Raw genomic sequence first — 72,089 nt, 5'->3', positions numbered from 1 at the left:
CGCTGAAATGATCGTGGTGGAATACTTTTTTGTTCTCATCAGTGAAACTTTGATCACATACCGGACACACCTCAGTGGAATTGTAATTTTGAAGTTCATTTTCAGTTAAAGGTGCCATCGGTTTTGATGTAAGCAGTACGCTACCAATTACCTCAACCTCCTCCACCATTTTTTCCAGGAAGTGTTCGATTACATTTGGCCCGCGGTATATATATGCCTCATTTATTTTATCACGTCGCACAACAACATAGCCGAAACTGTTTGGTTGATGAAGCTGGTACGGCGTTGTGGAGGAAATTTCAGGATCCGGTTCGCAGTAGGAGAGTGGTTTCAGGAACGCCTCGAAATCAGCAACGATGATGGCCGGATGTTCCAACAATGCCTTGTGCATTTTGAATTCTTCGACTTCGTTCGTTTCGGGCATCAACATTCTAGCCGGTCTGTTGTCGCCGCAATAAATTTTATGTTCTGCAAGTTTCTCGATAGCAATTTGACGTCCGGTGTAATTTCGATAATTGAGTTGTTTTCGATCGTCGAACGTGGTTAGGCATCTCGGGCAAACTTCGATGTTGTTTGCATACTTGGTAGTTTGACTTCTGACCAAACGTGATAGAGAACGAATTAGCGTGTAATGATGAACATCCTCGTTTGAAATAAGAAGAAGATTAATCACACGAGCATCGTCATCGTCGATATCGCTTATCCTGACGGGATGCACGAGATATTTATCTGACGTGAAGGAATATACATTAATAGCGATGCGTTTTCCCGCACGATTTTCGAACTTTGTTATATCCGACAATGTCACCGGGTATTCGATGCCAGACATTACACTTTCAAACTCGGACTCGTATTGCTTGTAATGAGAAACCTGTTCTGGATGATTTAACCAATGAACAGGATGCAGTGCAGCCAATATACACCAGAGAAAACACTTGTTATCGCTGTTCTGTATATTTAACACAGCCCTCTTGTGTTGAATGTTCGGTGGAAGAGGAACGTAGCTGGAAGCGCGAAGAGGCGAGAATCGGTTCACGTAAACGGTTAACGTGTGAGGACTTCCACACAGAGACCATCCCGACCCTTTAGCCTCGAAATCGTCATGTTTCTTAACCAGCTCATTGGTAACTTTATAATAGAAGTTGTCCAAATTTTCGACGTCCGCCAAATGAAGAGTCTGGTTTTTTGTACAATGATAAAAAATACTCGTTGTGCCATCAACTTTCTCGTATTCAGAAAACAGAACAACATATACTTTTATAGAGTTGTTTTCAAGTTTATTTTTTAGAATATTTAGTACAGATGTTTTCGTTTCGTCCAAGAAACTAAGGATGTCACGGCCTGGTTCTGACCTAATTGAAAAATCCTGGAGTTGGTCGTTGAATGCAGATCTAATTGGTTTGCGTTCATTAGATAATTTAATTTGCTTGGAAGTGGAAGCTTCCGTATCTGCATTATCGATTTTCCTTTTCAATGTTCCTCGTTCGATCGATAGTTTGCAAATTTTGAGGTGTTTACTTAAATTTGCAATGCTGATCATCTTTCCACATCGAGCACAAGACTTAGAAGGTAACAAACGATTAATTCTCGAATCTGTTTCGCTACATCTTGCCCTGTGCTTGCTAATATTAGTTTTAGATATTAATTTTTCGCAAGTAACACATTCAGTTTTATCATTTTTTCGATTGAAACTGGTGGTGGATGCCATTATGCTTTCTCCAAAAAATCACAGAAATCAAAAAAGGTCTAGCGATACAATTTTCAGGTATGTTATTTTATATAGAATTTCTTAGAGTGATTACAAAACTCAAAAATTCAATCTACTGTAAATAGAATTTCGGGTATGTTATTTATATATAATTTCTTGTGTGCGAATACAAAAAACTCAAGAATTCAATCTACTGTGAATACAATTTTCAGGTATGTTATTTTATATAGAATTTCTTGAGGTGATTACAAAACTCAAAAAAAAATCAATCTACTGCAAATATAATTTTCAGGTATGTTATTTTATATAGAATTTTCTCAGGGGGAATACAAAACTCAAAAATCCAAGACAGTTCAGTTTTAACGTGTTCATATTTGAAAAAAATGCAAAAATACGCCTTGGAGATTTCAACCAATCCACTTTACTAGATTGGCGAAACTCTTAACTATTGTTATTTGGAACCTTTAACCTTTTTTTTGGTGACGTAGAATACGCGTAGAGAGGTTGGGTTTAGTGTGTCGGTCGAGTCTCGGTGTCCTCTGTCCTCCCATACCAAAATAAACACATCACAATACAGAAATAATGAGAGGCGTGTGTGTGTGTGGCAGAGAGATCACATCGTTCCGAGAGGTTTACAAAGGTCACGATATACAAACATTTGACCGGGACTTGGAAAATTACGATAAGGTGCATTCATCCTTCAAGGATGTGAGACTGCATTATTTACTCATCACGCTGTGTCAGCGCAATAAATAAAAGCGCTGAACGTGGAGAAAAAGTGGGAGTTTTTGAGGTTTTGGTGAACCTCAATTAATAAAAAATGAGTTTTTGAGGTTTTGGTGAGCTCCAAATAATCAAAATAAGTTTTTGATGTTTTGGTGCTGTTTTCTACGCTGTGCAACATCGTCGGCACAATAAATAAGGCGCAGAACATGGAGAGAAAATGAGTGTGTGTGTGCGTGGCACATCGTTCCCGAGAGGTAGGTTTACAAAGGTCATGATCTACAAACATTTGACCGGGACTTGGAAAATTACAATAAGGTGCATTCAACCTTCAAGGATGAGAAACTGCATTATTTACTCATCACGTTGTGTCAGCGCAATAAATAAAAACGCTGAACATGGAGAGAAAATAGAAGTTTTTGAGGTTTTGGTGAACCTCAATTAATAAAAATAAGTTTTTTGAGGTTTTGGCAAGTTCCAAATAATCAAAATGAGTTTTTGATGTTTTGGTATTGTTTTCTACGCTGTGAAACATCGTCAGCACAATAAATAAGGCACGGAACGTGGAGAGAAAATAAGTGTGTGTGTGTGGCGAGCTCCTGCGAGCCCCACCGAGCCCCACTTCCGGTTTTCTGAACTCTCAAGCAAAGTTGCCAACTCCTTGCTGTTTTAGGTTAGGTTAGACCAAAAACCTTGGTGATTTTTTCGAATAAGCGATTGGCAACACTGCGAGCTCCACCGAGCTCCACTTTCGGGCGTTGAATTCTCCATTTGGGTCTACTAGTTATCTTGGAAACGGTGAGACTTAGAAAAAATCTGTTTGCGGATTCGTCATGTACGCCTATATGTAAGTAAAATATGAATAGAACCTATTCTCGGAAATCCAAAATGGCGACCGGAAGTGGGGTTATCTTGGAAACCGTAAAACTTAGGAAAAATCTGTTTGCGGATTCGTCATGTGCGCCTATATGTAAGTAAAATATGAATAAAACCTATGCTCGGAAATCCAAAATGGCGACCGGAAGTGGGGTTATCTTGGAAACGGTAAGACTTAGAAAAAATCTGTTTGCGGATTCGTCATGTACGCCTATATGTAAGTAAAATATGAATAGAACCTATGCTCGGAAATCCAAAATGGCGACCGGAAGTGGGGTTATCTTGGAAACAGCAAGACTTAGAAAAAATCTGTTTGCAGATTCGTCACGTACGCCTATATGTAAGTAAAATATGAATAAAACCTATTCTCGGAAATCCAAAAATGGCAACCGGAAGTGGGATTATCTTGGAAACCGTAAAACTTAGGAAAAATCTGTTTGGGGATTCATCATGTACACCTATACGTAAAAAAAAATATAAATAGGTTAAGTTATATCACATAAAATCGTGGCGTTCGTACCAAGTATGAGTGCGAAAAAAAGAGAAAAATAGGAAATTTTGCTAAAACATCGCTAAGCGCTAAAACATCGACAAAACATGACAAAAAATTGTCATTATATGTCAAAAACTGATTTTCAATTGATAAAAAAAAGGCTACAAAAACACTCGTACCAAGTATTGCGTTGAAACAATCAATATGCACTACTTGTTTTGTTTTTTAATTTTACTTCGCGTTTTGTGCCTCTTGGCTAATTTACGAAGATGGGGATGAGGGATAAAATTATGAAATTGATGAATGGACATTTACAAACAACCATGCCCGAGCGGGATTCGGACGCGGGACCCTTGGCGTCGCAGCGCGATGTGCTATTCATTTTCTTTTTTTAAAAAAAAGGAATGCCCCTAATCGGCAGTATCCCCCGTCATTCACACATTTTTCACAATCTTTTACACATGTCAAGTTTCACTGTATTCACATTGGTTCTCATTATTCGGACAAACACAAACATCCAAACCTGAGCGGGATTCGAACTCGGGACCCCTAGCATTGCAGCGCGATGAGATAACCACTTTTTTTTTTGAAGGAATATCCCTAAGCGGTAGTTTTCGCTGTTTTTCACTTTTATTCACTGTGTTTCATTTCTCATTTTAGCTCAATTTTCATTTCTTATTATCTGGACGGACACAAATACCCATGCCTTACCCGGGGCTCGAACCCGGAACCCCTGGTGTTGCAGCGCGCTCTGCTAACCACTCGGCCACAGGGTCCGACAACCACTCGGCCACAGGGTCTGGCAACCACTCGGCCACTGGGTCCGGCACTTGAAACCATGGGGTTTAGTGTTAGCGATATGGTCGAAGTCTTACTTTAAATTAATTGATTGATTTGGTGTTTTAAGTCCATTTTATGCACTGTAAGGCTAAGCGGGACAGGACCTACAGTTTAAAGTGGGACCCGAACCACTATGTGCCTCCACCGGGTATCGAACCCCGAACACCTTGATTACAAGGCGACGTTACCACTGCGCCATCGGGGAGGCCTCTTTCAAGTAAATCTGAAGAATTTATTGGTATGGTTGTTATTCTCATTTAATGATACACGATATACAAAAAAACACACACTGTACTCGTTATTTCAACAAGCGAAAATGATATATTTTTTGAGAACTGAATTTGAAAATTCAGGCGCCAGTTGAAAATGTCTACATTTTACATTCCCAATTTCGCCTTCAAATAAACACTCAAAGAATCTGTTAATTGCATAGGAAAGGCAACCTTACTTTCGAGTAAAAGATTCCGAAGAACTTTGCGGTGGCGGAAACGCAGGCATCACCCATCCCATCTCTTCACCCCACCCCTAACAGCGGTGCTTGGAAGGGAACCAGCGAAAAAGCCCTTGCCATTGGTAACAGCCTTGCTGGGATACAAGAGATCTGACCAATAAGGACGTTTGAAACCCACGTGACTGTCACCGAAAGAGCTCTCCCCCCAATTTGTGCTGGAAACAGCAAAAGAAGACGGCCGCGCCATCTACTGGACACCGATGGAAATGCAATTTCAAAGCGCAGCGAGGTTTAAATGTGGGGTAATCCTCTACTCCTTAACTCCTCTATGATACTACTACAAGATATTACAGCTGCGGGTTAAAAATGGTTGACAGTATGGCAGCACTGGAAGGTCGTTTCCTCGCGACCACCGACGGCAGCACCATCGGGGGAAAACAGATGACGAACGCTATGCGCAAGCACGCGCAGATTGCTCCAAACGACAAAACATTATCGTGTGCCGTACCATTCGCTATCCGAATGGTTTCTAACTGCGTTCAGGCGATTTGCGTGTATAATAAATTATACGTGCAAATTGACTGAACGTAGTTAGAAAGGGGCGGAAATTAATTATATGCAATGCTTTCGTTTCATTGCAAACTTTTCGCATTAAAATTGATTTCTATCACAAAAATAAAAGTATATGAAGATTATATGGAAAACGTTCTATTACCAAAACTTCCTGAAATTGCACTATTACTTTGAGCGGAAATATATAATTTCCTCTAAAGGAATTTTTAAAAACATTCTTCATCATACGAAAATGACCGTCTTAAAATAGGTGACTTTTTTTCTTGGTGGAGAAATGGAATGAAATAAGTATACAAGAATTCAGAACGATTTATGTCATGCTAATCCATATTTGCAAAAAAAAAAAAAAAAATCCTGGTTGATCTTTCGGCTATACAATATTGTATTGCAAGATTTTACACCAATCAATGAAAAATATTTTGTTTGCCACATATTAAAACGGAAACGGCTGTATGACTGCATACAGCAACTATGCTCCATTCGATAATAAAAATTTCAATACTGTCAGGGATCAGTTCACATACCTTATGGCCATGGACGTTCGGAAGGGGGGGCCTAGCCCCCCCCCCCCCGGGAAAATGAATGTCCGACAAAAGGTATATATATGTCGCACATAAATTCATTTCAGTCAGTAATTTATGTTAATTATTATAAGGGCGTTGAAGGAACATAATAATATCAGACTGAAGCAGTGTTTTTTGAAGGGACATCACTATTATGGGGGAAAATATGCCTCCTTTGCCCCCTGGAAAAAAATTGCCTTACTTGCCCCTCCCTGGAAAAAATCCTGCGGACGCCCATGCTTATGGCACTGATTAGAAATAGGTTAGTCTGCACAGAAAAAAATATAATAATTACCAAGAGAATGCTAGGAAGTTTTCTCAAAAATCAAATAAATAAAAAGTACTAGGTTGAATGCTATGAAAAGGTTCAGCCTTTAACACAAATTTACTGTCATGACACTGACCATTAAGTTGAAGTGAAATTTCATACCTTATTGTAGCAAGTGCAGCAGCACCTACTATACTATTTAAAAAAAACAAACAGAAAATATTAACAAAAATAATATCTACAATATCTCTTACATAAAACAGCTTATTTAAAAACCAAATACTCATCATTTACTAAATAGCTGAACATGAATGAAGAAATAAATGGTGATTTATTTCCCTCCACGATGAACTTTGTGCCAGCTGATACGAGACTTAAACAGAGAAGTGCTATTTTTATTACACTTCCCACGTCCAAGTCCCATACCGGACTTTGCATCTGTATCTCTTCTATCTTGATGTGTGCATAAAACATGCACACAGGTGGATAATTCCTAGAAATTAAATAAATGCTCTACAGTGATGTACAGTGGGATTAATTTTCTTGCATTTTCATGTTCAAATACTATTAAAAAAATGTAGTGGGAACTGCCCAATGGGTAACATAGTTTCCCTGGTGACACTAACTATTCAGTAGGAAACATGCTAGAGTGATCACCACATACGTAAATGAGAGTACACTTTGAAAAAATAAAGTTGATCGAAGCTATGGCAAACAAAAATAATGTACTTAATGTACTCAGAAATGAGTGACTTCATTATCAACTTTGGCTGATTTATCCTAAGGACATACGAGCACCATTACAAAAATTAAAAATTCATATTGGACCTTGCTACTCCATGCCTCCTTTCTGTAGTTATTACGCATAGTTTTAAAAACATGAGCAACTAGTATTTAATGAAGTACAGCATAAACAGTGTGCAGCAGAGACTACTTACTTTCATACATTTCACTGGACTTGATTAATCTGTTATATCAGTAACTACTGTACTGTGTGTACCATGATACATGCATGTTACTGAACACAAACTAACTAACTAACTAACTCTCTAGCCTTCTTAAACCCGAAGGTTCATGGCTGCAGCAACACAGGCCTTCCATGTTTCCCTATTTTGAGCAAGTTCTATATACTCTTTCCCATCCCTACCGATTTCCCTTAGGTCCATCTCAACGTTGTCCCTCCATCTTCGTCTTGGCCTTCCTACAGGTCTCTTACCATCAGGTTTCCCAACAAGAATCCTGTAAATTCCTCGTTCCTCTCCCATTCGTGCCACATGGCCTGCCCACCTAAGTCTTCTTGATTTAATTATTCTAATAATATCTGGACATGAATACAAATTATGTAGTTCTAAATTATGTAACCTTCTCCACTCACCTGTCTCCTCATCCCTTTTAGGTCCAAATATTTTCCTAAGGATCTTATTTTCAAATACTCTCAATTTATGTTCCTCTTTCAATGTAAGGGACCAAGTTTCACATCCATATAATACTACAGGCAAAATTACTGTTTTGTATATTTTAACTTTCAGTTTCTTTGATATTAAACGAGAAGACAAAAGTTTATGAAGAGAGAAGTAACATGCATTTCCTGAATTAAGCCTACTTTTTATTTCCTCTTTAATATAATTTTCATTTGTTAATATTACTCCTAAGTATTTGAATTTGGAAACTGGTTCAAACGAGTTGTTATCAATAATTAGATTTTGATTATTACCTAACACTTGGTTTCGGCCTGTAAGCATATATTTAGTTTTCTCTTTGTTAACTTCCAAACCTATCTCTTTAGCAGTTTTGAAAAATATTTTAGCATTATTCTTAATTGTATTCACATCATCCCCCAGTAAGTCTACATCATCTGCATATGCTAACAACTGAGTCACACCATTTAATTTCAGTCCTCCTTTAGTTTCTTTTACCTTCCTAACAGCATATTCTAAGGCAAAATTAAAGAGCAATGGAGATAATGCATCTCCTTGTTTTAACCCATCATGAATTGTAAATTTGTCAGACATATTAATACCCACACGAATTTTACTTTCTGTTTCACTGGTGCATACTTTTATCATACTAACAAGCTTCTTAGGTATTCCAAACTCAACTAATATATTATATAGTTTATCTCTTTTGACTGAATCATATGCTTTTTTGAAATCAATGAATAGCTGATGGACATTTTGATTATATTCCCACTTTTTTTCAAGTGTCTGTCTGATGTGAAAAATTTGATCTGTAGTTGATCTGTTACGTTTAAATCCACATTGATAATCACCTATAATTTCATTAGCATATGGGGTTAGTCTTGTTAAAAGAATGTTAGATAATATTTTATATGTTGTTGAGAGTAGAGAAATTCCACGGTAATTATTGCAGTTCATTTTATCACCTTTTTTAAACACAGGAACAATTATGGATTCTTTCCACTGTTGAGGGATTTCTTCTTTATTCCATATTAAACAGATTAATTTATGAATTTGATACATTAATGAATTTCCACCATATTTAATTAACTCAGCTGGTATTAAATCAATGCCAGGTGCTTTGTTATTCTTTAGCCTTTTAATAGCATCTTTAACTTCAGTCAAGTTGGGTTCTGGAACTAAAGGTTCTGCTGTGTGTACTTCATTCACTTCTGATTTATCTCCTACATGGACATTTAAAAGGTCATTAAAGTAGTTCTTCCATCTATTTAGAATATCACTTGGGTCAGCTAGAAAATCACCGTCTTTATCTTTTATCAAGTTTACTTTAGGTTGCCACCCCTTTCTAAATTCATTTACACCTTTATATAAATCTCTGATATTTTTATTTTTGCTGTTTGTTTCAATTTCGTTAATTTTGGTTTTCAAGTAATCTCTTTTTTTACTTCTAAACGTGTGGTTAACTTCTCGCTTTATTCTATTATAATTGTTTAGATTTGTATCATCAGAGTTATTTAACCACCTAAGTCTAGCCTGATTTCTTATTTCTATTAGATTATGACATTCTTTATCAAACCATGGCTTACTTTTTCTCGGTTTATGGTATCCTATACTTTCTTCAGCTGCTGATTCTATTGCATTACGTATGTGCTCCCAATTCTTATTTACGTCTGTTTCATTTATATTTTCATCATCATTTAAATCCTGCAAAACATCAAATCTATTTGACAGTTTAATTTGGTAATCTTTCTTAATTCTTTCATCAGTAAACTTTCCTGTATCAAATTTTAGAACTTTTAGATTTTGTTGCTTATGATTTATCACTGAGAGTCTTTCTCTTAATTTAGCAATTACTAAATAATGGTCACTAGCACAGTCAGCACTTCTATGTGTACGAACGTCAATTATACTAGTATGCCTTCTCTTATCAATGAGAATATGATCTATCTGATTGTGAGTTTTACCATCTGGAGAAGACCAGGTATATTTATGGATATCTTTATGTTTAAAAGTGGTACTTTTCACAATTAAATTCTTTGAGGTTGCAAAAGTAATCAATCTTATACCATTATCATTACTTAATTCATGAAGACTTTCTTTACCAATCGTGGGTTTAAATGTCTCTTCTTTGCCAATTTGTGCATTACAGTCACCTAACAGAATTTTCATATCATACTGAGAAAATTTATCAAAGACCTGTTCTAACTCTGCATAAAAATCATCTTTAGTATTATCATCTTTATCTTCCGTTGGTGCATGTATGTTTATTAAAATAATTTTACACCACCTACCCTGTAAAACTGCATATGATATCCTATCATTAATAAATTCTACTGTTTTAAGAGCCGATATAATTCTATTATTTATGAAAAAGCCTGTTCCAAAATTATGATTTTCAGTACCACCATAGAAAAAAGTATAATTTTTAGTTTTACAATTCCCTTCTCCTGGCCACCTAACTTCCTGGACAGCTACTACATCTAATTTATACTTAACTATCTCATTAACTGTACACTGAAATGCCCCAGGTCGGTAAAGGCTCAGAACATTCCAGGTGCCTAATTTAATATCCTTCTTCCTAACGTAGATCTTATCCTTAGTCCAGAGACCTCCCAAAGTAGTCCCCACCCGGAGATCCGAACGGGGGACTATTTTACCTCCGGAATATTTTACCTTGGGAACATCCATGGCCTTATATTGTTGTTTCTTGACATGTGTTTTTACAGTGCAGAGTTGTCAGCTCTACGCCTAACCCCCAATATGAATGGAGGAACTACTACACAAGACGAACACAAACACATTAGACAGCACAACTACTACACAAGACACACACAAACACATCACAACTACAACAAAATATAAACACAAACACACCACAACTACTACACAAGACAAACACAAACAAATTAGACAGCACTGGTCATCCTGGTCCACAATATACCCTCCCTCCCCTTTCACAAATGCAAACACCCAAGGTGCAGAACCTGCCCCGTTATCATTCATTACCTACCCTAATCTGCAGATTCACACTGCCACAGGCAAATTTATCCTCTAGCCAAAGGAACTAGCCGAACGTCAAACACATCTATATCCTTACCTGCAACATCTGCGGTGGTTTTCACCTGGGAGAAACTTTCGCAACCTTAGGATAAACAACCACCACTCCTTTGCCCAAAACCTGGACTTCACTATCACCGACCATACCAACAGTCACAATACCCTAACTTGAAATATCAATTGGATGGTGTAGGTGCCACAAAAAGTGTACATGTTGAAGTAGATTGCACACACACACGTAAACATAATGTTTTGAGTAGGTGTACCATGTAAACCACAGTAGGTACAATTTTACATGCAGGAAAATGTAAAATCGAGAAAAAATTTATAGCATTTTACTGTGTTGGGACCATCAAGATTGAATGTACAAAGCAGGAAAGTGTAAAATCCAGGAACGTAAAATCAGGGTTCGACTGTATTTCCATGTACCTTGTATGTTTATATGTTGTAATATCTCTTATACTATAGCTTATTTATATTTACGTGTGTACATGTATATGACAACATCCATACCCATGGTAAAATGGGTCAATGGATAAATAAAGATTATGATTATTGTAATTGTCAATCAAAAGTCACCTTGTAGCAATTTTTATAGACACCCTACATTTTGTCAGCACATAGGTTTTGGCCACTGTACTAATTATTGAATTGGTGTTTTAAGTCCACTTTAGGCACAGTAAGGCTAATCAGGACTGGACCTACAGTTCAAAGTGGAATCCAAACCACTATGTGCCTCCACTGGGTATCGAATCTGGGACCCCTTGATTGCAAGGTGACAATGCTACCACTGCACCATGGGGAAGACCCGTGACCACTGTGCTATTGTCTAGCATTCTGGACTAGATTCTGCCAAACCGAAAACAAAATCATGAGTTACCAGTTCGAATTAATCCTGGGACCACTTGACCCTAGAGATGAGTAATAATCACTGGGCTGCAACAGAAACATGTGCAATCTTTTGTTGTAAATGAATTTTAAAAGCAAGGATACAGATTGACTGATGACATTCAAACTTCATTTGTTCATAGAGAGTTATGCAAAGAACTATGTAATACATATCACGTACCTTCCACCTGAATGGTGACTGAAGCAGAGGAGGAACTATGCTGGTTTGAAGCTTCACATCTGTATGTCCCAGTATCACTTCCATTAGCTCTAACAAAAATGTTCATCTTAAAATAGATAAATTGTGGAAATGAAGTGTTTTTTTTTTTTCCACACAAAGGTTTCTCCGAACTGCAAAGTTATTCCCACAGTTGTTTGCAGTACTGAAAGCACCATTTCATTCTCTTGTATAGCTTCTAAAAAAAATCACACAATGGGAACCATGATTTTCAGTAATTATTCTCAAAATAAAAAAAAATGTGCAACTACATTCATGAGGTGTTGAGACTAGCAGAACAAGTTATTTTTACCAGTTTTTTTATTTTTTATTATGGTACCAGTTTCATACATCGGAGACACATTTCTTCATTTTTACAGAAGAAACTACTTACGGAAATGAGTTTGTCTAAGGTTTCCAACGTTAGTCGAGGTATTTTCTTTCATCGTGGTATCTATTTGACCAGGAAATCATGTCAGTGTTTCCAAACCCCCTTTTTTTAACTATGCTTGCCTAACCTAACCAAACCTAATCTTATCGGAATGGTTCGTGGGGCTGTCCGTCAGCTTCCCGTGCATAATGCACAATTTGCACACGTGACGAAACGATAGTAGGTATTTTTCGGTAAAGAAGGTTGGAAAACATGGATATTCGAAAACAAAAGAAGCGATATCGTTCAGAAAGGAAGCGATATCGCACCGTTACGTGCATTCAGTAGCACTTAGACAAATGCGTTTTTTCAGTAGAAAAGTGTTTGTTTTCATGTAAAAAGCATAATGGCACCTTGAACTATGTTCCGCAATACACAATTGGTAAGTACGAACCATGCAAAACACAAAATATCTGATTTTAATGTGTCTCCGATCTATGAAACTGGTACCACTGGTACCTTTATTATTAAGTACAGATGCTATTATATTTCACACATTGTCAATTTTTGCAAGTTAAATCACTCAACTAACCACAGAGCTTAACACAAATTAAAAATGCTGATTATTGATTATTATTACCACTTTTTAGAGAGAGCAGTGATATCACATGGTATAGATGATTATTTTTTGAGACATAGAACCTAACAAGCAATGCAAAACAAAATCTTACAAGAGAACATAAATGTTTTATAAAATAAAATAATTCCCACATTGTGAGGAATCATGAGTTTAGGTTTAGCACAAATAGGCAACGAGGTTGACCACTTGGTGAAAATAGGGTAATAGTAACTGAAAATATGCTGCTTTCAATACAAAGTTGCATTTACCTCAAATGATCCTTAAGCATTAGCTACATACAAATAAAAAGAGGCTGTGACTATTTTCACCAGGTGGTGAGAATAGCATGTAGAGCTATTTTCACTAACAAAATAATTACCGGAATCATAACATAAGTAGGTTAGGATCATTAGGTTTAATTATCTGATTATTTCCGCGCGCGTGTATAATTATAAAAGTAAGAGAACCAAACCTGGTCCACCTAAACCACTCAAGCAAGTAAATACGAGAGGAATTAAAAAATAAGTTATTGTAGAAGCATAACATCACAGATTAAGTTATACACACGGAACTTGGCCCTTACAGAACAGTATATAATATTATTACCATTTCATTAAAATTCCTGATTTTTTTTTATTTTATTTTAAACAACAAATGATACGCAATTACAATCAGGAAGTTCGATTTTGATACTGAATGCAAGCCTGTACTGATGTATGAAATGAACGGAATTTGGTTCGCGTTTGGCGATACTTCTTTATCACTATTTGAAAAAAAGCTTTGATACGTATTACGCAGTGATTTCATACAATGTTAAATTACGATTTCATTAACTACAATAGGCAACACTTACCGCATCCCCAAAATAATATTCTAATGACAAGAATTAAGCAGATTGGTCGGCCGGATGAAGCTACTTATCCAAATTAGAAACTAAATATTGTGTAAATGAAAGAGTTGTAGAATACGTACATTGCTGGTACTATTTGTAAATATTACACGTATTCTACTCACATTCTCGAAATAAAATTTAGTAGAAAAAAAGGTTCGTGAATATGGACACGAATTTGACTTCAGCCGGTTCGCGAGGAACAGTAGAAACACAGAATACTGGAGAGGCAATTGGATCCATAGAACACATGATGTTTGAATGCATCTTTCATCAACACGAAAGAGACATACTCATTGCAAGATTAACTCAACTGAAAATTCCAACACCCACGGAACTAAATACACTTATTTTTACACAAAACCCACACATACTAAACAGCATTAGTAAGTTTATAAAGAAATCCCAAATCACTATATAATAAGGAAAAAAAAACCCCAAAAAAAAAACACAACAACATGGACATCTAGGTAATAAAATGTAACCCTGTGTATATAATTTGTCTACATTTTTTGTTTTTTTATCCCTACCAGGGCACAAGATACCCAGTAAGAAGACTCCTCGGTGTGCCTCGAAGGAGTGAAGAATAGTAAATGTTTAACTATACTAACATACCCAAACTGTGTGATCGTCTAGAATCAACTAACAGAACTACCCAACACACAATTTAGATCTAAAAAAAAAGAAAGAAAGAAAGAAAACGTAATAAGAAAAGTGAGAGTCTGAACTTGGCCAAAAGTCACCAAAACAGGTGAGGGCCATTAATGAAACCAAGCAAGCAACACAGAATACTAACTACGGTCAACCAATCTCCCATAAGACTGAAACAGCCAGTTCACAGGCAGTGTTGCCAGGTCTACTGATTTCACAGGAGATTTCCTGATTTTCAAGACTGTCTACTGATCTCCTGATAAGTTTCAAGAATATATGGAAATCTCCTGATTTTCCCCTTTTTCCATGTCTAAGATGAACAGTTTTCTCAATCTTCGAAATAAAAAAAAAAACTAATTCTAATTTAAATCAAAAATGTTTAGCTGACGAAATGCATAGGTCGGTAATATTCCGCCCGCGGAGAGGATGGGTCATGGTTGAGGGGGAGGGAGAGAGAGGGGGTAGAATTCATGACACGTTCAACGACTTTTTGGAAAGAGGCGCGGCTTCTTCAGCCTTTTGTGTAATTGCTAACTGGAGGGTAGTGTCATATGGCTTTTCCTGGCGACTTCGTTTTTGTCAAGGAAGGGACAACCACATGCAAGTAGATACCAATGTTGCCATCTACGCTTACAAACAATTGCCATTCAAAGTATTGTGTTTAGTTTGAATGGATCGCAGTTTTTAACTCGACAATTTTTTCCCAACTTTATGTTGTGGTTATACGGCAAGATTATGCTTCATTGATTAATTAGATTTACTTTACTTCGCTTTTCTGCCACTTTTGGCTAAACGCGAGGATGTAGATATAATGGAAGTAACGAAGGGACACTCAGAGAACACCCATGCCCAGGACGGGATTCGAACCCGAGACACTCAGCGTCATAGCAAAAGCTGCCACTGAGGCTTCTGTTGTTAAAACTATATTATACATAGGTAAGGAAGAAATTCGAAGCCTTGTAATGGACTTGTATTTAATATAACTAAACACTAAATGCAAAACATGTACAGACATTACGACAAAAATAAGGTTCTGCTTCAGAATCAGGTAATTAATATTTTTGAAACAGTTTCATCAAATAGATGCATGTTGATAAAATATCGAGGAAAAGATGGTCATTTGCAGTGTTTGGAAATAACTAGTTACAAGTAAGAGATACTTTTTGGACGAATTCTAACTGTAAATAGCTACTTTTGTAGCTGTAATTGTAGGAGAGTTACGATTTTTCAATAGCTCCTCTCCCACGTTACAAGTTTTCAAGTTAACAACATTAAGTGTCGTACAGTAAATGTAAAACAGTTAAGTACTTTTACATTTACTGTACGACACTTAATGAGTGTTAACTTCAAATCTTGTAACGTGGAGGAGGAGCTAAATTTGGCAATTTTGTTTTCAATTGTCTTTCCTCAAGGCTTTGTTACACGCTAAATTTAGAAAATTCACATTTTATTGCAATTCGTCATTTCTAATTGTACATGAAGACTTCAGTATGGTGGACTTCAATGGGTGTATTGATGCACCCATTTGAAACGTAATAGTCGAGCTAGAAAGAAGAGCGAATGGAGTTAGTCTTTGCAGAGCTTGGAATAATAAAAGAGACACAGGTGCAAGTGGAATCGATGTCACCACATGCAAAGTGCCGTGGCCAGCATACCAATGATTTTTGAATTAAGATCATTCAGCCAAAGCTGACTCCTTGTCCAATCATTTCTATTTGTTTTTACTACAATTATTGGTCATTGATTATGTGTAATTTCTAGTTTCTTTCGGCTGTAAATCTTCTCACAGGTATTTTTCAACGAAGTATCAGTATCTGTAACTGAGTTCCCTTTTAATATGAGTAATTGTAACTCAGGTACTTTCCTGAACCAAGTAACTGCAACTAAGTTTCTTTTGAAAAGAAACTTTCCTAACACTGGTTATTCTGAGGCCATCAATTTTATTTTGTAGTTTGAATGGTTATTTCTATTTAAAGGACATAACAAGCTTTCAATAGCGTTCTTTAAAAAAGTCTATTGGGGGAGAGCAACATCTATAATTTCTCAATGCTCTTGAGCTAAAAAGATCTTTACTGCATTTGACATTATTTGTTAGGAACGCTGTTAGAAATGAAGTTATGTCACCACCGAGCCCTTGGGCACCTCACTGGTGTTTTCCTTATTTACGCCGCTTTTCTACATTTAAGGCTAATCGCGACGATAAGGATGACTTGTGATTCGACATTCATAAAATAATTTTCATGCTCACGCCAGGACTCGAACCTTATCGTCGGTGGTGAGGTTGTGATTCCAGCACTCAACGATCTTTTTCCTAGCAAAAAGGAAAACTCCTGAGCGGCAGTTTTCCCCCACACAACAATATCATATCAATTTCACTGAATTCTGAAAGTTTCACTCAGGACAAACAAACACAAACGTCCATGTATTAACTGGGATTCGAACAGGGACCCCTATAGCGCGCTGTGCTCACCACTCCGCCACGGGGTTCGACATTCGGCCACCGAAGCGATATATAGTAAGAAATATATGGGGTTGCAAGCATTGGTTTCTGAGGGGTGAAGAGAAGATCCTCCGAAGAAGCTTTTGTCGCTGCCGCCAAAGAGAATAGGACACTGCAAATTCGCAGTGGTTTTATGAGGGTGTGGGAAGCAAGATGGCAAGATCTCCGACCTAACAGTAAAAAGGGAGGTTATAGGAGGGGCTCTTTGAGTACATTGCCGCAACAGTGATATCGGTTATCGCCTGGAGGGAAATTTACAAGACATTTCTGACTAAGGGTAAAAAAGGGAATTTTCTCCAAAATGAAGGTTCTTTTTAATGGAAATACGTGGCCAACGCTTTTGCAAGATTAATCTCCATAATGACAGTTCTTTTTCGCCTTTTTTAGGTGATTTTCTGCTGGTTTCAGGATAATTTTTACTTACATCTCCTGCACGAGCGGATTAAAAACGAAACGGGAGATTTCGTAGGTTTTTTTTTAATACGTTGAAAATAATTTACACAATATATATTCTCCGTATTAGTAAATTTAGCAGCGGTGGTCTAGTCGGTAGCGCGTCTGACTAACACGCGGGAGACCCGGATTCGATTCCAGGGGTGGGTGATGTGAGGTTGGAGTTTTTCCGGCCTGGTCCACGGTTCCTGTGCTCACCCAGCCGAAAATACCTGGGATCAACCTTTGGGGGGTACAGCCGACCGGAGCGTGGTGCTGATTATATCACCTCCAAAATGACAGAGATCGAGTATATTTTGGACCCTACTTCCACATCCCCTAAATGTGCTTTCATGGAACGGTGCTATATACACGGGGAACTATAACTTTATCATATTACATTGATATTGGAACTATATTGAATACAGGATAGTTATTTTACCCACTTTCTCTTCTCCTCTAGACCTAATAAATGTACAGTCATGGACACTTCTGGTTGTAACAACCCCATATACTTTCATTGGGATTGCCACAACTTAGAAGTTTCCGGGACTGTAGCCTACAACAAAAAAAAACAACAAAAACATTAAGACTTAATAATATTCCATAGTGGTGCCAGCATTTCATTATAGTGTTAAAATATCGCGGTTTGTAATGCTTCTATCTTTGTACTCAACTACAAAGCACAAAGCATTTCGATGCTATGCACATGGAGAAAATTTGTAGAAATGGGAATTTCTCCCTTATGAGAGGGAATTTCTGTGAAAACGACGTTAACACAGCTGGGGTGGGTTCAACGGTTTTGGGTTTTTGACCATTTTTGACGCTAAAATTAGTTGCCGGACATGTGGTGTTAGTTGCTTGCATTTTCTCGCCATCGCTGTCTTTGTCGCTGTCCCGTGCGGGTTGTGCTTGTGACCGTTCTCTTGATAGTGGTTGTGTGTAGTGCGACTTGTGTTTTTTTTTCTTTCTTCGAAATGAGTGCTTCGACTTTGGACCGGAAAAAGGTGAAATACGAGCAGAACTACAAAGATGAGTGGGAATCATCTGAGAAGTTGCAAGGCTGGTTGCAGAAGAGCAGCAAGGGTAAGACTTTTGCGTATTGTGTGGCCTGTGGGGATCACATCTCCATTGCATCTGGCGGGAAAAGTGACGCGGAAAGGCATGCAGGAACTAAAAAACATCAGCAAAATTCGAAGAAAATTCAAGGCCAACGAAGCATTTTGTGTTACAGTAGTAAACCGACAAAATTAAACACGCAAGTGAAAGAAGGAGAGATTAGACTGGCGGCTTTTATAGCTGAGCATTACTTATCTTTTAATGTTATGGAACATTTGCCTAACCTGATCAAAAGCATTTGCCCAGATTCGGATATTGCAAAAAATATTAAATGTTCACGCACAAAAACCACGGCAATTATGAAAAACGTAACTGGAGCAGAGAGTAAGGAACAATTATGCAGCACTCTTCGCGATCAAAAGTTTTCCATCATAGTTGACGAATCTACAGATAAAAGCTGTGTGAAGCACTTGTGCATTGTGACGAGGGTGAATAATGGGGGAAACGTTGTAGATGCCTTTTTTGATCTTGTACCGGTCAGTGATGGGAGTGCTAATCAGTTGCACAAGCATCTTGTGGACTCTTTTGATTCGTGCGGTGTCCCGTATAATGAAAATTTAATTGGATTTGCCGCTGATGGAGCGAACGTCATGATGGGCAAAAATCATTCTTTGTGCACACTCTTGCAAGCAGAAATACCAAATTTGTATGTAATGAAGTGTATTTGCCACTCTTTCAATCTGTGTTCTTCTTATGCCTGCACTAAACTTCCTCGTGCTCCGGAAGATTTAGCACGTGATATATTCAATTATTTTCATGCAAGTTTCAAACGTGTCACCCAGCTGCAAGAATTTCAATATTTTGTCCATGTCAAACCGCATAAAATTCTTCATCCAGCTCAAACTCGTTGGCTTTCCCTGCATCAGGTTGTAGTTCGCCTTTTAGAGCAGTATGATGCTCTGCAATTGTATTTCACGGATGCTGTCATGACCGATAGGCTACTAGCCTCTGAAGCCATCCTCCAAAAACTCCAGGATCCCTTCAACAAACTTTATCTCGAATTTCTGGAATTCGTTTTGCCCATCTTTAATAATTTGAATAGGGAGATGCAAAGCGAACAACCCCAAATTCATCAATTGAGGGCGCATGTGTGTTCAGCCGTAAAAACAATTTTAGATTGTTACATGAAACCAAATTACATTAGATCAACGAAAATAGAAAACCTAGATTACAAAAATCCCAGAGAATATTTGCCTTTAGAAGATATGTATTTTGGAGCCAAAGTTTCCATCTCTTTGGGTAGGAACAGAAATCTTCCAGAAAGTGGTATTAAAAGTTTTAAATTGAGATGCCTCGACTTTTACATCGAGGCAGCTCATCAAATACTTCAAAGATTTTCTCTTCGCGATCCCGTAACAAAACAGCTTGAACATTTGAGTCCCTCAAGTGTGCTAGAAGGCAATGTACAATCAATTGCTCCCCTTGCAGCATATTTTCCGAACATTGTCAAGCCAGAGACAATTCAACAGCTGGACACAGAATGGAGATTATTGAAGAACACAGACTTACAGGTGGATCCTAAAATTTCCGTGCAAGACTTCTGGTCAATTGTGAAAAACCGAAAATACTCCGACAACAAACCAATGTTTCCAGCTTTGTCATGTTTCGTGTTATCCCTGTTGTGCCTCCCACACAAGCGCAGCTGTGGAAAGAGTGTTTTCATCTGCCGAAAACACTAAGCGCACTGCTTCATACCAAGAGATTAACAAGTAGGTCGTCTTGTTATGAGTTTCCAGTGAGCTGCAGCCTGACAAAGAGGATGTGCAATGATATGTACGAAAGCGAAGACGACTAACGTGAGGTGAGTGCAATTGTTATATTTATGAAGTTATATATCTGTGAATTCTAATTTTCTAGCGGTATGGATTTGGTTGTAGTCCTCACAGTGCATTTTCACATTTCTTTTTTACCTTAGAACATTTACAATATTCACGTAGTACCAGCGGCCTGCCCAGAATTTGCGAAAGGGTTAAATACATTTTTTTTAATGGTCAGCCCTCATTTTGCTATTTTTCCTGTCTTTCACTTTTAAAAAAAATAATATTGAGCGAAAGGGGTTATGAGCCCCACCAACACACTATTGGACACGCCATTACGAGGTACGTATTTATTGAATGAAAATTTCTAAGCCAACAACATTTCTCCTCCATCCCTCCCTTTAGGCATTATTGGTATTAGCATACTTTGAGTTTTTTAAAAATTATTTTAAGTCCACTTTATGCACACAGAAAGGCTAATCGGGACTGGACCTAAAGTTTAAAGTGGCATTCGAACAACTATGTGCCTCCACCGATTATCGAACCTGGGACCCCTTTACTATACTTTACTGTTGCGTTAAAAACAGGTATCGACTTCCCTACAACCTATCATCTTACACCGCTTTTAAACAAAAAATGCTAATCCATCGTGACTGACACTCTCTAAATCTTGCCAAGAAAAATGTAACGAAATGTTTTCAAAACTTCTCGATTTTGGATTGAAAACTCCGAATAGGCTTAATATTAATGAAATGTATGATACTCTGTGCAGACCATCCACGACATTTAATTATCGGCGCAATTAGCCAAAAGTGGCCAAAAGGCGACATAAAATAAACTAAATAAAGTGGAACAGTATGAAATTAGAATTAAATATATATTACACGAATTTTAGAAGTCCACACAATCCAGGGAAACATGCAAGAGGTTAATGAAGAATATCTTAGAATATCCATGTGCATTAACAGGGGTGCAAACATTTTTGTTTGATTTTAATTTTACTGCATTGTTATAGTTTCAAGGTCAATTTGATTGATTAACTTAGTACATAAACGTTTCTGAGAAATTATCAGAATTACTCCTCATGAGTTAATTAAGGTGGGGTGGGCATAATTTGTGGGGATTGGAGTCATCATACCCTTGTCCAAAATTTGTAATGAATTTTCTATTAACATTAATTATGCTATCTCTTGATACCCAGAAGTAACAATAAATATTCCACAAAGAAGACAGATTTGGAAAGTATTTCACTCCCCCCCCCCCCCTCCAGAACGTTATTTACGAGTTCTTAGATCTTCTGATTTTTCAGCAAATCTCCTGATTTTCCGAAGGAAAATCTCCTGGGTTTTTCAAATCCGACCTGGCAACACTGTTCACAGGTGAAGGCCATTAAAGAAACCAAGCAAGCAAGCAGCAACAGCTAGTTTGCTTTTTGCTTCACTGTTGTTGAGCTTAAAGTACTGTAAAATAGTAAGTTTGTTTATATTTCTTTTATCTGTTAACATTTTAGTGGTCTAAATTATTAAACTCATAAAGCGTATTGCGTATTAACTTAATAATTAATACATACTAACTTATAAGGGTAAAAATTGACGTTGTTTAGAGTAGGCTTACGAGTACCCCAGCTTTTTCAACACGTCTTTCGTTCAGTACCCAGATGTAGTCTTTTGCTATAGGAAAATAATGCTGACTTGGTAAAAATTTACTATCCTTCGGACACCTCTATTTTTTTGGTTTCGTCAATTTTTGACATTGATACTTACGTATCTGCTTCGCGGAACATTCCTGAAGGTGTATTAACGTTGTTTTGATGAAATTAATTGCAATTTTCCACATTACCAGAACGTCTTTCTGGTAGGTGTTTTTCCTTGCCTGAGACACAATATCGCGAGTACACCTTCCTACATAATTGCGCGTCCGGCTTCTCTTTTGCCAAATTTTTGACATTCGAACTTACGTATCTGCTTCGCGGAACATTCCTGAACGTGTATTGACGTTGTTTTGATGAAAGTAAGAGCAATTTTTCACCTTACGACTACTTCTTCCTCCTACATTTCCATTTGCCTCACACACAACATGGCGCGGACACCTTCGTAAATAATAACGCGTAGGAATGACGCATCGGCCTTGTTTTTTTTTAATTTTCAATTGTTATGCAGTGTTTCAACCTTCGGAACCCAAGAAATGCCCGTCGACAAACTTAATCAGATCTATTTCTTTTTAACTTTATTTTTCGCGTTCTGACACCAAATTTTAACTATGTATCCCAACCTAACTGAACTAACCTATCCACGCACCAATGGTTCGTGGGGCTAGCGCCAATGGTTCGTTGGACTATCCGAGAATGGTGTGTGGGGTTACGAATATGTTTTTCGAAACCAATTTTTAACTATTGAAACCTTTGCGTGGCCCTACTAACCTATCCACGCGCCAATGGTTCGTGGGGCTAGTGCCAATGGTTCGTGGGGCTATCTTTTTCACTATTGAAACCCTTGCATGGCCCTACTAACCTATCCACGTGCCAATGGTTTGTGGGGCTAGCGCCAATGGTTCGTGGGGCTATCTTTTTCACTATTGAAACCTTTGCGTGGCCCTACTAACCTATCCACGCGCCAATGGTTCGTGGGGCTAGCGCCAATGGTTTGTGGGGCTAGCGCCAATGGTTCATGGGGCTATCCTTTTTAACTATTGAAACCTTTGCGTGGCCCTACTAACCTATCCACGTGCCAATGGTTAGTGGGGCTATCTTTTTCACTATTGAAACCTTTGCGTGGCCCTACTAACCTATCCACGCGCCAATGGTTCGTGGCGCTATCTTTTTCACTATTGAAACCTTTGCGTGGCCCTACTAACCTATCCACGCGCCAATGGTTCGTGGGGCTAGCCCCAATGGTTTGTCCACACCCGGCACAAACTTTACAACACACCCACCACACGTCATTCTCCAAACCCTCGATCCACAGTTCTAACTCTCGTCGCAAACGCAGGCAGTTCGAAACACTGGATACCAACAAAACACAATCACGACACGTCATGATAGTCACGACGGTGTATGAAGGTGATGGTGTATGAAGGTGTACGAACTTCATGGTATACGCAGATGTACGTGCCAAACGCTATCTCCGTCGGAGAATTAATTTTCAACGAACAACATGAATTTCAGCTATGAAACATTGCAACATCACACAAAACACCTTCCCGATGTTCGACAATGCTACAGGAACTTATTACGGTAAGTAGTCTCTTCTGTACAAATAAATAAATGTGTCCGAAGGATAGTCAACTAGTACCAAATAGGTCTATATAGAAGGAGAGAGAACCACCCTTTCTTCTATAACTTCTGCTTTTGTGTAGTCTTCCAATACCAAAGCCAACATATTCGGGTCTTTGTTGACGGTCCATTGAAATAAATTAAAAGGTACCTTACAGAGGGTTACAGAGCAAGCAAAAAGAGCGTTTAAGTAAACAGTAGCCTAGCCCAGCATTTAAATATAGAAAAAAAATGACACTGATGCTTAGCCATTGTTTGGCTCTCCCCCTACAAAGCAAGCAACACAAAATGAACAAATTACTGTCAACAATATAGGTACCATACAGTACATCATATCATATGATATGATATGATTTATTTCATTCCTTTGACCATTGTACAGTGGTTGTTTTCCACACATGGTATGGAACATGTCAGCACATTACAGTTAATAATTATTTTCAAATAGGTACAAGTGTGAAGATATTATACATAACATTTAAAAAACATTGATTACATTATAATTGATTCTCCTTGTTCTTGCTGTTAGCTGCAAGGTTTACAGTAATTTACATACATATAATAGATAAGAAATCAATACATACATATACATGTCCTAGGAGTTCATTTAGGATGTTACAATTTGCAATTTATTGTCAGGTACTCTTTAACAGAATAAAAACAATGATCTAATAGGTATTTTTTTACATGCTTTTTATATGAGGTAGCTGATTGTATTATTTTTATGTCACTTGGAAGGTTATTGAAACAGTGAACAGCCATGTATTTAGGTCCTTTCTCAAATCACAAAACATTTTAGTGAGCTCGTGTCCAACATTATACTGTATTATAGCTATTATGTTAATTATTGTGATTCGCTCTAAGTACCAGCGCTTCATAATCATGTACCATTAGCATTGTCACTGACTTACTGTGGTACTAGCACATGTCCATGCGCCAGCGTATCTGTACTACCAGGAATTAGAGATCTTTTATCATCTTTCCAACTGAGTGACTTCTTATTTAACTCTTCTGTATAAATTTCATGTTTATGACTCCTAATAACATGCTGTTTATGCAAGCACTCTTTTTGATTGAATAAGCAATTTTTATAGTCCTCAAATTGGATTTCTTTCTTTAATACAGCTTTTTTAATTCCTTTCAATCGTTTGTCTACCTTATCATCAGTTCTATATGCATACATTTTACTCCTTAACCCAATAAATTCTAACATTGGTTTGCCATTTAATTCGTCTTTCATTTTTCCAATTACTTTTTTATTTTTTTCACTATATAATTCGCTATCCTTAGGATAATCACTCGTATCAAATAAATCAGAATTATTTTTCATAAAAGTATAATAATCGTGATTTTTGAGTTCAAATATGTATGCGTCGGTGTCTACGTATAATAATTTTATATCAGTATCAAATTCATTCTTTAATATATTATAGTAAAAATCATACATTAGAGCTTTAGATAAATCTAGCACAGCCTGCCCAATATAAATAGGTTTATCAAATTTAACTGATGTTTTATAATTATGAACTGCAACCAAGTATTTACTAAAAATGGTTCTAGACTTAAAATTAGGTTTATTTATTGCTTTCTGGACTTTATTGTCATCACAGTATAATTTAATATTTTGTTGTTTTCTAACTGACTGCATAGATTTACCAAATACACTATTAGACATTAATTTCCAAAAATCTTTTTCAAAGTCATTTTTTGCTTTCTGTCGCTGTTCAGTATTAAATTTAATATATGGGGCAATAAAATCAGATTGAGTAAATTTAATTCCTCTGTGAATTTTTGTTATTTTCATTCCCAATTCTGTATATAGTTTTAATATTTTATAGTGAACAACATAATTCTTTTTATCATAGAAGTGACATAGCAACTTTGGTACTTTACCACCTGGGGGTATTGCATTCTCGGGTGCAAGTGGAAGGTCATTGAACTTATTTTGAAGATCTTTTGGAAAAGATAAATCTACTTCTAATAGATAACCAGTTTTATCATCAGAATTTAAAATATGCGCAGCAGAGCGCCCAGTAGGGCTAGCACTTCGTGCGCTGCTTGTTAGTGACTTTTCTAAACTATTTAATTCTTCTTCAGTCCTCCATTTAAAATTGTTTTGTGGTAATTTCTGTGATAATGAGTGACCATATAAATTATTCATATCATTATAGTGAATTTGTGTGTTTGTGTCTGCTTTAGAATATCTATTGGAGCACTGACTTATTCCACCTCTTATTCCTTTTTCGAAAAACAGATACATTTCATAATCAGTTAATTGTTCTAATTGAACCTTGGTATATTTAAGCATACAATCCCAAGCTAAAGCTGGTGTTGTATAGTACCAAACAGGATCTAACTCATATGAACTATTTAATCCTAAGTCTCTAAAATTTTCAAATACATCTGCTAATAATAAAACGTCTAATTTTAAATATAAATCATGCCATTCACCTAAATCTTTAATTTTTAATTTATTCCATACTTTTTGAGCATGGTCATAGTCACTCCAAGAAATATTTTCTTTGGTTAAATTAGAATAAAATTTTTCAATTGCTGGTAATTTTGTATCATTAAACTTAGCGAAGCTGTCCATATATTCGTAAGCATAAATTCCTTTTCTTATAGTTCGATTATCTTGCTTCCTAAATATCATATTTAATTCTTCATTTGAAAAGTATTTTATTATTTCTCTTAGCTGTTCCGGTACTAAATTCGATGAGAGATTATCTAAACTGCTGGCTAAAAAATATAAAAGAATCAATAAATCTTAGTTCAGTTAAACCTTCATTTGTCCTCAATACTTTACTAAACGAGATATATTTTTCTTCATTATTTGGAATTAGTTTTAGTTTTGATTTAGACGACCACCCAGCGTCCTTTGGACTTAGCCCTCCGGGGGCCTCCTCTCCCAGATTTTTTATAAACAGATGGCAATCATATGAGGACAAGTTATGAAATAAAATTGGAATAAAAAGTGGTTGTTTGTATTTTAAATTACAATTATTACAATCAGCCCCTCTGTATTTTCCAGTATAATGATCATGATCTCTTACTTTTGGATTATCTTTGGTAAATTCATTATTACACAAATAACATACTGTAGCTGTTAAATGTTTAATTTTTATTTTGTTTGTGAATTTCATATCTTCATTTTTCTTTAATAATTTTTGTATTGTTATTGCATTTTCAGTTATCTTATTTATAAAGCATTTATCAGCAGTTTCACACTTATGTATGTGTAAAGGATTTTCTATGTTTCCGTAAACGCTTTTTACATATCCATAACTACAAGGAATATGAAGTTGTATCTTATTGGTATATGATTCACTAGGGTTTGGTTCACATGTCTGAATTGGCTTTAAGATTGATTCAAAATCACAGTAAATTACATATGGGTGTCTAAGCATTCTTTGAAAATTTTTAAATGATATTGTAGGTTTATTTTCTGTTCCATTTTCTATAATTCTAGATTTTGGCATAACAGGCAAGCAGGTTTCATTGTTATTACATATTACTTGATGTTTCTTAACAGCTTCTTCAGTTCTAGCACTATAATTTAAACATCTTCTGCAGAAATATTTTTTATTATTATTAATTTTTAATTGGTTATTTAATAAACGACTTAAACTTTTTATCCAACAGTAATGGTTTTTGGTGCTGTTACCAAAATAAAGCAGGTCAATATTATTTTCAAACTCTTGTTTTTTATTATGATATAATGGGTATATGCTACCATTTTCATACCCAAATACAGTTACATTAATTTTATTCTTTGCTTCAAATTTAGGTATCTGATCAATAGTAACCGGATATTTTACACAATCAAAATCTAAGTTATGATTAATGTTTTTATATTTCGATGGCCTTTCTTTATTTTTTACTGGTTCCTATAAACAAGATAACACACTATATTTAAAGCACTCATTATCAACATTTTTAACATTAATACAAGCTTGCTTAGCTTCTATCAATTCAGGTAATTTTATATATGAACTTCCACTTAATGGTTTATATTTATTAATATTAATTCTTAAATTGTTTATTCTGCTTATAACCCAGCCTGAGCCTTTCGCTTCTAATTCATCACATCTGGCTATAAATAAATCTCTTTGTGTATCCCAGAAATTATTAAGTTCTTCCAACGATCTGATTATTACATTAGGTAGTTGAAACTTATGAACCATTTCATGTTCTAAATTTTTAAAATCACATTCTAACTCTAAATTAATTTTAATATTTTTATGAATTTCTAAAGCATTTTTAATAAGATTATTCGCTTTATTCTTAATTGAGTCCATATAGTAAAACAAATCAGAATCTCCTTCTTTATTGTTATGTTGATAAGTTAATAACCTACCTTTAAAAGCAACTTCAACTAAAATAAAATCAGGTTCAGGATTATGTTTAGCTTTATGAAGCTGTAGCCTAGTTTCTTTAATATACTTACCACAAACATCACATTTTATTTGTTTTATTCTTTTTTCTTTGGAGGTGCTATTATGTCTTGATCAAATGGAAATAAATCATTAATTTTTTTTGTTTTCTTTTTCTCTTTTCCTTCTTTCATATTGCCTGATTATCTGTATAATCAGATCAGCTTTTTTATATCTTGTAATATATTGTATTTTTAAAAGTTTTGCAATGTTATATAATTCTGGTAGTTTAAGTTTATTTAAACGTTCTTCCATTTTAAGACAACCAATTTATTATAAAAAAAATTATTCAATAAACACCTACCCCCTTATTATGCAATTTAGTTTTTAAGTGTCTTTGATAGTGTGTTTTGGTATAATATCTTCCACATTCACATAACAAACGTTCACAATTTGAAAGTATTTTGCATTGTTTACATCTTCTATCAACATATTTACCGTTGTAAAATTCATCTGGATGTTTAAATAGTAAACAAACAGAACAACGAAGCGCAGCAAGACTACTTGAAGGATCAAGGTTGTCCATTTATTTCGGAAAAGATATTTTCAATAAAACGCACCGAAGGTGCTATGCGGGCAGCCGCAGCTTGACCGCGCCTAATGTAGCTAAAGTTATTATTTTATTCTCGTGTTCTTTAAATTGTGCGTTCATATTTCTAATCATAATTCTTTCAAACTCATTGGTTGCAGAATCTTCTGATCTGTATAAACCTTTCACTCTTCTTTGAAATTCAGCGATCTGTGTTGTGTCAACTTGATTCATTTATTTATACCCAATATTTTTTCAATTTAGAAATTTATTGCAAATTAGGTTTACAAATAAAATTGTATTAAATACCTTGACATTTTGTTGTACAATTTTTTATGTATGCTATAAAATAAACTTAGATAATAAGTAATATATGTAAATCTTAGAAATATCTCTTATTTTATTTTCCCATTGATAAGATTTTTTTATAAAAATAATTTAACTTTACCGTTAATTATATTTTTCCCTTCAGGAATATTAACTATTTGGATTTTTTCAATATCTTTAAATGTTGGACCTTTTTTACTAGTTTTCATTTCTAATAATTCTTTTTTAGAATATTCATTAATACCTTTCTTCTCAAATATAGGTTTAAAATCATCTTGAAACTTTATATCTTTTAAAGTTTTATTCATATATCTACTTATCTTCTTATTGTCTTTTGTTTCTATTATCATCGTACTAAACATTTTGTTCATTTCGTCTATACCACTTTCGTCATTGTGTTTAGATGCTTGTTTTGTTATAATTTTTTTATATTCCTGTTCTCAGGCTAATAATTTATCAATTATTTCTTGATTTCTAAAATTGGAGTATTTATATATTTCTTTAGTAATAATATGTTCAATGCTTTAAAAAATTTTCTTATCATTTCTTTATATGAATCTGGAAGACCTTTTAGGTTTTTAACACCATTATTGATAGTTTGAATATTATAACCCGATTCTTCAATTAATTCTCGTAATTCAGGTACATTGGTTATTAAATTATCTAAACCTATTAATTCACTCTCACTGGGGGTAAATAATTTGATTTGTTTTTCCATTTATATATATATATTTTATTTTAGAATATTTACCTTACCACATTTCTTTACCTTACTATATTATGGGATTTCTTTACCTTACTATATTACTGTATTACCTTACTATTTTGCAATACCATACCTTACAGTATTACTATACTATAATACTACAATACGATACTGAATTACACTACTTTACAATAATACCATACTTTAACAAATATAAAAAATAATATACATAAATAAAAGATGTCAAGACCGATTACTCCAGATGAATTTGTTAAACTTTTAAAATCTTATAATTTCTTAAATAATTCAATTAATTCTTTTTGCAACAAATATAAAGTTAATTCTAAAACTGTAGTAAAATATTTAAAAGCCAATAATATATCCTATAATCAAAAAGGAGTTGTTAATTTACCACCCCGAGATAATTATGGGCGTTTTATGTTAAATTTAAAGGTTAAATCACAAATTATAGTAAAACCTAAATCTAATACAAATAATGAAGCTGGGTTAAATAATGTAAAATGCAAGGAAGTTAGATTTCAAGAACCATTGAAAAAATGTCGATCAGTAAAAGACTTGAATAATCTTTAATTAGTTTAAATATTCAGTTTCATAATTACAATTTCTCATTTGTGTAATTTTTGAATTTCTTATACTAGCCAGAAAAAGGGAAAGGCTGTGATTTAGATGTGGTGTAGTGACATTTTGTTAAAATTTAAGATTCTAAATTTTAGACATGGTGCTATGGTTTTTGTCATTGCAATAACTTTTAGGTATCATATTTTAGATCGTAAGACTTTAGTTTTAGAGATAAATCCCCTTCTACCAGTGAAATTGATATCTCCATATTATACTGCCTGTTTTTCCTGAGGTAGTTTATAATTTTTTCTTTCTCAGGTCCAACCTAGGCAAGATGGGTTTTTTTGATGACGTAGTTGCCAACTACAAGAAAGACAACTTCAGGATTCTAGAGTTTCTACAGTCTAGACCACCGAGTACTCCACAAGAGGCTGTGGCCCCCATGAAGGACTTTAATGTGGTTCTTTTCCGTGACTGTGTCATTCACAATATTTTAGAGCAACGCCTGGAGCTAGAGCCTAGCACTACACAAAAGTTGATTGAATTTTTGAGAGGGGACTTCAATGACATCACCAAACGAATCACGCTTCAAGTGATGATACACTACACTAAGATGGATGTAGAACTCCAATATCGTAAATATCTTATTCGCGGTGACATGGATAAGTTACCAGAAGCTGAAAGATTAACAAAGGCCAACTTTTTTGATGAGTGTATAGAGTCATTTGTGACTCATGCAAGTATGGATTGCGGAGTTGATGGAGTAGTGTGGTTATTGCCCGAATATACAAAGAAGGACATTCAGAATGCTCTCTGTAGCAAAGCAATGATAAGTGCATTTGAGGAAGCCATGAAAAAGCTGGGCAGCACACCCATTCCAGATTTTGGCAAAGAAATTGCTAATCTGAAGATATACGGTGTTAAGAAGTTTGCTCCCTTGAGGAACTTGCGTGGAGCCTCCTTAGTAGATGGGATCCTGCTTTGCATCAACAATTTGGCGGGATATGAAGGAACTGCTATTAATAAGGCTGACATGATAACACTTTCCGCGCATGAATGTACCCATTTTTTAGGACGTCTTATGTTCAATGATTTTAACTTTTCAAGCCCAAGCAAATGTTTGAGTGATGATTGTCAAAAACGACTTGATCAAGTTCTTCCAGATACATCCTTAGAAATGGGACGGCATACAGAGCTACTTTTATTTGAAGGGGTCCAACCAAACTGGGATGCATCCACAGAAGAAGTCGCTACAATATTTAACACCCGTTTGCATACCTATACAACCTATCCAATTATTAGGTCAACTGAGCGGAAGACACTAGGCTTAAGAATCCGTACGCCTGCTTCTCCACCATTTGGAATCGATATTGAAGACAAAGACTACTTTTGCTAGTTTTATTGTTAAGTGGGACAACACAGATCCTGTAGGAGACTTTAATATTGTTTGAAACGAAAGCATTCAACAAGCGTTGCAAATCGCCAAGCAGTTTGATTAACGGTTTGCAAATAATGAGTATGTGTACATTAGGTATAAATGAAATATCTCTATGGGTTCTGGAATACAATATAATATGTACAAAATTATGAAACTCCTTGTGTGGGATTTGTGTGATCCTTGAAAAAGACTTCTGCACTTACATAATTAATATTTTTTGTAACCGGGTTTGTGTGTGCATAAATTCCTGATTGGGATTTGTCTTGAAAGATAGGGGTGGCAAACCCTACAATTTTTTTGGTTTTCTTGTATGTTGTGTTACGTTGAATGAAGGACCATTGCACCATGTTTCAGTACATTATATCATTTTGAAACTCATGTAATATATCTTCAAATGATTTGGTAGAGTAAACAGAACATTTGAGTTGGAAGAAGCTATTTGAAAATAATTATGAACTATGGAAGTGAAAGATATGGATGTATAAGATATTCCAAAAACACATTTCCAATGCATGGTATATCAGGAGCATTTTTTGTTGTTGTTTTGATGTCTACTTTCTTGATGATTCTAAATATAATATTGTTGAGCTAAGTTAGTCTGTTTATTCATTTTTGTACCTGACGAATTTGTAAATGGATTCTGGATGTACAGGTGGTAGACCAGCAACAGCTGAACCTCGCCCAGCAATAAAGTCAATTCAATTCAATTCAATTCATAGTAATTCTGAAAATTCAGCTCTTTTCATGTCCATTATAAGAATATTGCGATAAGCAAAGTATATAATTGCGATTTAGAGAAAGTCGAGACGAAGGGTGAGAAAAAAATATCCTGGCCAGCATGGGGGTCGAACCCACGACCTCCGCGTTATCAGCATTCAGCATGGCTCTAACAAACTGAGCTAACGCGCCTACTTGACGGCAACACTTGATTTTAGCATTGATGCAAGCGGCAAGCGCCATAATGAAATTAATCTTTATTGAAACAACGTTCTGAAGAAATATCGCTTTTTTCGATTTTCGTAATTTAAGTTTTACGTTATAATCGTTGTTATCGTTTTTACGTTATTTTCGTTTTACTCGATTTTCGTTATTTTTAGTTTTTTATCGTTTTGACAGTTGGCAACTATGCTTGGAGAAGATGGCTGCCTTTTTGTTTACGCTGTCAGAAATGATCGTGGTTGTTTTTTAGGTTACAAATAAATATTTAAGTAATGTGCAGAATAGAATTTTATTTCACAAGGTAAGGGAAGGTATCAATTATACAGTTTTATTCACGGGTTAGTTACATTTTCCTTGTTTATAAAAACATTTGCTCACAGAGGTGAGAGAGATTGAAGTTGTGTCGGCCTTATCTGCGTTTTGCCGTTTGCAAACACTTGAGCTGGGATAAAAATTTTCTTTGTGATTCATAACACAGTTACAAATCATATCACCATCAAGCCCAAAGTTCATGTGGCATATGTGTGCCACTTTTAACGAAAGTTCTGTTTTTGTTCTGGGAAAAGAACGAATGCATTAAATATAGATGGTAGTTTTGCAGGTAAATCACTAAATGATAAGCCACACTGTAACAATTTTGGATAATATTGTACATCGTGAAAAAACTTTCTCAATTTTCTTACTTGTCTCAAACTTATTCCAATGTTTCTTAATTCAAACCACTGCTTCCAGCTGTGTTTCACTTTTCGTTCGCTCTTTAGAATTTTAAAGCGATTAAAAATATTATCGAGAATATATCCTAAATTAAACGCTTGATGGGCTGAGTTGCTGTTGGCCTTAATAAATGCATTTGAGGCTCTGCGACAATTTTCTATGGCTTCATTTAACAGTAGATTATCGGGTACTATATAGGTGTTTGACTTACATCACGATCCTTCTTGAGAAACCCGACAAACGTTTCAAAATAATTTCGTACAGAAACTACTCATCGTTCGATATTGAGAGTTTTGAAACGGACGCTAAACATTTTCACTGGGACAATATTAAGCACTTGGAGAGTATTGACAAAAAAGTAAACTTTCTTAATAATGGTATTAAGACTATTTTCCATAAGCGTGCCCCTACACGTACTGCACGAATAGCCATGAAAAAAGTACCGTGGGTAACCGACAATACCAAACTATTAATGAAACTTAGAGATAATGCTCTCAGAAAATATAAACTGACGAACAATCCGTCACATTGGGATTATTATAAAGAACTGCGGAATTTCACCACGTCGGTTATAAGACAGGAGAAGAAAGCCTACCTCTCGTTCCACATCAATAGAAACGTTCATGATTCGAAATTAATGTGGAAAGAGATAAAGAAATGTGGCATTTACGGAAAGGTGGAGCCGAGTGTCCCACACTTTTTAAATGATCCGCATCTGTTAAACACCCACTTTATTGACAGCGCCAGTCCCTCTAACCAAGAAACCGATCTCATCCTCGAAGAGTGCGAACGCTTCCTTACAACTACATTTACTGAAAACGGCGACACCTTCTTCTTTCGACCCGTCAAAGAAGTAGAAATTGCACAACTCGTGTCCAAAATCCGTTCCAATTCCTGTGGCACAGACGGCATAAACCTAAAAATGATAAAGCTAATTCTTCCACACATTCTTTCACCTCTGACTCACTTGATAAATTTCTCGTTAGATAAGAACACCTTTCCCCTTGCATGGAAGGAGGCTAGAATCCTGCCCTTACCGAAGAAACGACACGTGACCGACATGAACGACTTACGACCAATTAGTATATTACCTGTCTTATCAAAAGTTATCGAGAAAGCAGTGTACAAGCAGATAGAAAGTTTTGTTACCAAAAATCAAATATTGCCTGCAGTACAGTCTGGTTTCCGACCTTCCCACAGCACCGCAACGGCGCTCATGAAAGTAACAGACGACATTTTACAAACACTAAACGAATGTAAGGCTGCAGTCTTGGTGTTGCTTGACTTGTCCAAGGCGTTTAATCTTGTATCTCATCAGCTACTCCTTTCAAAAATGAGTTACTACGGTTTATCGCCGGGAGCAATAAAATTGTTCCAGTCTTACCTTACTGGGCGAGTGCAATCGGTGACGCTTCCCTCAGGAGCTACATCGACTCCCCTTACGATACCCTCAGGGGTTGCGCAAGGAAGTATTCTAGGCCCTTTTCTATATTCCCTCTTCACCGCCGACCTACCCCTAAATGTACGACACAGTGTACCTCATTGTTATGCAGATGACACGCAGCTGATGATGCCAGTAGACCCCAAAAATGCAAAACCAGCAATTGGTCTCCTGAACCGTGACCTTCATGCTATTTACAAATGTTGTAAACTTAATGGTCTTGTAATCAACCCCTCTAAATGCTGCTTTACATTAATTGGTTCTAGCGCTGCCTTAAATAAAATTCAAATAAATGGGTTATCAATTAATATTAATGATGAGAGGGACCCACACTGCACAACTGTTAAGAACTTAGGTGTGATATTTAATGAGAAACTTGACTGGCAAAACCACGTAACGTCTCAGAGTTCAAAAGCTTATGGTATACTTAGATCACTATATAAATCATCGCACTTACTTTCGACTGATGTTAAATTGCGCCTTATGCAAGCTCTAGTTCTTCCAATTTTCGATTACTGTGACGTTGTTTACGGTGTTAATTTAACAAAAAAGAATGCTAAAATTGCACAAAAAGTACAGAATTCTTGTATACGTTTTGCATTTAGCTTGAAACGAAGGGATCACATACTGCCTTATTTAAATGACGTTAATTGGCTGAATATGACACGACACAGAAAACTACATCTGGCCTGCACAATATTCAAAATTCTGCAAACAAAAACACCCACATACTTATACGACAGACTCCAATTTAGACACGACATACACAACTACACGACTCGACACTCTAAGAAACTTAATCTGGACAGATTCTCAAAATCCATATTCCTGTCATCCTTCAAAGCTGCTTCTGCATATTGTTGGAATGCGCTGCCACCAGATGTTACCTCATGTGCGACATATAACAGCTTTAAAAGGGCAGTAACAAAAGTACTTCTACATGAGCAAGGACAAATCCTCAGTACACATGATTAGATTCAGCATGCTTACGTTGAAATCAAAACAAAAAATGATCAGATTCGAACCCAAGATGAACATTTTGATGTGTGTGAATGAGAAAAATTGTTTTTTATCTTTTTAGTGTGTTAATTACTGAAAAGTGAAAATGTAATGGAATTCGTATGTTATAGTAGTAATTGTATTTTGTTTGTTTTATTGTAGTAGATTTTGCGGGTTAAGTGGTAGAGCAGCCACAGGCTGAACTTCGCCCATGAATAAAGAAATTCTAAATTCTAAATTCTAAAAATACACTAAATAAGTCTTAACTTTGTATTTTGCTAATATGTTCTATTGAAGCAAGCTGTGTAATTGCATGTTGTTGCCCCCTTCTAGTTTTACATGTGTAACACTGTTGTACTTATAATATGAAAGCTATGTATGTAGTTTTTAAAGTTATCTAGTTGTATGGGGTAATCCTGTAAGTTTATTAACCCAATTTGAAAACTTAATAGCATGTTGAAGATTGAGGCATTGATGAGAAATACCAATATCTGTGAAATGAAGTTAGGAATAAATAAGGTTTAAAGGGCATTGTTAATGTGCATTGATTTCAAGTTTATTTGCTTGAATATTGTATATTATTTGGAATTTTGTCATTATTCATACCAATTTTGTGGATTCATGATAATGTGCATACATCTTTATTATTTTTCGCTGTGAACAAGGATGCTTATTTTTGTAATTGAGGCTTAATTTTCCCTGTTAATTTACTAATTTCTCTTATGCTGTATATCCATCCAGTTTTCTATGCTGACGATTTTCATTTATTCAAAAATATATTTACTAGCTGCTAATTTTGCTGAAATAACTAGAACTAGTCCAGAATTTCTGATATAGAGTTGGGCTAATCCATAATGTTTGAAGTAAGCTGCTTGGCTAGTTATGAGGATTAGGTTGAAGATGTCATTTGTACCTCCATACAGGATGTTTGTTTCTTGACAGTTACCTAGGTTTAGTGAAATATAGATTCCAAGAAATATTTTCCACAATGAAATAGATACGAACATAGTTCAAAATTAATTATTCTTTCATACAGGGTTTCTATAAATTACTTACACAAAAGTAACAGTTAATTGTGAAGAAAGTGTATTTGTAACGGGAATGTTTTATACATCAATGAATACAGCATATCTTCATATTTTCTCTACAAGTGTTCAATATGTGATCCTTTCATCACACTGCAAATGTCCCAGCGGTATTAGATTTCCTGCCAAACCTTTTGAAGCATGTCTGTGTCGATGGTCGCAGCTGCCTGTGTTATTCGGACCCATAGCTCATCGACGTTGCTGGGAAGATGGTGGGAACAAATACACTTTCTTTATGTAACCCCAGATAGATGAATCCATGGGGTCAAATCAGGCGAACAAGGTGGCCACGGAATCGTTCCTCGACCAATCCAAGTCTGTACTTCACGATTGAGGTAGGCGGTTACTTCTTTAAAAAATGCAAATCAGCACCCACATCTTCACGCAATTGTGACATTAGATAATTCTCAAGCATGTCCAGGTATGATATGCCTCTGACAGATAAGCAAAGGCTCACACCTCCAGTGGCAGCGTCTGAAACTAGCAACTGGAAGCAAATGACGTGCGACAATAAACTTGAAGGTATATTGTATTCATTGATGTATAAACCATTTCTGTTGCACATAAATTTCTTCACAATTAACGGTTACTTTTGTATAACTAATTTAGAGAGACCCTGTACATTGTGTATCGAAAAACCTGCAAAAGCTCTTCTCTCAAATATATTACGATAGAATTCTCCATTAAAATTCTAATGTTTGTGATTACTTGCATATTATGACCTGTAATTACCAAATGTCCCCATTTCTTATTCGTAAATACCCATGTCATGGACGTTTAAAATGTTATAGTCTCATTTGAGTTATGCATTAAAGTTGTTTCCCACTTTGGGAGTGGTGTTATCATGTGAAAGAGGCCATGGAAGCATCACTTGGGTTTTAGCAGAAAGCTCATTTTAAATTGAGGAAAATTAGAATATGCTTTCCAAAAAATGTCACTTTAAGTCTCCATATGTTGAAAGCAGATCACGTGTACTGCCACAATTCTAATTATCCACATTGGTATTATAGGTTGTGTAGGTACATGTTTTTATCTAATGTTTCAATTTTCCATGCATAAGTCCTTAGGGTACAAAAGTGCAGTTAAAAATATTTTAGTTAAAGGAAAGAATGAAGGTGATTGATGTGGCACCACTATGCCAGCCTTCTTTATATTCTTTCTTATGTATATATTACTTGAAAGTTTAAATGTTGTGTGCAAGGTGAATAACAGATACAATTGTTTAGAAAGAATTTTCACTTAACTGACAGGAAAGTTATAACATACTGTTGTACTAATGTATATTTAGAATATTTGTTGATTAGTGTTGCTGAGAATAATCCTTGAATTGTTTTAAAAGAAATTTGTACTCATGATAGTGTAAGGAAGTGCAGCTTTACAAGCATGAAACATTCATATTTAGGAAATTATCAGTAAACCAGCTAGAATGTGGATTTTATTCAGATCATTCTAGTGATATATGGAAGACTCACTGAGAAATTTTGTGAATTGTCTGAAATTTCAATTTTTGTGTCGAAGAATAGTGTGTGCACAGCATATTTACTTTCAGGTGCACAATGCAAGCATTTCAATTGACATGTCTGCAACAATATTTTTTGGAGACCTATAAGGGTATAGGGAAGGGGGGCATAAGTTGATATACCACTTGCATCACTGCTGTTAGTAAACAGTTTCATCTATTGTTTTGCCCTCCTATAGCTAGGGATGGCTGGAAATGAGTAAAAAGTCTTCTTGTAGTTTATGCTACCTTGTTTTGTCTTTTTTGGATTTAGCCTTGTTTGCCCAAGTAGGTGGTGACTCAAATCTAGCAAAACACTGTGATTTTTACTCTGACCAGTGTTCAGCATTTGCAAGCCAACAACGGTTTAAAGAAAATTTGGTTAACATATAGTTGACATGGGTCTGGGTCATTCCTATTGTCAGAGCATAGCTTTTCTTTGTTTATCTGTAATAGAAACTAGGTTGTGCAAGAATTCAAATTTTCTTCTTGCTTGCCTTGTTTCTACGTCTGTATATGTGATCACAACATTCTTTTGTTTACGGAAAAGTGAATCTGCTGTGCTACATTTTGATTCCTATTTAATGGCAAGCTTTAAGACAATATTATCTCAAGTTGCTGCATTTCGTCTTGGAAATTGGGCTCATTTGATATGGAATAATGAAAGTTCCAATAGAACTTAAAGTTGGCCATTTCATGTTGTGAACATGCTTAATGGAACAGTTTATTTCCTTTGGTCATGTGAACTATAATATTCCCATGGATTAATACTCAATTTACCTTCACAAATTATATATTTTTATTTGTTATTTCGGGAATCTAACTAAAGCTCATATTACATGAAATTAGCTTTATCTTGGTCACACCCATGGTTTAATTTATTGAAATTATCATTCAACGCAAAATTTCTTTGTACCCACAACGTTACAGCATTGCCCTAGATTGAATTTTTGCATTGTACAAAATATGATGTAACTTTTAGGATCATGCTCCTAATGACATCCCCATTGATAAAATATGCAATTAGATTCACAAAACAATATGAAATGCCTGTGTTTTCCATGAAGTGCACATCTTTTTGCAAAATATTTGCCACATCTCACATGCACATAACATGGCAATTGAGGTTGTGTGTTTGCCTTGCATTTTTGCGTATCACTGTTGTCTGTTACATCCTTGCTTTAAAGAAATTCATGCAAACTATGTACACACACATTCTTCTGTTCTCATTTATCACACAGAACAGTCTGAAACATTTTTCCCACCACTGTTTTGTACCACAATTATAGCATTTTTAAATCTTATTTCTCAATAAAACATTGCCACCCCACACCCCCATCACCCTTACGTCCTTTCCATGACAACAGACTGTATAGGCTGGACCTCTTTCCATAACAAGCACATTATACAGAGATGAAATTCCGGTAGTTCTATGTAATGCCACAGCACACTAAGAAAGGAGGCTCTGGAACATGAAAACACAGCCAGTACATGGGATTTGTTTTCTGCATTGTATCCTTTCATCAGTTTTGTCTAATATCCCTATTGTTTCGGTGAGCCAAAACTGACAAATTTACTTTTAAATTCAAGTATACCAACAGAAATTAGTTACTGTCCTATGAAATGTTCCTTCTTGATCTGTAGCTGAACGAGCTGCTAATGCGTGGCAATACCATTTCAAAATGCCAAATTACATCCTTCCGTGTGTCAGTTTAAAATTTTGCAGACAACCTCGTGGAGGGAGTGGCATCAGTCTACTTCAGACAATACCTAGTTCCTTCTCTATTCCCTTGATTTCTGATGTACTAGGTTCGTTCAAGGTTGACCAGATTTCTATTGCGAGGGGAAATAATGGAAAGTCCTACAAGCACCATACTAAGCTGGTTTTTCAAGTATTTCCACAGAGCATCCAACCACAGTTGTCGTTCCCTGAATCCTTGGGCGTAGAAGGAAGTTGACTGCTGTCTTAACCACTGCAGGACATCTTTTGTGTCAGTGCCTCATCGTTCTTCAATTTCTACCCTCTTGTTTGCCTTTCCAAGGAGCTCAAGGAAAACTGATAATCTAATCACTGAGGGCTAAGTCCGGAGTGTACGAACATAACATCAAAACCTCCCAGTGCATTTCAGTGAGAGTTGTTGCATTCAAATTGACTGTGTGGGGCTGGGCATTGTCATGATGAAGAATGACATTTTCAGATAACATTCTCAGTATTTTTGTGAATTGAATTCCATATGTCATCCTTGATCAATGTGCAGTAGTACTGGGCATTAATTCTGACCCTTACTCCAAAAAAAATCCACATGAATAACATCTTGTTTGTACCAAACATGTCCATGTGGTTCATTCATCAGCAATTATCATTCTTTGCCAAACTACTGCAGTTCTTTTCCTTTTTACATTACTGATGCTATCTATATAGCAATCTTTGAATTTTTTAAAAAGTGTCTATTGAAACTCCAAATTAGCCCTCCTTTATAAGGAGAACCCATTTATTTCGGCAGGAAGTGAAGCAATTGCAACCATCCTCATTCATTTAGGATGTGATTTTTTATGTAAATTTTCACCCCCTTCCAAAATTGTGTTGATGTATGTGTGTGTTGTCAACAGTGTGGGCACTCAGATTTAAAGGAACACAAGCATATAAGTTCTCGGACGAAAGTAAGCAACCTGCTACGTAAAAGAAAAGTACTTTAGAAGATCTGATTCTTTAAATCGATCGCTCAAAATTTTTTAATTCAATTTTCAATACTATTAATTCTGAATTTAGTAGGAACTTAGGGCAGCAGCTTAATTGCTTATTTGCTGTTTTCCTTTAAGAACCTGAAGCCAAGAAGGTAGCAGCAGTGAATGACCCTTGTGGTGCTCAATTGGCTGCGTTAAGGCAGCAGCAACAACAGCAACAGCAGCAGCAACAACAACAGTCACAGTCACAAGGTGCAACAACGCCGCAACCAACGCAAAACCAACAGACACCACCACAGGCTGTGCAGGCTGCCCAACCTCGTGTACCGGGTGCAGCAGTCCCACATGCCGGCCTTGGTGGTGTCCAGTCAGAAGACATTCGGGTCCCGGACAAGATGGTTGGCTTGAGTGAGTATGCAAATGAATTTTTTTTTAATCCTCTCCAATTTCAGGGTAGCTTTGCAATTTCTGCATTGTTTTTTTTTTTTTTTGCAAAGAAAAGGACAAGTGATTAGTACCTGATAATTTGAGCACCGTTGTTTGTTGTCCAAATTTGTTAGCTCAAATCGTGGCTTCATAAAAGGAATATATGCTGTTCTATACATAAGATTGGTTTGATTTACATGCTTGACAGATCTGTTAGTAGTTTTCCTCTTATTTTTGTTACTTTTGAATATGAAAAGTATTACTGCTGTTTAATTAGCTGCACAGGCTGTTTTTCTTTAACTCTGGATGAGCATATGAAGACCAAAATATTATAACTTCCAGCACACTTAAGAAATTCCCTGTTGAATTTCTTGTGAATATACAGAGCAGATGTTCCATTCATATACCATAAGCTCGTCGAACAAAAGGTAAATTTTGGTATTTCCTCAAACTGTCGATCTTAATGTGGCTTTTTCTACTTCTCATAGTGCTAAGAATGTTAACTCACTCATAAATACTAATATTTCAGTCGTGCTCGGGAGCTTATAATGAATATTGTACATCAACGGAGTAGAACGGAAGGTCCAGGAGGAGGTGGCGGCGGTGGCGGAGGAGGAGGAGGAGGAATGTCTGATATGGGAGGAATGGGCAATCATGCTCAGGTAATCACACTGGTAAGTTGTAGCATTCCTCTGGGATAAGATGTCTGCTGTATGTAATTTAATTTTAGTACGTAAGATAAGTGTTTGTCAAAGGGCGTCCCTTTTATGATTTCTTGCTGCTGTATGACCAATAATTTATGCATATGTTTTTGGTGATAATCATTAATACTATCATTACTCGGATATTTCTTGAAAATAGAGATGGGATGGATTGGCACTTTATCTCTCTTCTGTCATCGGTAACATTGCTAATAATTTTATCTGCCAGATATATCTTGTACATCGCCTATAACTGCGAAATTCTAATTTTAAAATTATTATGGATATAAAGGTTTTTGAAAGTAAAAGGGACAAACTTTGGCAAGCCTTTATAGATTATAGTTAGCACATTAAAAAAATATTACATTTATCCTTAATTCAGTACAAATAAGACCAGAAAAAAGTTTTCTCAGGTTTACCAGCAATCTTCAGTTTTCATCTATAATTGATATGACATGGAAAGTACACATCTAACCAGGATCAAATTATTTTCGAAAAGGCTACTCCTAGTGTGTCCCATTTGAGCTGCACGAAATTTGCTGTCCGCCATTGGATCAAGTTGCACCGAAAGGTCTGGGCAATTTTGAAAAGATATCCAAAAACCTGAAAGTCTTGGCAAAATGAGGGGGAACCTTGTTCATAAGCATAATTGAAACAGTAATACATTTAATTAAAACATTTTTTACTTGTTTTGTTGGAATTGAGAATTAGTGATATTATGAACAAATTTTGCCATCAATAAGAATTATCACATGCCTTTCAACATGGAGCCACAGTAGTCTAGTCAGTTGGAATTTCTCTGGCCTTGTCCCAGCAGAAAGTAGCTCTGTGGCTCACCCAGCCTCAATAAATGGGTACCCCGGGGGACGTAAAGGTGGTTGGAGCACTGTGCTGATCACCTCCAAAATCGCAAGAGGTCAATGTGTGGGGCCCTATTGCCACATCCGCTAAATGTTCCTTCATGGCACAGTACAATATGGACAGGCAACTTTGTACTACCTTTCAACATAATGAAGCTAATACTTATTCATGTGTGTACATGCTAGAGGACACACTCTCCGAATGCTGAATTTTTCATTATCTTGTTTTCTGTTTCCTGGTAGACCGAATAGCAGGTAGTGCCTAATAGTGTCTTCAAACCTGTAAGTACAGTTTCATGAGCTGAACGTACACATGTAACCTCTAAAAATATGAGAGGGTGTTTTATTTCACCTCATTTCTTGCTCAAAATTTTCTTTTACACTTCATGTATATCAACACTTTTTAATATGAATGTCCACATAACAGCATAAGATAATTTGAAAAGTATGAAAAACGTTTGTGCTTCAAAGTCTTTTGTCGTTTAACGTCCTCTTCTGTCCAATGTTTTGAACTTGTTTTCCACATTCTTCCTCAGGAGCCCCGGGTGTTATTGGGCTACTTTAATTCCTGGAACCTGGAAATAGGTCCAAATAAGTATGTATGTACATCCTTAGATTAGGTTTAGAATTCTGATGGACAGATTACATTAGGCACAGTTCATTACACTCTCGCAACAGAGAACAGGAACAATTATGAAGTCACCATCTTCCAAAGAACATCATTTTTTTTTTATTTAGCCATGAATCAAAAAGGATTTTAATTGTTTTGTCCTCACCCAGGTTGAAATTATGGTACCAGGACCCAAAGTTGGACTGATAATTGGCAAAGGAGGTGAAACAATAAAGACTCTTCAAGAGAAGTCTGGTGCAAAAATGGTCGTGATCCAGGATGGTCCACAGCAAGAACAAGAGAAACCTCTGAGAATTAGTGGAGATCTTCAAAAAGTAGAGGTAAGGATACACCATGTGATTCTTTAATGATCGGTCTAGTATGGTTGACATCATATTTTAGTCTCGTTGTTCAACTGTGCATAAGCCGGTTTTCCCACTAACCTGCAATGTCAATTAAAGGCTGTACACTTATGGATATGGAACTTTTTACAAGTTGAACAGTGATTTGCGACTAAAGTGTTAAAAATATGCTTTATGTAGTAACTAGGGCTAATGTCATATTTCCACTTAACCTTTTGACGCCCAAGCCCTTTTTCAATAGTAAGCCTCGGTTGCCCAAGCCGATTTTGAGCAAAATGCAGAGTTTCAATTAAATGAGTGTAGTTCGGAAGCTAATTGCCCTAGAGAGATGAGTGATATACCGTTGTACGCGCAATGAACCAGAGATTCAGACTATATGAAATTTTTGCAAATTCGGCGTATATGTGGCGGGGGGAGGGGGCTAACTCTCAAAACGACCTGGACACAGCGTCTCGATCGAGACGCTTGGGCACCTAAAAGTTAAAGCTTATCACAGAATTATATGTGGGGGAAGGGGGTAGGATACATTGTCTTCAGCCTGTAAATTGTAACAATTCAAAATACTTAAAAATTTAATAAATTATCATTTTCTGAGGAAAGAAACTTGAGATAGCAAATTATTATACTGAAATGAAGTACATGCTTACCTGTGAAACTGTTGGAATTACATGATAGAAATCTACCAGCTTTGGTTGGGAATAGTCCTAGTTTCACATACTTCCAATGTATTACAAGTTCCATGTCTTCCCACAACGATGTTAGAAAAATAATGAAAAATATGAAATTTGCAGTTTCCATAACATTGACACACTATTGAAGTGTTGCAGGACATTTCTCTGGACCAAGATTCTCAGATTTGGGGAAAGTATTAGCCTATGTTGGTGTCACTTTCAGATCCTAATACTCGGCCTTCTAAAATTAAATTAAATTCTACATCGTTTTTCGGAATTAATTCTATGAAGTATTGTGTGGCATTTTTTTTTAACTTGGAAAAGTGTTTACAGGTATCAGTGGTTAAATTTTAAGTAATACATCACCATTGGCTCAGACTTAATTTTAAATTTCTTCACCCCGGTCCCTTGAGAAACGTAAAATTAAGGTGTAAACAGAGTTGGGGTAAGTGAAAACACTACAGAATTATCTGGAAATTTGATATATCTAAGAAAATGTTTTTACATAAAAAGCAGGAACTCTGTTATAGTTGTTAAACTGATAGGATGTGTTAGATAAGTATTATAACTTGTACCAATAAAGCTGCAGGTCTACTTATAATAGCGCATTTTGTTTATCAGTTCTTGAGGTCTGAACCAATGCAAATTCTAATCAATGCTTATGACTAGGGCCCGGGACTTGGTTATAACATATTTTTTATTTGGCATCAGATCGTGTACTGGGACGAGATCTTTACATATCTGATGAAAATCATCTGAAGTAGACCAACTTGATAAAGCATATTTTAACATATTTTACCAATTTTGCTTCTTTACAAATTTCTTCAATTTTCTCGTAATAAGACATATTTCTGTATAATTTCGTAATTATCTTGCATATACTGTTGTTTTATAATTTAATTTTTCTTCATATATTTAGCGCAACTGATAGTTCATATTATTGATGCTAGGATAAGGAAATGACGAATGAAGAATTTAAAAGCAGTTGCAGTCTTCTTTTACCAACTGAAAATAGAACAATAATGCCCCCTTTTTTATCCCGCTGACAATTAATATTCATTGAAACATTATTGAGGGAAGATGTTATCTCATTGTTAGGGGCATGCATATTTCGTTTTTAATGAAAAAACTAAATTTAAAAAAAAAACATTGTAGTGTTAATTTTTCATGTTTTTGAAAGGTGTGAGATGCATTTTGTGACCATATTTTGTCACGAAATAATGCGAAATGAACTGCAAGAAGCGAAATTAACTCTTAAACACGAAATTCAGGGTTTATTCACCGACGCGACACCTTCTGAAGTCTGAAATAAACTTAATACTCTGGTAACTACATAAATGTGATATTAGAAGTGAAATGTTAATTCTGTGGAATAAGTGTAGTTTTTAAATCAAATTTAGGATTATATTCACAATTTTAAAACCAATATGTCTTTTTATATACCACTTTTCATCCATTTTTTCACCGCTATAACACCGATATTTTATTTTATTTACTGCTTTTGAACCCGAAATTGACTCCGTTTTTGTACCGTTATTTTGCTTTTTTATTTACCAAAAATATGTGCCTCTACTCATTGTTGTGCAGGATTCTGGCTTCATTTAATACTCCACCCCCAGCCTAGTCTATCTTCCCTGGAAGATACTGAATCCCATGTTATGAGAAATTCAAAAGTACTGTAGTGCATATTTTTGGATTTACTAGGAATATTTCTACCTTTTTCTGACATATTTTTCAATTTTTGACATAATTACATATATATTTTACAGTTTTATAGAACATAATGTTCCGGGCCCTACTTATGGCCGTACTCTTGCAGATGTTGCTTATGCCAACACTTCAGTATTATAGAAATATACGGTGAGTCACATAATTATTCGGACAGATAAGATTTCTGAATATTTACTGACGTAGTCGTGATATAATACGATGATAAATGTTTAATATTTATTTAACAAACAAAACACAATATGAGCACACTGTTAATTATCTTCAATTATGTTTAATATAATATATTAGTAAAATATTTTCATTAAACAAAACAAACATTGTTTGTGGGTTAAACAAAATTATTCGGACACATGGAAGGAGAGACAGGAAAACACGCTTGAAAAGCAACGAACAGAAATGTCAGTATCTGGTAGGCATCCCTTTCAATTTTAATACCTCGGATAAACGATTTGGCATACTATCTACCAATTTTCTGGTGTACACTGGCGATATGTTGGCCCATTCATGTTGAAGTCTCTCCTTGAGGTCTGCCTTCGAGGTTATAGGTGTTTTCCTCACTTCTTTTTCCAACTTACACCAGAGGTGCTCAATGACGTTCAAGTCTGGAGACTGCGGTGGAGGATGGAGCACTTTTGGGCAGTTGTACAATAACCATTCTTGTACTACGCGGGAAGTGTGCTTCGGGTCATTATCTTGATAAAACATAAAGTTACAAAGAATGCCCATCATTCCAGCACTAGTCTTTAGATTTGACTTCAGAATGTCAAGGTAAAGGTACCTGTCCATTGTCTGTTCGATGAAAGCCAATTTACCAACGCCTTGGGCCGACATGCAGCCCCAAACCATTACGTGACCACCCCCGTGCTTCACTGTTGCTTGCAAATTTTTCCCTCGGAGCTCCTCATTTGGTTTACGCCACACTGTTACCCTCCCATCTGACTCACAAATATTGAATTTACTCTCGTCAGTGAAAATTACCCGATTCCAACATGTCTGATCCTTTCCTAAGTGTTCCTTTGCGAACACCAGTCTTTTTGTCCTGTTTGGCTTACTTACAAATGGCTTTCTCCTGGCTACACGGCCATGATAGTTTGCCCTTCTGAGCACTCTTCGTATAGTTTTAGGATGACTATGCTTTCCACACTCCTCAGCTATCTCAGCACACACCAATGGAGCACTCATCTTTGTTTTTTCTTTAATTTTCCTCAAGATTACTGTCTCTTCTCTGGGGGAAAATATTCTTGGTCTCCCTGTATGACCGTGGGACTCGATCCTGTCTTCATCTTTAAATCGCTTAATAATATCTGCAACTGTACTTTTTTTCATTTTCAACATTGAGGCAATTGTACGGTAAGTTTTACCCTTAGCGTGGTGCCATATCACTAACTGATGTTGTTCAAATGAACTTTCCTTTCCTCTTCGCCCCATTTCTACATAGAAAATGTTCTTATATCACAACTTTGTTAAACAAAACGCGATCGTAATTGCTACAGAAACCTACAGGAAACCAGAGTTAATATATATGAACAGAGTATGAATCAATTCGTAAATCGAAATTGTCATTGTATCGCAAACTTACGTTAACATTTACTATGTGTCCGAATAATTTTGTGGCACTATTTTTGCAACGGTAGGGATTCATCCTTCGTTATATTGTTGCTGATGTTCGTTTTTTAACCTTTTATCGACCAACATGACATTTTTTAAACGAAAATCAACTTCAACGCTGTACACAGATTTCACTCCCTTCCCGCTCATAAACGTTAGAAATTTACTGTGTGTCCGAATAATTATGTGACTCACTGTATACTTAACATGAAGAACATGAAATATTAAAATAAGAGTATTACTAGATGGTCAACTAATCCTGACTGAGCTTTGCTAATTTACATATTTCTTCTGTGCATTTGTGGGTGTAACATACATGTAGTGTTTGCAGAATGGGCTTAGTTTAGTGTTTTTTCCTGCATTTAATGCTAAACCTGGCCTTGCCTTGAATTACCAGAATTCATGAATAATTTTTGTTTTTATTTTTTCCTCTTCCAGTATGCAAAACAGCTTGTGTATGACCTGATAGCAGAGAAAGAAATGCAGGTAAATATTCACTTCAGCACTATTTATTTCGCCTTGTAATGTCTGATGAAAAAGGTATGACTTCTGTTAAAAGTTTTATGTATTGCTTGATTTACCAGCTAGGAATTTTACAGATTATAGAAGTTCGTCACCTATTTTTTTAGTCATTTTTTGTGCACTGCTTGCCTTTGGCATTTTTATGAAACATACTTATGATGTGACATTAAGAATGTATTTTAATGTTATTGAAAGAGCATAAAAAATCACTTGTATAGTAGATCCAGGCCTATTTGTCAATAAATGGATTAGTTCATATTGTTGAAAGGTGTGCCTGGAGGACGTGTATTTTGGGTGCTATGCAGTTATTCTTGTAGGGTAGTTGAAGTACACTTATTTTCACATCCAGATTGTTATAATTTGAATAGGTATAAAGGTTACTTGTATGCTAAGGAAATTTGTGGTTAAATTGTTGCTCTGAAGAATGTAGCTTTATTGCTTAATACTTGTATCATGTGCTATTTTTAAGAATGATGAATAACATGCTTGCTTTGTCTATTTGGTTAGCTGCATAAGTAGGAGCAACTTGCATAATTTTTTAAAAAAATTAGGGTGTTGTCCCCAAGTGTGTTACGTAGTGGGAACTGTAGTTATGGTTCCCAACTATCCCTTCTCCAATACCTGCATTGGATGTTGGGAGCATGGTTTGCTTTTGTCCTTTGATAGTTTCGTTTCTCATCAGGCCTTTACCCGTGGTCAACGTGGGCCAAACCAAGGATTCAGTGAATACGGAGGTGGTCCCGATTCAGCAGAGGTAGGGGTTATAAGTATTGTTCAGTAATTGCAGCCGTTTCATGTTTTACATTGTTTCTCGGTAATGCAAATCTCCTTACATGCCAGAGATTCGCACAAGTTTTCTGATGCTGAAGGAAGTTTGTTTTTGTTTTGAAAATTGATTTCCTTCCCATTGAAATTGTGTATTAGCATGTTCAGGCATCTGAAGGAGTGTTGTCTGTGGTGCAGTTTAATGTTCTGGCATTCATTTTGTGCAACACTCCATTCTGCATGTTTATATTCTCTAATTGTATAATTTATTTATTATCTAAGGAAACCCGTGCATGTACATTCAGAAGTTTTTGACTTAGGATTATTATGTGACTATTGATAGGTGCGTGCATGAAGTTAAGGATGCAATGCAACATTCAATTGATTGCCCGTAAACCCTGACAGAGGTTTTTTTTACATATGTATGTATAGCATGTAGAGATGACCAAACACAAAATTTTGTGATAATTTTCTATCCCGAAATTTGATATTTTCATATTCAGATTATACAATTATCTGAAATACCTGAATGTATTGATTCTCTGGACAGTTTGTTATTTATCTGTTTTGGGGCTCTTCGCATATTGTCATATTAATTCTACTGTATAGATTCTCTCAAAGTCCTCTTCTAATCTATCTGTTTATTCATTTTATGGATTCTCAGCAGATTTTTTAAATGTTTACCTTTTTTTTTTAAACTAAAACAGATCTATATCTACATTACTAAGGTCAGTGTAAATGCAGTTTTCCACCGTAACAAAAATGTAAAAGGGTTACAGTTAAGAATGTAACATTGTTTGATGTCCTGATCCTTTACATGGTAATTATTTTCTTAATTCCAGACCATTCTTCCCAGAATAACTTGCTGAACTTGAAAAAGTAAATAGCCATTTGCAGACACAGGTTATCTCAATACTTTGATATCAGGATATCTGATATCCAGATAGCTGTATTATCCAAATTATCTGTTGCATCCGAAATGGATATCAGATATTTTGAAATCTGGATTTTCTATAAACAAGAATCCTCTTGGATAATTTCTTAAGCTCAACAATTTTCAAATACAGTAGATTCTTGATCATATATTTTTAAATCACCTAGAAAACCTTCAAAACTTTTGAGGAAATCAACCTATGGGCGTAACAGCCAAGTCAGGATATATTGAAAATATACCCAGATGCCTGGAAACTTAAAAATCCAGTTGTTTTTGTTTTTTTTGGCCAAGATTAAGAAATGGAAAGAAATTTGCACTTTTTCTTGAACCAGCTTCTTAATGGAAGATATTCTACACAAAAATGTTAAAACGTGGTTGAAATGCCACCAAAAGATCTGCAAGTCTAAAATTGTCTAAATTACCTGTAGAAACCCAGGAATTTAGTTTTGTCAAAATAAGTAGGAAACCCTGTTAAGACCTTAACATATGGAAGGTTTTGTTGTATTGACACCATTAGGGAGTAAGGGGAATGTAAAATGGAGAATCCATGTGAATATTTATTGAATGCAACAAATAAGCTATTTCACAACTTCCTCCTTTTTACTTGTTATATTAGTGATATCAGTTTATTTTAAGAAATAGTGTAAGATGTTTTATTTTAAGTGGAATGCTACTTTGCATAAAAGTAACCCTTCCCTCAACATGAAAATACAGTAAATACATGCATGTCATAACTGCAGTTTTATTAGTTCCCATTTTCATTTTGGACTTTTTTTTTGTCAGTCACATGGTCCGAGTGCAATAGTTCATTTAGAATGTGATTGTGAGATGTACGTTTGTACACACACACACACTTAACATGCTGTATATGTAAACACGTTAACGGTGAATAAAAGTTGAATGTACGTAAGAGTAGTTTTGTCATTTTGCATTGTTTTATGTATTCATATGGAGCTGCCTCTGGGGCAGTTCTGATCTGAGTATGCGAGTGCCCTCCGTAAATTTCATCTTAATCATTCATTCTCGTTATTCTAGTTAGCCAAAAGTTGCTTAAAAGCAATGCTAAACATGGCAGGAATGCACCTTGTACCCTTTGAACTCTCCAATAATAAACGTTTGGGTGTATTCTCACATTGTGTTTGTCAAAAACAAATGTGTGTCCCCAGAATGTTTTCGTGTATGTGCACATCTCGATGTACATCTGTGAGTTTACTCCTGAAGAACTGAAAGAGGCTCATTCATACCAGAGATTGGGATACCATGGTAGCTTGGGTACCAATTAGCCTGAGCATAAGTGGACTTCAAAGTAGGACTCCTGAAGGTGTTATGTCCCTAAAGTAAGCAATATTTCATAATGATACCTTTAAAATGGAGAAATCATGCCATCTTTGTCTTTGAAAGACATGCACCATTTAAAATATTTTGTTTGTATTTTTTTTAAATTTTACAAACAAATCTCAATGATTTGCAATTACAGTGGAAGACTGATTTTTCCAGATTTTAAATTTCTCCACATTGTTTTACTTTCAAGGTCCCAAAAAAAGGTGACATTTTAAAAAAACTTCCTTATATATTACATGTTCCTACTTTCTAAGTTCTTTAGTGTGTCCCCTGAAAAACACAAGGTTGCCCTGTAGTAGGATAGCAATTTGTACTTGTACATGTAAGATTTTTTTTTTTTTTCATTTAAAGATTAAGATTACTATTTTCAGATTTACATGTTTGTCTTGTTAGCAGTAGCATGTTAAAATGTGATATACAGTGGAACCTCAATTTTTAAGTTTTTCAAGGGACCAAGCTGGGAAATCAAAATGCAGAGAAATGTAAAATCAAGGAAAGTTTTAAAACATTTTGTTATGTTGGGGAGTGTGAAACCGGAAACGTAAAATTGGGGTTCCACTATATATATATACACATTGGAACTTTGAATTTATGTTCCCAGATTTTACATTTTCATGCATTATACATTCAACCTTGATGGTCCCAACATGCAAAATGTTATATAATTTTTCTGCATTTCAAGTTTTTCCACCCTGGTCCCCTGAAAAATGTAAAATCGATGTTCCACTCTATTAGGTATTGCTATTCTTCCAAATAATATGTGGTAGAGTACTCTACCAGATTATTATATTTTCTTGTTATGCAATTTTTAAATGTCAACTAATGCATATCCATGCCAAACAAAGTGCTTATGTGCAGAAACATTTTTTTTTTACTATAACATGTCTGCTATTTGCTCTGGTGATGGACAACAAAAAACCAGTTTCATCAAAACTTCAAAAATTATTATTATAGTGGTGTTTTGCTGGGCTTTTGTGTGTAGAGCACTTAAAATAGGTGGTGTAGCATTTCATTTGTCATAGTCTATTGATAGCACATTTTCTAATTAGTTCTTTTTTTGAGGTGAAATGTTTGGATCTCCTACAAAGTTCGTTCACAAAGGTCTGTTACTAACATTCCACTGACTGCTTCTGTAGTGCTTTTCAAAACACAGGCATCATTGGCATCTTGTAACACTGCATGATCTGTAGGAGACTGGACCACTGCTTTCATGCCACTGATCTGAAACTCATATCTCCCGAGTGCATTGTAATCCGAAACAAACTCTTTTAACACCACTGGAATTGCCCATCAGCATTATTTCTCTGCCTTGTGACTGTAGTTGGGCAAAAAGAGAAAAAGAGGGGCTTACAGAAACCCAAATCGGACACAAATAACCACCTATGGATCAAAAGAACCACTCATACTAAACTCCTTTTATATATATTTATACAGCACCATACTTACGTGTGTATAATGCGCACCCTGCTTTTGGATAGGGACCCTGCTTTTGGATAGGGAAAAGCAACAATTATCCCATATATAATGCGCAGTATTCAAGAATGGCTTCCTTAGTTTTAGGTTGTAAATCTGTTGCTATACCGATGAAGAGCAATAGACATCATACCTATTCAAGGAGTCACCTGTTTCTATGTGGACCAAGAGGAGAATATACTCTTGTGCATACAATCAGCCGCCAACTCATGCTCCCCCATCTGTCCCTCCACTGTGTTTAGCACCCCAAGACTCACTTCTGGAACCACATTGCTTATTGGGTAGTAGAAGAAAGAAAGATCAAAATTATGTTATGGATTTGCAACGGTCAGGAAGTTATTTTCTATTTGTCATCCAATAAATACCATTGTGATACACATCCTGCATGACGCGAGGTGCGTGCACAAAATCCGCCAAAATTGCACCGCTTTTCTCGGTGTTACAAAACATGGTCGTTACAATGTGAAAAATCATGGGAAATGGCCAGACTTGTATGGTTTTTAAAATTATAATTAATTGCTCAAGAAACCAAACCTGGTAATTTGTATTTGCACCTGTTAATATATACATGTTATATGCAGTGACATAGTGAAAACATGTGTAATTCCATGGGGCTGTCCAAATTCACAGTTTTTGGGCGCAAACATTTTGGAAATAAGTGCGCATTATACATGAGTAAATATGGTAAATAAATTTCCTTTTTTACCCTACACCTTGCCCCTTTCATCATCCCTTAATATTTGGATTGTGGAAAGGGAATAACTAAAAAAAAGCATTCAGTAACAATTGGCTATTCCCTAACTAGTTTGCCCCACCTTACCCATAAATGAACATGCTTTGTTAAATAACATGAAAAGATGTTATCTGTATTAATAATGTGTTGCTTTTGTGTGATAAGGTTCCTGTCCCACGGGCAGCAGTGGGTGTTGTCATTGGAAAGGGTGGTGACATGATTAAGAAGATACAGACTGAGCCTGGGGCGTGGGTGCAGTTCCAGCAATATTGTGACGATGGCCCTGGGGACAGGAGGTGTCTCTTAACAGGGCAGCCAGACCAAATAGAACAGGCTAGGAGACGGATTGAAGACCTCATCGACAGTGTGTTGGTAAGCAGTTACACACCTCCTGTAACCATTGCGAATGAAAGCAGATGGTCTTCATTCTTGGGAGGGCAACAGTAGTGTCGGGGAGACCTTATTGTGTGTGCCACAAATTCAGAATTCGCATGACAAAAAAGAAAAGGAAATAAAGTGAGACATGCTTGTTGCCTCGGATGACACGATGGCCTCGAAATTTTGCTTCATGCCCAAAAGTCAGTGGAATGTTTCAGAGCTTTTTCATTTTGTTTCGGTATTGTCATCTGGAATCCAGAATGTCTGCCAATGATTATGGGAATGTGGTGAGGCAGTCCCTGAAATTTGATGTGGACGTACCTGGGGGAAGGGGGTAAACTTTTAGTTTGCCACATTACCAGTTTCTTTTCGTCTTTCTCCCTCCTTGCACAAAGATGGTTGTCTTCAACTCCACAGTTTAAGTGGTGCTGATATTTCAGTCTGAAATGTGTAGCCAGAAACAAAGTGAAGAATGGATTTTGGATCATGCTTCTGGTAAAGTGCTTCTGAGAATGGAAGGTAAGACAGTGGCTACTACTTCATTCCTGTAAGCGTGCAAAACTGTTTTTGATCATTATCTTATAGTGTTAAAGCTAGAATTAGCACTATAGTTATATTCTCCTATAACAACATACGTTAAGTAATAGACAATTACTAAAGCAAGCAAGCATGTCGTTCGTTATTATTGAAATAGCACATGATAGAGAGGTCGTAAAATATCATATAAATGCTTATTCTGAAGATCCAGGTAATGGAATAGTGGCATAAGTCTGTGATATTATATATAATAAACTCTAGTTATAGAAACTGAAGCTCTAGTAGTGTGTGGGCGCATGCACATGCATGTGTATGGCACAGAGGGGTGCGATATAATATGTTGGGAGTAAATTGAGTAAATAGATATACACATTATGATGTATCTTAGTATACATGTTATAGATTTTTTTTTTAGTCCTTAAGTTAAAATAATGTAGGCTACTAATGTACCTGTGATTTATATCTAGTAAATAATTTTGCAGTGAAATACAGTGTTGCAGCAAAAGTAATCACATGGTAAATACATCATTACCACTATGTGATTATTTGATCAGCTTGGTTGTATTAAAGACTTCTTGAAACTGATGCATGCCAGCTTTCAGTATTAAAATAATAATTTATTAACTTAAGGAGATTACAATTGAAGCAAACTGTATAAATCAGGGATTTTTGTTTTCTTCATTATTGTTGTAACAATTACAAAGTTTTTCTGTTGTGTGCTGTACCACAAAGCTGTTTTTTTAACAATGGTTGCAAAAGTAGAGCTTTATCATTAATATACCGGTTGAAAATATAAAATGAAACAATTTAAAAAAAGTATGCACTAAACTGATTTCCTCTTTTTTATCTTTATACATGTGAAAAATGTGATTTAGGCAAGAATGCCTAACCTGTGAAAGCCTCTTGGTAAAAAATGAGTAATGATGTATGCAGTTCTAGCTTTCTTAAGAGATAATGTGACATAAGATCATGATTGCAACATTGTCTTTATCGCAATAAATGCATTTGCACAAACATTGAACACAACTTTTAAATTATCTTGGAAAAAATTCAGGTGGGCATTGTTTGTTGTATATGTATTTCTTCACAACCTTCTTAGGCCTTGGAGAGAAGCGGTGTGGAAGGACTAATTTCTTCATCTCCGGATCATAAAGATATGCCCAAATTTCATAAGGTCACCAGATCAGGAGAGAACTTTTCATGATTGGCTACAAGCTCGTCCAACAGATTAGAGCAGATATTCACTCTTATCCACTTTATTTTGGGTGTCGACTGGTACCAACTTTGCAAACACTTTACAATCTTCTGTCACCTTCTGCATCTCATTGAGACCACAGTCCAGTTGTGCACAAAGCTCTAGAATTCACATGACACTTATCTTCTCCCCTGGCTTATTCATGGCTTCCATTATCCTTCTGTTAATGTTTGTACAAAAACATCCTCTGCACCTTGTGAGATGCTGTACTAAACTTGTCTAGTCTGGTGTGCACTGTAATACTGGGTAAATTACAAGAGTGCTATTCGAAAATCAAACTTCCCGAGAGGCATGAAATAAGGAAAACATATATTTGTTATACATGAAAGTTGCACATGTGAACTATTTTACAACATAATTGCCATCTAAATTCATCAGGCATTTGTCAGTGAACGCACTTTCTTCTGTATACCCTCGTTGCCACCAGGGAATCTGCCATTCTCAAACACCATCCATCAGCTCCTAATTTTGGTACCCATCTTGCACAAAACTTGATAACCCAGCCTCACAGGCTGTCTCATAGAGGGGGTTGCCCAATTTCAGGAAATTCTTGACTCTTTGTGTACTGTATATTGTGAAGTGGCAGTATTCGTAAACCATGTTATCCACTCATTCAAGGTCATCCAGCACAACAGACTGTCTTCCTTGTCCTTAATCACACACATGAGTTCTTCCCTCTTGAAATTTCCGGCACCATTTCCTGACACAACCTTCACTCATGACTTTCTCTCCATGCATGACACTCATTCTACAAATGATTTCAAGCTTCCAGCTGCGCTATGGGCTTGCACCTGCAAAATCATATTACATCATTAACCTCGCGGGAGCATCTATTGTACCAGCAATGGTTTTCTGCCCACTACACACCAAGCCTAAAAACACTGTGACCAACCACTTGACATGCCGTGAGTCAACACGTGACAGCTTATTTCTGTTCATGCACCTTCATCAGACATTTTTACAATATTATAACTGCAACATTCATGAAACTAAGAATAAATGTCTGATGGAGGAAGTATGTGTTCTTCCGAAAGGTTGTAAAATTTTGGGTTTATAACCTTGTACGAACCATAAACTACAGGAGAAATAATTCTACAATACAAGCAACAGCAATACGTATATGAACGTATTTTTCGGCCGATTTTCCTGGGAAAAGGGTCATTACTTGGAGAGGGTCGTTATATTTGGGGACGTAGAATCGAGACTTGACTGTAATTGACATTCATAGATTATCGGTTTTTTGTTTTTGCAGGATGACAGGAGTCCTAGAACTGCAAAGTTACTTTGATAATCTTTAGATACTTCTTAGAGAAAAAAAAAACAATTAAAATCTTGCGTTGTTGCTTCGAAGGACATTTCCGAAATGAGTTTGTTGAATGTAGTAACAATATTTGACATTCCAGTATGTCATATCTTTATATGCATATAAATTAGGGATTGGACGGATTAATCGGTATGGGCCGATATAGGCATATCGGTGTATCAATTTATCGATAAATTACCGATTATTTTACCGATCCGATATATCGATTATTATCTGATAATTTAGTGCAAAATTTTGCCATTTTGTTGTAATTTTTATGGATAATATCCATGCCCTACTTTCCAAAAAAGTAAATGTCTAAATATGCAATTTATCTTGCACTGCAGTCACCTTGAAACACACACTTATTAAAGAGGTCAGTGAACCTTTCAGGTTCTTCAGGGACAATTTCTAATTTTATATCGGATCGGTAGAATATCGGTATCGGTAAATTTTATATCTGTACTTTACCGGTATCTGCCAAAATTTCATATCGACCCATCCCTAATATAAATAAACAAAAAAGAGAAAACTATTTGTATATTTGCCATGTGGTTCTTGTTTTGTTCCAAACCAGCCATCCTGAAATGGTTAAATTTGTTTGAATGTAACCCTGAACCTAAATAGAAATCACTCCATGGTCCTCTATGTTGGTGCCATTTTCTTGCTTCGGCATGGGGTCAAAAACACATGTAAAGTTGTCTGGCTGTTATCACAAATTGGATGTTTTTGTAAAATTTTCCCAGAGACATGTACAATATTTGTGAATTATGTTCACTAATAACTGTTAACGATATTCTTTCCAGCGCAGGGACAATGAGATGGGAAGAGGACGAGGTCGAGGTGGCCCTCCACCACCTTTTGATAGAATGGGTCGCGGAGGACCAGGGGGCGAGTATGGTCCCGGACCAGGAGGGCCCGGTGGTTGGGACAGAAGACCAGGAGGAATGCAGCCACCCAACCAAATGGGTGACAAGCAAGAAGTTACTTTCACTGAACCTGCAGCCAAGTGTGGAATAATAATTGGTAGAGGTGTGTAGATACAAATATTTAAAATATGCGGTTGCCTATTTCATACATGTTTGCAAAACATCAAAAAATACAGTATTTCAGAGAGGCTTATGATTGGTTCTGAACCTTTGGCCATTTTTGTGCATTCTTATGATTGGTTCTGAACCTTTGACCATTTTTGTGCATTAATGCCAATGTATGGAACTGAAAAATTTGTACTGTTATCATTTCTGGTCCCATTGAAAGGAAGGAGGGGGGGGTTCGTGCGGCATTAGTTCTTTACTAACAATTCCAGCCATCCTCCATGAATGAAATGCATAGGAATATTGGGCATCACTTATGCTACAATTTGGTTATTGATTGGTAAGTCTGTAATGTATTGGTAAACCCATTGCTGTAATATATCTATAAATAGGCTATAATGTAGCACAAATTTGCCATTTAATTATTTTTATGAATAAAAGTATATTTAATATACCTGTTCTTGTAAGTACCGTATTTATAAGTTAATTACATGCAATTCCAGAAAAGTTCACATTGTACATGCACAAACACGGTTAATACTGAAAAAAAAAAGTTGTTCAGAGACTAAAATATAGTACCCTTACAGTGATCCACATATTTCTGATTTTGTTTTTTTGGCCAAATTTCACCAAAATTGTTGTTCTTAATGTGCATCATGAGATATTAAAAATTATTAAAAAATAGTTTTTCTTGTATGTATGCATTGCTTGGATTGTAGAATTATTTTCCTGTAGTTTACAGTTATTACAAGCATAAGAAAACAGTTTTTCGTTGTGACATTTCAGATGTGATCAAAATATTTTTTTTATCTGAAATAAAAATAAAACAGACTGCTTCTTTTCACAGTTAGGTTGCTATATTACAACAATGTAACATTGACAACATCCATTATATAACGGATTCTTTTTGTTGAAAAAATTGCTAACCATTGTTATAACTGTATCTTTAGTCAATATTAAAATAAATGATTAAGGGAGCGTGTGTTCTCCTGAGCAACTAAAAATTGTTTTCTTACGCTTGTGTCAGATTAGCATTTTAAGCTCAAATGATGATGGTTTTTGTTGGATATCGCCATCCGACTAACATTGAACTTCGACAAAATATCTCACTACAACATCGACAAAAATCACATGCATGACACTCTTATGAAATTGATTGTTTTTGGATGTCTTCAGACTTCAACATCTGACGAAAATGAGCCTTGTACATCAGTTTGTCTGCTGTTCTACCACATTTCATTGAACAAACGTTTTGGCTCTGTTTAAGCATGCAATTTTTGTCGAACGTAGCAGTTTGATATTTGTCATTCTGCGACATCCAACAAGAATTGCATGCATTGCGCTCTTACGAAACAGATGTTTCTTGGATGTTCCAGTATTGCTTTTGTTATCGTTTACGACGTTTTCAGATGGAACATCCAACAAAAATCACATGCATAAACTGAGCCTTAGTCTGCTGCTGGAATTTTATTACTCTTCTGGCTAATTTAACCTAATTTAATGTAGCAATCCCTACAAAGGTTTTTTTTCCCCTTGTCTTAATACTGGTTTTGCACAAGTTACAATGCGTTTACAATGACATTGAACTATTCTTTGATATCAAGATGAATCCAACAAATCAAGATATATATATGTTGAATAGTATCACAAATAGGTGAAACAAAAATCTGCATTGGTAAACGTTATAAAAATTTGACAAGTGCATGTTTTCTGCAACATTCATATTACAATTAACACCCCCCCCCCCCTCTGTCCTGTCTGTTTAAACTCATGAGAGATGGATATTAATCTGTCACTGAGTCAAGGTAATGTGCAATGTTATGAAATAAAATACTAACAATAAATATGTAAAATTTTAATATTATAATTACACAAATCAGTGTTAACTGCATATCACTTTCTTCAGTAATTGAAATTTCTCTGCCAGCCCTGCTAAATTGTCACATTTCATCTACTGATTTATACAAGGGACATGCATAAAGTAAGTTCCAATTAGCAGGTACATTGCTTGATTTTTTGCAAACGTGATAAAAGTGTAAAATGTTAATTGCTGCGAAGTAGTGTTTATGAATGTGCAGAGATGTCTGGACACATTTTCCACCCATTCAAAATAGTGAAATAATGTGAATATGGCATAAAATGTGAATTGTTGGCATTCTTCACCAATTTTAAAAACTACTTAACGAAAAAATATCTTGAAATGTAACGTTCTTTTATTATTTTAGGCTTATAGAAACAAAATGTGCCATATTTGTGTGTATAGAACGTGCAAGATTTCCAACATTTTTATCCAATAAAATACCATAATTCATGTTATACATTGAAGAATACCTATATACACATTAAATCTCATATTTCCCACGATTTTTTTAACTTCTATCAGAACAATTTGCTCCACAGAGCAAAGTATCGGGGTTCTGACAGGAGATCAAGTGCGTATCTACAGTCACAGGGGAGTCGTAACACCGGCATGTGTAGAGCGAGAAATAATGGTAAATATCTTTGTTAAAAACTGTCGCGAAGATATGTAGACAATGTGACCTACAAAATAAAATGATTGTTTAAAAGCACAATGGAAGTGTACGTTTTGCTATGTTTGCAGGAAAATGTTTTAAAATAAACACAAATTTTGGTAAATATAAAACTAAAAAAAAAACGAAGATAATGCTAATTTTTGGTGCCGTAATATATCGGTATGTCATGTAAGATTGATTTCTTTAAAATTGTGGGTGTGTTGCTACATATGGTCATTTTGCACCCTTCATTATATATCGAGGAAAATCCGCTTATCTAAAACCCTTAGCTTAAAATTTAAAAGGGGTATGGAAAATAACTTTCCCAAAATAACCCAAGGTATCAAACTCTCACAAAGAGGCATAGGTTATGTGACCTACAATTTGAAACAGTACTTTGAAAACACCATGAAAGTATGAATTTAGGTATATGCCAGAAATGCACTAAATTGAAAATGTAAATGGGAAACGGGGGGGGGGGGAGAATGGCACAAATTTAGAAAAAATAAAGATCCCTACCGATTAGGCATAAATAAAACAAGAATATCAGTAGTTATTTATTTTACTTAGTTGATTTAGTTTATAATTCTCAGGGGAAAATTTAATTTTTGTCCTGGAAGAGTCTGGGAATTTCATTTCTGCTTGTTTGTAGCCACCCTAATAGATAATTATGCAATTGATTTCATTCAGTGTGTGGAACCTTTTACTGGCATGATATTATTTTTGGGATAGAAAATATCATTTATTGTGTTCCCATTAATGCATAAAGTTTACAAACCCCTTTCATGAAATTTTTTTCATGGTTTTGGTATCAGTACAATTCAAATAAGACACAATATACGATACATTTTCATTTTTACACTGTATGTAAGAGATACAGTGCGTCCGGTAAATCGGACACTGTGCACTACAATCACTTCCGTGTGTCCATTAAATCGGACACTGTGCACAATGACCACTTTCATGTTTTGTCTATAAATAGCTGTCCCAAGGAAAAAGTATTGCTGTGCAAAATATGTAACCAAAAGAAAATAAAACACTTAAGATCAGTCATGTGCAGTGGCGGATATTGGGTTCCAAAACCGGGGGGGCAGAGGGGGCAAGGTGCCAAATGTAGGGGGGCAAAGACAGTATATTTCCCTTTGCAGATTAGGTTTATAATAGTGCAGGTGCAAAAGTGACGAAAAATGGGGGGCAACTACCCCCCTATTCGTCACCACTGGTCATGTGTATGTTTGCATAAATACATACACATATTTCGAAGAAACAATACAAATGGAAACATTTGCAATAGAAATCAACAAATATACACAGAATTGTTATTATTACAGTATAGAACACAGTGGTCCGATATCAGATTGTATCTGTGCACAACTGGAAATCTATCATGTAACCACTACTAGAGCTTTTTTGCCCAGTTCTTGAACCCAAACTGGATCAACTTTCCTCTAATGAACTGTTTTGCGTAGTGCCTCCCGTAGTAAGGAATCATACTCTCGTCGATGGAAAGTATTTCGTCCACACCCCAATGCTGTTCGAAAGATGAGGAAGAAAAGTTTCTCGAAATATGGCCGTATCTTGTACAGACGATCGGACTCATCTATTTGTGAATTGTCATTCAAATTAATATTATGCAGAATAGTCTCAAGCCGACCACAAGGAATGATTTCAGAAAGTATCGAAGGAGTATATTTTTCTTTTGACCAAAACATACGTCTGTTTGAATATGTTGTAAAACCTGACAACAAGAGACCACCAAGAACAACAAGAAGTTCTTCTTTCGTCAAATCAAGACAATATTTTTCTGCGAAGCATACAATTTGGATTGATTTGTTATAAGATTTAGCATGTCCTCATCAAAAAATAAATTATAAAAGTCAAATGGTGATTCACAGTTTCGTGCTTCTTCAGATGGTTCAATAGAGCAGCACTCAGTTTGTAATTAGATTGAAGGTAGACTTTTCTTCCACAAGGGTCTTGATTTTGTCTGAAGACGTATTCTACTTTTTTTTGAAGCACCAGTGTTATGTGTAGTGGTAGATGTAGATGCTACATTACTGGATGAACCTTCACAATAAACACAACTTCATATCTTAGTTTGCACCTCACAAACACTCATTAGCATATTTCGCCAAAAATTGTTTAGTTTGGCCGCATGCTCATCATCAGATTTATCACTGTCTTCGTCTGTATCCTTGCCATCCACTGGTGGTGTAACATAAATGAGTTGTTCCTCCTCCTCCTCCATATCTTCATTCTCCATAGTAGTCAAAATTTGATAACACACACCACTAAAGCACAAACACGCACACTAATGCACAAACACACACACATTCACAAACTAATGCATAAACACGCACACATTCACACACTAATGCATAAACATGCACACATACATGCATATATACATACACACACTAATGCACACACACACACACATAAACATACACACACTAATGCACAAACACACACACACACACACACATACACACATATAAACATTGACAATGTCTAAACATCAAAGGTATCGAAAATTTTACAGGAAATGGAAAATCTGCATAAAGTGCTCAATGAGCACAGAGTCCGATATATCGGACACTATATTTTCTCTCGCAATAGCAGCTCAGGGATAAAACTAATGCACAAATTAGTGTTAACATTTTTTATTACTAATGTCTCTTACGCATATTTGTCAAAACACATCTCGGATAAATGTCAACTACTACATATGAATTGAAATTAGCTTTCCCGTTACGCAGAAACGTATTACAGCTCACTCTCCATGCTTCAATCCCCTACAATTTGGCGGGAAATTTTCAATGTTGCCAAACCCGTGGGGTGACATATGCATCACAGAGGTACCAAAGAACTAGATTTGATAAATATAACCAATTAAAGTGAAACAGTGTTACAGAAAATGCAAATATGTCAGTGTCCGATTAATCGGACACCATGCATTAATGGGTTAAATGAAACAAATTTTCAACTACATTGCATCCGTAATAAAAGAAACTTGTCATGTGAAACTCAATTTGTATAGATAATATTCTGGATTTCCTGTACTATACAATCAGTTTTCATCATTAAAAATATGTATTTATTTTGTTTTGTAGCCAGCAGCCACCTCCACAGCATTATGCACCTCAAGGTTGGGGAAATGCATACCAGCATTGGCAGAATCAAGGACATCCTAATGATCCAAGTAAGAATCTTTTTACCCTTAAGATTTATTTTTGATGAACAGGTAAATAAGTGAACAAGTAAAAATATATGCAAACAAAGAAGCGTATCACTGCCGTATTGAAAATGTTGAACTTGAAGTTAATGCTTCACCAAGTTCAGTTATTGTGTGCAACTAATCATGGATATTTTAGAAAAGTGTCTGAAATTTTACTTCGGGCACCTTTCATTTCTTGGCCGAAACAGGTAGAGAAGGCACTCGGCCAACAAAACACTTTTTTGGCAAATTTTATTGCATCTGCACGGGTGGGAAACATATGAAGCGGGAAATGGGAGTTACGACATTTGTAAGAACGAGATTAAATTTTTGCATAAACCTATATGACAAAGCATTAAGCAGGTTGACGATCTTTAGTTGGCCTATGTGACATTGATTATCTGTACAATTTCCCTTGTCAAGGTCAAGTTAAAAAACATCCAAGCTCTCTCCACATTCAATCTTCTCTTGTTGACTTATGCAGGTGTCTACTTCGAATTAAGCGAAACCAGTTTTTCCAAAGTGTCTTCTTGTAAACAACTTATTAAAAATTATCCGTATTTTGATTTATCTATACCCAAATACATTAAAAATCCTATCTTATGGGGTGGGGAATGGGAAACACTTTGGATTAAAGGTCATTATCATCATCCTTCGCAGTTTCCTGCCTCTTGCTGGTGGTAGAGTACTGCGATTAAAGAAGGGCTAATTTGAAGCAGCCAAGCTTCTTCCTTCAGTTACAACTGGCGGAAAGAATCCAAGTTTTTTTTTTCCATATAACTTTCTTAAGTAGCTATCAGACTGAAGTTTCATATGGCATGGGGAGGTTCACACTAAAATGACAAACGACACTACCTACCACAAACCGCTTACAAATGGGATATGTATTTTCCCCTGCAGTATGTATAAAGCATTCACTGAGAATGGTCCAGTTTTAGTGACAGGCAAGCAGGAAGAGACAGCAGGAGCTTATTACTCTGGTATGAAGGGTTGCATTTATTTATGAATATTCGTTTTGAAAGTGGCAAGTATTGCTTGTTGTTTGCCACTTGTCACTTGGGTCTGAAAGCTACCTTAGAAGAGGGGCAAAATGTGGGAATCTGCTGTTTTTTTCTTGGGGGGGGGAGGACAAAGTAGGGAGATATAGACTTTCATTGTATGTGGATAAAACCAAATATTTTTGTAATGATATATAATGCCTATATATCACATTGTTTCTTGGTAGTTGTAAAGATTTACAGTTTAATGTGTCCTGTAAATGTAATATGTAAGGAACTTTTTTCTTAATAGATGCTGGTGGACAGGTTCAGATCAACCCACAAACAGGACAGCCTGATTACAGTTCGCAGTGGGCTGAGTATTACCGGTCATTAGGAATGCATAAAGAGGCTGAAATGATAGAACAGCAAGCAAAAGCTAACAAGGTAAGACACCAGTTCAGTAAAGTCTGTAGGTTAAGGCTCTGCGGGACCTTTGATCACCGCCAGGGCAATTTTTCAAAATTTTTCTCCTTTCGAAAAACCACTTATCACATTCCAAAATTTGAAAAATTACGTAAGCTTAGAATTTCTTCTAGAGCATTAACATGAAGTTCCGTGTGGTTTGCTTTTGCTGTTATCTAGATATTATCAATAGTTTTGTGATTACATAAGTCTATTAATCTATGAGAATATTTTGATAATAGCGAAAGCAAAACATCCAAAAATTCATATCAATGGTTCGGAAGAAATTGTAAGCTGATGTAACTTTTCAGATTTTGGAATGTGATGGTGGTTTTTCATAAGATGAAAATTTTAAAACATCTGCCCTGGTGGTGGCCAAAGGTCTAGCCGAGCCTTGTTGAAACTTTTCAGTTTTAACAAGTGTGATTTGTAGCATGCACAAGAATTCCTTTTTAAGAATGTTTTCCAGTATTTAATCATGATTTACATGGGTGATAAAATTAGATTCTGATCTGATAGGGTCACATTCATATTTCATGTTAAACAGAAACACCTATCGGATTAACAATTCTGGATTCTAGAACTTGGACTTCCAATTTAAAAATAAACCAGTAAACAGCACAAAAATTAATCAAAATTTAGTTTATTCAATTTTTTTCATGTGAGATTTCAATTTTTTATTATAAGAAAAGAAAGTGCAGGTATTTTTATTTTCCAAATGGCCACTCTCTTTGAAATTCTACAAATAAAATACTTGTGGTCTTTTTAAATACAATTCTTAATTTTCAGATTATCAAAAGGTTCTTCTTAACAATTTTGTGAAACAACTTTTTCCTGGGGTAGTCCTACAAATATGATGTGATGATGTCCTTTAAACTGTGGATGCAGAATTGAATAAGCTAAATTTTGATGTAACTTGTTCTTACATAGGCCTACTGGTTAGTTTTTAATTTGAGCTCAAACTAGAGTTTAATTTTTAATCCGATGGTAGTTTCACGAGTATGGTAGAAGCATGTACTTCCTGCTTTTTAAAATAAAAAAAAGAACATTTCTGTGATCATCAGTCCAGATGTGCATGTGTTTTAACCTCTCTTTATTTTGTTACCCTGATGATGGGGAGGGAATCTTTCCAAATGTTGATAGCATTGTGGCTTTTTATTTTTCACCCTTTTTCTTGTTTAACTCATAATATTCTACATGAGGAATCTTCTCACTTTTGGGGTTTTGTTTAAAGTGTGATCCGAACCACTGTGAGTATATTCTCATATTTGAAGCAATGTATGACTACGTTTGTAGTCTATATGGTAGAAAATTGTGCTTTGAAGTACATTTGCATTTGGAAATAATGTGCTTTTAAAGTAATTCACTTGAATTGAAAAGTACATTATTCATAGTTGAGTTCTGTTGCATTGTTCTCCTTCAGAGTATGCAACCACAGCAGCCTCAGCAACAAATGCCACAACCAGGCCCTCAGCCAGCTGCCACAAAGAACGGCCAACCAGATTACAGTGCTCAGTGGGCCGAGTATTACAGGTCAATTGGCAAAATAAAAGAGGCAGAAGCAATCGAAGCGCAGATGAAGGCTGGAAAGGTAAGTACATGTCTCAGGTGGAATCCCATCTTGTGAAACCGCAATGATATATTGTGTGTTTACAAAAAGAAGCATGTGCTAACTCTTACCACGACAGAGACTGAAGTTTCACCACACTTTAAAAACCACAGCACATGGAAGTGGTGAATTGTTAGTTTTAATTAACTTTAATTAAAGGGTAGGGGAGAGTGCTGTGGTTTTTTAAGTGTGGTTTAAGTTTAGTCTCTGTCAAGGTATGAACAGTATTGAAATAGAAATTCGTTGCCTCTTTTTTTTAAAGTGCATCCACGCTCGTCAGAAGGGGGTGATATTTTCTTTTGAGCAAGTTTTCCATGTCTTAACAACAGTAGAATATTGCCAGTGTTGTCATAATATTATGCCAGGGATCCTAGGTTGGCCGTGTGTTTGTGTCCTTTTATCAGTTAATTTCAAAACAACACCATTGTTAGGTTTTCTTTTACGAGAACTATCAATAGGATCCTCTTGTCATCGAAATTTTGAAAGGCATTGAAGTCTCTTTAAATATTTGATATTCAGCCAATATTCATTCATGCATTGGAAATCAATTTGTCACATCCTAAGGTACATGTCAAATACTTTACACAGTTTATACTTCCATAGTGAAGTCTAATGCAATGACAGTTTTAACAATAATATAGAATAGGATTGAACTGATCTTATTACAGAAGAACTTTCAGGCATTCTGAGCTTTCACGATCGCAAATGAGCTCTGTAACACTTCCATGGTGCCTAATTATTCTGGAAATCGTTGCTTTTTTTGTGTGTGTAAACACTGAATTTTGTGATTACATAGCATGTATTTTCCTATTCTGATGTAATTCTTGAATATTTTAAAACAAACCTCCCTGTAAATTGAGACACATAATTGGATTGGAATACTTGCACACTAATATCAATCAATATTTAAACAACTTTTTAAGTTTTACAATTTCTAAGTACAGTAAAACCTCGATTTTTACATTTTATATTTTTTTTTACATTTACTGAAAAAAAGGTGGGAAAATGTAAAATCGATGACAATTTTGTAACATTTTGTTATGTTGGGACCATCAAGATTCAATGTATAATGCGGGAAAATGTAAATTAAGGTTCAACTGTATCAGCAGGAATCTCTAAGAGTATTGACATTAGTTGAGAGTAGTATCGGATCAGCCGATAGAACCATTGATTCACTGATATTCCAAATGTACGCGCCATACTTAATTTGAAATAATTATTTTCTGTAGAGCGGTCAGCAGCCTGCGGCTGGTCAAGCTCCACAGCAACCTGTTGCTCCAGCCGCTGGACAACATCAAGGTCAGATGCCTGCTCAACCCTACCAGCCATATGGTTATGGTGGTTACTATGGTGGACAACCACCTCAGAATCAACCATACAATTATCCTGGTTACGGTGGCTATGCTCAGCCTCCACAGGGTCCGGAGAATCAATGAAATCGTCGCTCAAAGATCGACATTTGTATTGTAAGTAAATATAAAATATCTTATTGAGTTTTGCTAGTATAACACTAGATTGCTGGAATGGAGGTGTTATGTATTACTTTGGAAAATAGGCACCATTAATAGTAAGAATTTTGGAATCAACAAAGCAGACATTTTTTGAAATGTCATCACATGCATAGCAGCTACGAATCAACCCCCTCCCCCTTAAAAATCAGTTTGTGGTTTATTTTCATATATAAAATAAAACTTAGTTCGTTAGTTGATGGAAGAAGAGGTCTGTCTGTTGGCTCATTTAGGTAATACAAATGATTATCCCTCATTGATGACAAAATAGCATTGTTTTCACAACTTTTTTATAGAGGGACCACAAGGGAAAGAACCGTGGGGCAAAAGTCTCTCAATATAGTGAAGCTTGTAATTTTCTTATTCAGGACCATTTGTTCTCGACACTCAATACCTGTTTTATGGCTTTTGGAAAATTTGTGACTATCCCTTGGCAATTTTAAAGCCACTTGCTTAAATAGAATATGTTTACTGTTCAATAAATCTATTTTCACTACACACAGGAAAAACTCTGGGCAACATGCATGATGGGCTTCAAGAATATATATGTTGAGATTGGGTGTTTAGCTTATGGTGCTTTGCAATGTGTTCTGTCAAAACACTATTGGTTTGCCCCTTTCGACCATGCTATGAAACTGAAACTCTGCAAGACTTTTCAAGAATCCCCTGGGGAAATTATTCATCATTTGTTCTGAAGCAAGTAGGTAATTCTGTCAATGGGATCTAGAAAAATTTCTCCATCACAGATTTTCAGAAAGCCACAAAACTTGGTTCCTTGCAGTGAAAGGAAATGTCATTTACAAAATATCAAGTGTGCTGAGCAGATACAGACATGGAATCCAGTCATCGTAGAACCCTCAAAGAATGCCACATGACACTTTTCGCGGAGTGTAACCTGTCTGTTATGCAAAATGTACCCTCCCCCTCAGACAACATTGTCACAATGGTGAATTTCACAATTAAAAATTGTTTCAATTATTCTTTTAATGTATTTCTTTGAGGGATGGGCCAGTATGAAATTTTGGCTGATACCGATATTCTACCGATCCGATATAAAATTAGAAATGGTCCTTGAAGAACCTGAAAGGTTCATTGACCTCCTTAATAAATTGTTTCAACGTGACTGCAGTGCAAAAGAAGTTGCATATTTAGACATTTACTTTTTTAGAAAGTAGAGCATGGAGATTATCCATAATTACAACAAAATGGCAGAATTTTGCACTAATATATCAGATATTTATACCAATACACCGATATACCTATATCTGTTGATACCGATAGAGTGCCAATTAATCGGTTCCATCTCTAATTTCTTTGAACATATTAACGCAAAAATCAGGTGGTTTGATGTGATGTGGTTACAATGGAATACTTAAAAATAAGTTGTTTTTTTTAAATACTGTCAACAAAACTTTTAATTACGTTATTCAAGCACTGATACAGTTATCTGTAGGAAATTTTAAAACTGCATTGCTTCAAAGTGGCATAGAATCAGCCCTAAAAATTGCCCTGTAAAAATGCTTGATATTCTTCCGAAAACCTTGTTTTGTGTAAACCATGCATTTGAAAGACATTAATTTTATTGGAAAGTTCCTGAAGATTTTTCCCAACTATCAAAGTGCAGCTTGTTGAAAAATCCCTGCAAATATAACATAACCATTTAGAACAGAGAAATGCTTTTGTCGTAATAGGAAATGCCAGTTACAAAGACAATTAATAGTTTGCCGGCCCCTGTGGTTAGCACATCCTGCTATGATGCCAGGGGTCCCAGGTTCGAATCTTGGCCAGGGCCTGGATGTTTGTGAGTGTCCATCATATCAACACTCATTCCCATCTTTGCAAATTAGCCAAAAGTGGCACAAAAGCGTAGTAAAAGAAAGCAAACCAATCAATCAATTTAATAGTTCACTGCATTACTGCATCTATATATAAGGAAATGAGAAACATATAAGCACTATCAGAGGTAAAAAGTGTGTTTCGTTCATTAGAACTGTTAACATTTGCACGATAATGCTCTGACATTCTTGACCCCCGGATGGATCTTTTTCACTTCGTAACTCGAAAGCCATTGATCTGCAGATGTGGTAATATGTTTGGTGATATTTTGAAGTAAGGAAACACTCGCCAGTCTAAGGAATTTTTTTTCCTATTTACTTTTCAATGTATCAAATTTGACCCCATGCTAAGCATGCATTTTGATAGCATATTTTTACTTCAGTATTCATATATTATCAGAATGTATATGAAAATACAGGTGTGCCAGCTTGTGGTGTGTATATATACACATGTCTTACAAGCAGGAACACCTTTATTATACATTTTTCATGGGTCTGTGGCTAAAAATTTTGTGGGAAATGAAAATTTCAGGAGGATTGTCTGAACTTGTAGCTTTATTGGCAGTAGGAGGTTAACATGCGGCTACGTAAAATTATTGGCAGTAGGTTAACATGGGGCTACGTAAAATGTGAGATTGTGTAACAACTATACTGTATTTTGTTCATGCGTGTATGCTCGTGCTTATGTATTATTGCTTTCCACATTCTTACGCTCTTGAAACTGAAATTAAGTGTATTTGTACAAATATTGCCATTGTGTATAGATGTAGGAGGGTGTGAGTGAGTTTAGATAATTCACATTGTGCTCACAGCTGTTCCATTTGGAATGTGCAAATGAACGTAATTACCAGAAGATTAAAATAATGGATGCTTCAGAGTTGGTAACTATGATTATTGCAGGAAAAGTTGTTCAGCTGGCATTAAGTATAACTCGAGAGAATGAACTGTTTACAATTTAAATTTTCATATTTGCATTATCAACAAAAGAATGCATTTGCCTTAGCTTTCTAATAGAGTTTTCTTAACTTGGTGTATATTGCCAAATGTCCAAAATGAGTTTGTGTAGATAATTTTGGCATGGATCAATTAGAAGAAGGTTTTCTTACTGTGATAATGCTAGTCTGGTTGCAAGTCTTTGTATTGTGGGAGTGTTAGTTGGTGTTTCGTTAATTTAATGCTACAGCCACAGCATTTGTGTAGACATGGATAAAAACAACTCTGAAATGCTGCTATGGAATTTTTTTTCACATCTTGCATAATGCTTAAAGTGGTTGCTTCTAAACAGTTGTGCAGCAGGTGAGAATTGGTAAAGATTTTGTGGGCAACTTGGCAGTTGCGGAGATCTAGTGTCATTCATGTTACTCACATCTTAGGTAAATTTGGAACCTGGTTTATTCGTATTGATGCATACTCTCTTGACGGTAGGTTTGAAATTTCATGGATCGTGGGTCCTCATTTGCTGTCGGGATCTCGTTTTTTTAATATGACATTGGAAATGGTATGTTCAGTAATTGCACATGGTAAGGAGGAGAAGAAGCTAATGGAATACATTGTGCAACATTTCAGATTTGTAGATCTTTGTCATTTTTGTGATTTGAAACATTGATATAAACTATACTCCATTGCACTACTGTCCTTAAAGAGCCAAGGCTTCAGAGTTCTTTT

At 35.8% G+C, this 72,089-nt stretch overlaps 2 protein-coding genes across 3 annotated transcripts; both read left to right on the top strand.

The window, feature by feature from the left end:
- The first annotated feature begins 21,829 nt into the window (after window positions 1–21,829).
- LOC146003774 (uncharacterized) lies at window positions 21,830–32,454 on the top strand. Of its 2 annotated transcripts, none has more exons than XM_083142194.1 (2): window positions 21,830–21,882; window positions 30,576–32,452. In XM_083142194.1, the coding sequence occupies exon 2, from the start codon at window positions 30,592–30,594 to the stop codon at window positions 31,651–31,653; it is 1,062 nt and encodes a 353-aa protein (XP_082998320.1). In that variant the 5' UTR covers window positions 21,830–21,882; window positions 30,576–30,591; the 3' UTR covers window positions 31,654–32,452. The 2 variants fall into 2 exon arrangements, with proteins under 2 accessions (XP_082998320.1, XP_082998314.1); XM_083142188.1 differs by lacking the exon at window positions 21,830–21,882 and adding an exon at window positions 23,556–23,644 and having other exon boundaries at window positions 30,576–32,454.
- A 4,832-nt stretch (window positions 32,455–37,286) lies between these two features.
- Window positions 37,287–68,517, top strand: LOC145986931 (far upstream element-binding protein 2-like). Its single transcript, XM_083121396.1, has 12 exons — window positions 37,287–37,395; window positions 41,192–41,468; window positions 42,012–42,156; window positions 43,797–43,994; window positions 48,464–48,511; window positions 49,230–49,301; window positions 53,959–54,165; window positions 58,073–58,275; window positions 63,927–64,015; window positions 65,321–65,454; window positions 66,896–67,063; window positions 68,311–68,517. The coding sequence occupies exons 1-12, from the start codon at window positions 37,287–37,289 to the stop codon at window positions 68,515–68,517; spliced, it is 1,857 nt and encodes a 618-aa protein (XP_082977522.1).
- Window positions 68,518–72,089: the final 3,572 nt, after the last annotated feature.

Source organism: Lepisma saccharinum, chromosome 1, assembly GCF_977018435.1.
Source record: "Lepisma saccharinum chromosome 1, izLepSacc3.1, whole genome shotgun sequence".
In the NCBI taxonomy this organism is placed as follows: Eukaryota; Metazoa; Arthropoda; class Insecta; order Zygentoma; family Lepismatidae; genus Lepisma; species Lepisma saccharinum.
This window is presented reverse-complemented; position numbering and strand designations above follow the sequence as displayed.

Bases quoted from the DNA above. Each gene is read 5' to 3' on its own strand.
- LOC146003774 (XM_083142188.1), top strand. From the start codon at position 23,565: ATGAATTTCAGCTATGAAACATTGCAACATCACACAAAACACCTTCCC. The intron at 23,645-30,575 runs GTAAGTAGTCTC...TTTCTTTCTCAG, and splicing joins TGCTACAGGAACTTATTACG to GTCCAACCTAGGCAAGATGG.
- LOC145986931 (XM_083121396.1), top strand. From the start codon at position 37,287: ATGTCCAGGTATGATATGCCTCTGACAGATAAGCAAAGGCTCACACCT. The intron at 58,276-63,926 runs GTGTGGAATAAT...TTTGTTTTGTAG, and splicing joins TTCACTGAACCTGCAGCCAA to CCAGCAGCCACCTCCACAGC. The intron at 65,455-66,895 runs GTAAGACACCAG...GTTCTCCTTCAG, and splicing joins AGCAAGCAAAAGCTAACAAG to AGTATGCAACCACAGCAGCC.